General features: G+C 52.4%; 1 protein-coding gene and 2 long non-coding RNA genes across 6 annotated transcripts; 2 read left to right on the top strand and 1 right to left on the bottom strand.

Annotated features, from left to right (window-relative positions):
- Positions 1-2,976: 2,976 nt before the first annotated feature.
- KIZ (kizuna centrosomal protein) lies at positions 2,977-32,271 on the bottom strand. 3 transcript variants are annotated; one of them, XM_064650917.1, is made up of 13 exons: positions 31,923-32,271; positions 31,371-31,449; positions 28,819-28,881; positions 28,090-28,246; positions 26,081-26,173; positions 24,008-24,091; positions 22,507-22,840; positions 21,804-22,020; positions 17,328-17,457; positions 16,484-16,640; positions 11,432-11,531; positions 4,809-4,852; positions 2,977-3,224 (listed from the first exon to the last, which is right to left on the bottom strand). In XM_064650917.1, the coding sequence occupies exons 1-13, from the start codon at positions 32,230-32,232 to the stop codon at positions 3,121-3,123; spliced, it is 1,872 nt and encodes a 623-aa protein (XP_064506987.1). In that variant the 5' UTR covers positions 32,233-32,271; the 3' UTR covers positions 2,977-3,120. The 3 variants fall into 3 exon arrangements, with proteins under 3 accessions (XP_064506987.1, XP_064506988.1, XP_064506989.1); XM_064650918.1 differs by lacking the exon at positions 31,371-31,449 and adding an exon at positions 29,443-29,464 and having other exon boundaries at positions 31,923-32,269; XM_064650919.1 differs by lacking the exon at positions 31,371-31,449 and having other exon boundaries at positions 31,923-32,054.
- Positions 3,224-4,968, top strand: LOC135412292 (uncharacterized). The gene is made up of 2 exons (XR_010429554.1): positions 3,224-3,782; positions 3,888-4,968. It is a non-coding gene; the product is annotated as an uncharacterized LOC135412292 (long non-coding RNA).
- Positions 32,272-38,091: 5,820 nt separating the features above from the next.
- LOC135412291 (uncharacterized) lies at positions 38,092-44,495 on the top strand. 2 transcript variants are annotated; one of them, XR_010429552.1, is made up of 2 exons: positions 38,092-38,988; positions 41,494-44,495. It is a non-coding gene; the product is annotated as an uncharacterized LOC135412291 (long non-coding RNA). The 2 variants fall into 2 exon arrangements; XR_010429553.1 differs by having other exon boundaries at positions 39,066-44,495.
- The last annotated feature ends 18,701 nt before the right edge of the window (positions 44,496-63,196 follow it).

Raw genomic sequence — 63,196 nt, 5'->3', positions numbered from 1 at the left:
CGGCACACGGCAGGGCTGCCCAACGAGTCAGTAACGACACATGGCAGAGATACCGATGATTTATTTCAGCGCTGCCCAACCCTGAGTGCTCGGTGCATTCCACAAATGTGCCGTTATTTATACACGGAAAGCCAGAGTCAGTAACTTCCCAATCACAGCCCCTCTACTAGGATTGATCAGTAATTTTCATGCAAGTTACGCAAGTTACATCAACTTCCCTGCGTCATTTTCACCTGTGCAGGGTCTTTTTCGACCTGCAGGCATCATTTTTAGTATTACAGTGAACACAGTTCAGCTGTAGGATACGCAGACCTTGAGTATTTCACCAAGTCAATAATGCATACATAGACATTAACATCTTGATTTACTGTGTCCCTAAAACTTGTCAGTTCCTGGATGCTCTTGGCTGAGGGACGCAGCTGCTGCCTGTCCCACTGACCAGGTCTCCTTTCTTGCTGATCAGGCTTGAAAGTATATACAAAGATCAAACAACAAAGAACATCCTAAAATAATCTTGACATATTCCACATTTTGCAAGACCAAAAGCGATTCAGGGCACGGCCGCTCTGTCCCCTCTGAAGGGGACGTTTCCAGACGCAGCCGGTGTGAAATGGCTCCATGTGATCCACGACGGCGGCACGAGGCAAAGAGCCCCCGTCCCCTCGCTCTGCCCGTGGCATAAGCAAATACTATTAATTTGTGGCTGTTTGACGGCGCCGGAATGGAATTAAACATTCGGGTATTAAACGGGATTAACACTAGGCAGATTCTGCGCTCCGCCGTGTCCCGCTGCCGCACGGCAGCTCCGTCAGGAGGGCAGGGACAGGGGCGAGGACAGGGAAAAGCAGCCCGGGAATCATTAACAAAAATAACAAAATCTCAGCAGTGCTTGTTGAGTCAATGCCGCCAATTTGGGGAGCGGAGGGGAACCTTGGTACTGGGCTAATTCTCTGTAGAACAAATTAACCCAATATTGTGTCTCTCATTATTCTTATCCTCACTTGGCTGTTGTTAAGCCGTTTTCTGTTGTCGTTCCTCTCAATAAAATCTGTGACTTGAATAAATTTCCCCCGGCAACTTTGTAGTGGCACCACACCTGTGGTATCAGCTAAAGATTGTCCTTTATCTGTTCCTTACAAAACAGTTCCCTGATTGAAGCTTCCTATTGTAGTGTTTCTCCTCCTGGAATTTCGTGCGGAGTACGGCAGCTTAGCATTAACACTTGGTTTGTATTGATGGGCAATCAGTTGTTTTTCTGATAATGCCAAAGAAAAACGCAAATGAAACGCGATCGTCTTATCTTATAATTACTTGGGTAAACAAGTGCTGGAATAATTAATGCTGCAACAAACAATTCCTTGAAAAGTTGGTGTAAGCACCAGCAGCCACGCCGGGGCACGAGCCCGGGTCCCCCCTCCGAACTGCGTGTCCGTGAGAAGCACACGGAGCGCCGTGTCACCGCGAACAGGAGCAGGGAAGGCTTCCCATTAGGGTATTTTCCAGGGATGAGTGGCGTGCCGATGGAAATCTGCCCGGGCTGTATTGATTCCAGTCCCCCTGTCCGTCACCGTCACCTGCCATCATCCCCGGCTGCGGCGTGACAGCCGTGAAGGAGCGGAGCAGAGTTGACTGGCAGGATGTTTTGCATGTAATGAGCCTGTGCACAATAAGAGCATCACAAACGCTGCTGCTGCGGAACTCGGCTATCGCTCCGACACCGAGAGGCAGAGATTGCCCGCGCTCGGCTCCCGCAGCCATCCGTCACCTGTCACGGGCCACACGGCGGGGGCTGAGCCGGCCTGAGGGATGGGAACCCCACAGGCTGGTGTCATGCCAGCAGATATACAGTGGGCTGACATCAGCAGCCGGGAATCGCTCAGGAAGAGCTTAAAGCTGCACAGACACCACGGATCCGAGGCAACGTCACACGGCAGCACGGGCTGCTGGAGAGACTTTTCCAGCTGAACCTTGGGCTGACAGTGCCTGAGCCATCCCGTACCACAGCCTGCCTGTACTGGGGAGCTTACATCTGCAGATGGGTAGGACCATCCAGAGTGAGTTACCAGGAATTAGGGATGATAAGGAAAAGGCAGTGAGGGGTGATGACACCCCAGAGTCAGACATGATTCAGCTTTCCCAGGCAACACTGCAGTGCACAAGGAAAAACCTCATCCGGACTCACCTGGCTCCATCCTTAGTGCAGCTGATTTCCCAAATCCCAGAACATTCCAGGCTGCACCCTCACCAATGCTGGACTGTAACCCACAGCAGCCAGCTGCACCAAGGGTTTCTGCTCATTTCCAAGCCTTCTGTGAGCCATTATTTCAAACTGTTGAGCTCTCAGCCCAAGTGCTTTTATCCAATTCAATGTTGTTACCATTTTTAAGTTGTTTTTGAGGGACAGGGTGTGGAGATTGGTGGCTGTGGCAGACATGAGGCTGTGGCACAGCACAGTTTAATTGGGGTGCTGGTTTCTGCTTTTGAACTTGTCATCATGATGAACAGCTTTTTTTTTTAATATGTCTCCCTTCGAAAGAAAATCTCATGTTTAATGAACTTAATTTTAGATAAAAGGAATGAAAAGAAGGAAATTAAAAATGCATGAAGCTCCTAGAGTCATCCAATTACTGTGATGTCCACACAGCAGCACCAGCACAGATTTCACAAAGCAGGGAAAAGCAGGAAAGCACTGGGGCTCTACACATGTAAATGCTGCTCTCTTCCAAAATGTGCTGAATTACAAATGGACATTTTATGCATTTCTTCTTCTTGATCTGCTGCAGAAGAAGATAAAGATCAAACAAGCCAGCCCGCCCCAGCAGTGCCTGTCTGCGTACCCACAATGCTCTCTGCTGCTTTCCAAACCACGTCTAGCTCTGGAGTCCAAACAGTGGAATGCAGACAAGCCTCAGGAGGGGGTTCTCAGGGGGCAGGGTTACTGTCAGACCGGGTCAGAGAGAGCACACGTACAGCGTGTAGGGCCCGTGGTGTTTATTTGGTATTTACATTTCCTTTGCCCCTAAAGTGCCGAGCAGCACTTCAGCCCACAGCACACTCACTGTGAGGGTGAGGGGCTCTGAAACAACGCTTCTGCTTCTCCCCAGAAGTCAGCAGGGAACCTCAAGCATAGAAGTCATCGAAGTCGTCTGACTGGGCGCTGTGGGTCTGCGGGCGCAGGGCGGCCTCCAGCTCGGAGCTGCTGTCGTCGGATTCGCCCCAGAACGCTGTGGGGGGACACAGAAACCACAGCAGTAAAACCCTTTCCACAGGGGTGCCCTCTGGCACAGGCACGACCGCTGGGCAGCTCTCCCCAGGCCCCGTGGCTGCTGGAGGAGGAGCAGTCTGAAGCCCCCAGCCCAGGTTGTGTGTCCGGCCCCGCACGGTGCCCAGGGCAGAGCGGCTGTGCCCGGACAGCGGCTTCATTCAGCACTCCCACTCCATTGTGCCTCAAGGTAGCTGGGCAGAACATTTCCACTCCAACCAATTTACTTGACCAGCTGCTGCCTGAATTGCAGCTTTGTCTATTCTCTTCCCCTTTCTCCCGCTGCTACTTGACCCCGCGGTGAAGTCACCAGCGGGCCATGGCATCACAGAGTTGGCACAAACATGGCAGTGACGTCACAAGGAAAAAATAACCACTTGGAGATCAGATCAGACCCGGGCAGGCCTGGTCTCCACAGAAGACATGGCTTTAACTGACAGCTCTGGGAACTGGCAAACCCTTTCCCTGACATCAACAGAACCCCCCTGCAATTCAGAGCGCCCGAGAGATTTCTCAATATGTAAATTCATTTGACCCGGGGGTAAAACACAGTGGGAAGTGTGGCACCTGAAGTCAAGGCTGCAGTGGCTGACAGAGCTGTGCTCTCTGTTCCCAACCATTCCAGAGGCTGCTGGCTCTCCAAAGGCAGTGTGGGAGCTGCAATGCCTGGAATGAGGCCCGGGGATGGAGGCGGCGGAGGGCGGAAGGCTGTCACGCTCACACACACACTGCAGCTCGTGTCTGAGGCCCTGCTAAGGCCTCTGACAGCACCAGCTCCACAAACACCTTATCTACAAATGCAGCAGCTGCATCTTTCATCCTCCATCCCAGCCCCCTGGGCCGCAGGGCTGTGCTTCGCCAGGAACATCAGAGCGAGCCCCGCACTCACTCCCGTGTGGAATGGCTCCAGGAACGGGGCTGGGGATGTGAGAGCCTTTCAAGTGGCACCAAAGCAGCCACTGCTGATGGCATCCGTACCTCGGTGCAGTGCCACGCCTCTGGGACTGTGCCATTCCAGACTGCCAAGCATCTGGAGCGGGGCTCCAGGCAAAGGGCTCCCAGCACTGCCTCGCTGGCAGGAGGCTCAGCTAGAGGTGTCTGCAGGCCCCTGAGGGCCTTGGGGTGGGTAAAAGGGAAAATTGGAATGCTGGGGAGCGAAAACATGCAGGGTGCACACACCAGTTCAGAACAAAACCAGCTGGGCAATGGACAAAACCATCCAGCTGCACCCATGTCCTGCTGTGGGAAAACCAAGGAAACCTCAGGTTCTCCTTCTCTGGATTTCCTCCACTTGCAGTTCACAGTCATTTGACTGAACTCTGCAAAGATCTTGACTCCTTCCACACCACCTGCACCACAAACACCTCCTCTCTGTCCTAGAATTTGTTCTCCTCAGCCTCCTGTTGGCTCCTATGTTGAGACAGGGCAATTCCACTCTTTCCTGTCCCCATACTTTATACAGGTCATAACATAGTTGTAGGAGGGCTTTTACAGTATAAATTACACAGGACACTGATTTTTCAGTAGTGTAACACTTGTCTCTTACCTTTGGATTTTATGGCAGTTACTTTCTCCTTCCGTGTCTCAGTCCTGTAAAAGATTTCAAATAATCAGCACAATGTCACAGATTAAAAGTGACTTTTTAAAAAATACTGTGAGATGGTTTAAAAAAAATATCAGTAAGTTTTGTAACTACTTTTTTTTTTTTTAAATAACTATTTTATCAAGGGTTTCTTCACCTAAAAGGTGGAGAAATCCACGTGCAGCAGGAACACTGGTGCAGTTGTTCCTGGAGTCATTCCCAGGTAACGGCACTGATCTACACTGGCACTGAACCCAGGTACAAAGGAGCAGGGCCCTGTCGAGCTTTTGCAGCCCTCCAGAGCACACAAAGTACGTAAAGACAAAATCCAAACAAAAATGAAAGCACCCCAGTGCTGCTCCTGCTCTTCCTTCCTTCCCTTCTCCTCCCCGATTCCCGGCTGTCCCCCGGCCCCATGGAAATGTGCAATCTCCGCTGCCTTTGATCTACCTTGATGTGTGTGCAGCCCGAGCCTGCTCTGGTAAATGGCTGCTCTTGTGTCTGGAGCATCACAGGCCCTTTTGAATCTCTCAAACAAGCTGGAATCATTTTGATCTTTTGTGTGCAGCGCGTGCATTGTGTTGGGGCTGTGGAATAATCACACGGGGGGCAACGATGGGGGAGAATTAACTGTTACAGCAACGGCCCTGCAAGAAGCCCTAAAAATAAACCTTCAGCTGATTTTAATAAGGAAGATCAAATAGGAGATATTTGGGCCATCGCTGGGCCAAGCAGTGAAATGTAAGCCAATGCCAAGGTGCAGCTGGAAGCTGTGGCCACGGCCACAACAGGACTCAGTCAGCTCTCTGAAATGTCCTGCCAGTTGCTGTGTTTCATGGAAAAACCTGGCAGCCGATACAGAAGTCCTTAAAGAGGGGAGTTAAAAACATTTCAACATTGTGGAGGCATCTGTGAAGGAGACAAAAAAAAAGCAGGGATGATTCCTTGCTCGTGTTACTCCCTGGTAGTCAGAATTTGGGACTGCAGCTGGAAAGCCACACATAAAGCAGGGAGTTTCATACATTGCAGCTACCAGGGTGCAGCCACTCTTCCTTTTAACCCAGAGAAAGCTCACACTGTTCCAATCCCATTCCTTCTCCTCAGGCTGTGAATGCCATTGGCACACAGGCTCCCTCTTTGTGGACAGGAATTCCCAGAACATTAAACCCAGCCCAGGTTCCACCAAGATGGCAACCAAGTGACAGCACCAGTGAAGTACTCACAGTGATACCACTAATTATTAATGTATTCAGTAAGAAACTATAAAATGTTGGGCTCCAAATTCCTTGAGTGCACCATCCCAGTGCCTTTCCCTTTCATTCCAAGCCAAACCCCACACTGCCTCACAGCCCAACTTCTCCTTCAAAGACATTCCCTCAACAGAATTCCCAGCGAGCATTTGAAGCCAGAGCCTCTGGAATACACTGAACACCCCAAACTCTTGCTGCCTTGGGTGAGATCTCCCGACCCTCAGCATTCCCCAGGAGGTGCTCCATGTGCTGAAGGGGCTGTGCTGTTCTCCCCTGGGTGTGGAGCAAAAAGCCACTTGTTGCAGAGCTCCAGCTGGCAAGGTGCCTCCTGGGGCAGCAGCACGGGAACCATTTCAGCTCCCAGTGGCTGAGCAGGAGCTCAGGCAGCAGCAGCAGCCACTGCTTCCCCTCTGGCCACACTGCTGGGAAGGGAACAGGGGGTTCTGTTATTCAGCCATGCCAGGAGGTCCCCAGGAGGGACTTTTTGTCCCACTTCTCTGCATGCTTCAATCCTAGAACAAACACCGGTGGGTCAGTGATTTGGGCCCAACACTGACACCCTGCCAAGGACCACCAAGGGACCACCAGTGCAGGACCACCCAGGGCTGCAGGATTTGGTCCTCCAGGCACGGCCAAAGGCTGGTGGTCTCATGGAGAAGGACCACCATGGCTGTAGGAAGGTCTGGAGACCTTCCCGCTGCCAAGCCAGCTTCCCACAAAGAGAAAGCCAGGGGAGGGGGGAGACAGGTGTCCCCAGACAGCCCAGAGCCGGGTGCTGGCACGACACAGCCATCCCCAGAGAGGGAGACAGGGAGCAGGGAGCCAGCAAGGAGCACAGGGAAATGCCGCAGGGATACGGCAAACGGAGCGAGGACGTCGGAGACGGGAAATGGCAGCTCCCCCAAACCAAGGCTGGAAAACGCTGCCAGGGGCTGGGGAACAGGGAGTAAATCCTGGAATTAGGGCTGGAGTGGCGGGTGAAGCTGGGAGATGCAGCTGCAGCGAGCAGGGAGCACACAATGACCACAGACCCCGCCGGGAACGTCCGGGGTGCAAAGGCAGCACGGCCCCTTCCACCGCCCCGACTAATCCCCGGCCTGACCCTCCCAGAGCCATCTACACACTTGCTTCTCCCCTAAAATAATTCCAGACTCAACCCAGGCCCTAACAAAGAAAAAACCCAAACAGTTTCACTTCAAAGGGCCTTTTAATCTCTCCATTTCTCTGATGAAACGGGCTTTTTTTTTTGTATTGAAGATGCTGCAACAGTAAGAAATTAAAAAGCTCCAAGAAAATATTTTTTTCCTCCATACGGAAAATTAATATTAAGAGGAAAATACCAGGACAACAAGAGCCACGTTAATTGAGGGGGCTTGCTGGAAAACAGCAGAAAATTTTTATTTTGACCTGATTACCTTTTTGCTAGAGCACCTGTTGAACCTCTATTTTTTAGTGTCAAGTGAAAAAGACAACAAAACAACTTGGGAAATCCCAAATGCCAAGAGATTTCCCCGCCCTGGAAAGCCAAATATATACAGTCCATACACTACACACATTTACAGAGTCAGTGTAGACTCAGAAGTCCATTCATCACACTGGAATTGGAGTAATAACATTGAATTTCAGTAATTACACTGTAAGTAGCATGACCTTTATTTTAGGACACAGAGATTTCTATCGAGCTGCGTCTGAGACCGTTCTCTGTTTAGATCCACCAGGCTGAAACAGAAAACCCCACTGACACAAAGACACATCACAGCGCTGCGAGGGAGCTGTGCAGGAGAGCAGGGGCACTGCCAAAAAATTCACTATTCCTTCTGTCCTCGGCGGGCAGATGTTGGTGCCTCTCCCCACAAACCTGGCAGGGCATCGCCACCACAACATCGCTGCCTCTGCAACAGCTGGGTGCTCAGGGGGAGGAAACAAAGCTCACAGAAACAGCTGTGACAGTGGAAAATCGGGCTGGAATTCTCAGTCAGCTTCTTACGGGAGCCATTTGACAACAGAGTACCTCGGGGGGATGAAACAATCAGATCCCGGCTGGGTTTTGGGTGCACCTCTCAGGAATCCAGACCCACACAGTGCCACTTTCTCTGTATTTCCAGGAGAAATGCATTTGTGCATCTCCTGAGCACTCCCAGCCCCAAAGCTCTGGGAACTCTCCTCGGAGACGAGCAGAGATTTCCGAGCCAGGATTGGTTTGGGCAGGGGGGAGGCGGGGGATGCACAGAGCCCGAGTGCCCCCCGATGGCCAAAGCCAACGGGGCCACGTTAAACATCGCCCAGAGAGTAATTAAGAGATGAATTAGACTCTGCCAGCTTCTATTTGCATGTCACTACATCTGTGTTGGGTAAAACGGCTCCTTTCGGCTAAAAACCAGCCTTCAGAGACCCCCCCGGAGTCCTTGAGCAGATTAATCAAAGTTTACAACACTTTACACCGCGTTGGTGTCCCGACAAATCCACACCCCGCTTTGGTTCTCGGCCGATAACGCATCTTTAATCTCCAGATTATTTTGAAACGAGACAGCCCAAACGAGCCGAAGGAAAATAAAACACCGCTCGCGTCCGGAACGGGGAATTCCCAGAAAACGAGTGACCTCCACTGGCCGCATCCATCGCTACAGCATCCCCCCGGAATGCCACACACATCGCCGGCCGCCCGCCCGCGCTCGGCCCTGACTCCTGGTACCTTCTCCCCCCGGAGCGCGGGGTCTGACGGCTCTGCCCCGCGAAACGCGCCCGCTCTGCCAACCAGAGGTGCGGCTGTGCGGGAAGCATCCCCCGGGAAGGCGGAGGGGGCCAGGGACAAGCGGCTCCCTCGGCGGAGGTAGAGCCGGCGGCGTTCGCGGGAGGAGAGGAAGCTCTGGCATGCACCGCCGAACAAAAGGGAACAAGTGGTCTTTACTCGGAGAGCAGTTTCCTATTAAGACTCACTCCGTCGTACATTATGCCTTTCATCCCCACTCAACCACAAAATGATTTTGCTGTAGGAAATACAATGGCAGAAAAAGATTTACATTGAAAGAATCTTTAATAATAAACTGTTGCAGATCTGCCTACTTCCCCATGATTTATAATACAATAAACATCGGATTCTATTAAGTCTCATGCACTGAAGACACGCACTGAAAACCCGAGTATGAAAGCCCTCAATTCTTCCCTTCTCCAGGCCCATAATAGTGAAACGAGCATGGATAAATGTGCTAAGAGTATCTCTTTGCATCTTTTATAGCTTGTGTGTATCAATCTGTAAAGCTTATTAAGAAAGTCATTGCTATGCAAAGCAGCACCCAATGTCTTTCTCTTGCTTTTCAACAGCGCGCAGTGTTTAGCCAATAGGGCCGGGCCCCGGCCCCTCATTCCGCATTCATAACATGCAACATTTGCACAATGTGTATCTCAAAGGCTGCTGAATAGAAAGCCTTAATACTCATGTAAACAACTGCAAACCAATTACTTAATGAATCAGGCCCACACATAATGAGGTGCCAGACAAAGAGCTATAAATGCATTTTTGCGCCCGAGCCTCCGCTTTAAAGTAAAATCCCTCAGCTGTAGTTTGGGCTTAACTGGCACATGATAATTATTGTCTGGGGGACATCAGAGGAGCCACGGTTTTTATTCCGGTCCGGCGGGGTCTGCGCCGGGGTCACTCATCAGCTCAGTGACAAAACGCGGCAAAGGAGAATTTATAAAGTGCCACGGCCGAGCTCGCAGGGATGTTTATTCTCAAGTAGTGGGTTTGAGACCACTTGTGAAAGCAATAAAGCCCGAGGAGTGGCTGCAGGGGAGCCCAGGAACCGCGGCACGGCCTGGCTGCAAACATCCCTCCCTCTTCCTCCCTCTGGCTCCACTTGGAGCCGGGGCTGGGCTCAAGGCAAGGGGCTGTTCCCAAACCCCGCGCTGGGAAGGCTGTGCTGGCTTGGAGTCATTTAGAAAAGCCAACTCTAAGTCACTGTAAGAGATTTATTATGGGTTTTTTCAAGGCAGCATCATCACCTATCGGTGCACGACGTGTGCTGCCGCCCAGCACCGAAAGGCCTGAAATTATAGGGCAGAGGGAACGATTTGAAATCTACCACAAATAGGAATTTAGAGGGAAAAAAATGCAAAAAAACCAAACAGCATCTGATCGAGTCAGACGTGGCTGGAGGCACCATTAGCCAGCAGTGCAGCAGCAGCTGAAATAAAGCTTGCAGAGGATTTTTTTTTTTAAAATAAGAAATATTTCATTTTAAATTATGCATTTTATTCAGATTCAGTGATCCTTTAAGCAAGTTCTCAGGGCCTGATCCTGCTCTCCTGCTGTTCTAGGCTTCAGGGAAGGGCTAACATTTAACACTTCCAAAACTCAGCTATAGGAGCACCCTTGCATTTCATAGCATGAGGAACACCATTCTCATAGTCCCCAAAAAATCTAAAAGAGGAGAAAAAACTTGAATCTGAGACAGTGAGAACTAATCCCACACAAAAGCAGGAACGCCGTTCATCAATACTTGGTTACAGCCTGTATTTACTGGGCTTGAATTCTAGAAACACTGTCATCCTAACAGCAAGTGCAGAACTGGAACTGGCCTCACCCACAGCAACCTAAAAAACCCTCCAGGAAGCTCCGTGTCATGGACATGGAGGAGGGAGGAGTTCATAACCTGCCTGAAGACCCTGCAGTCCCTCCCCCAGTGTCCCCACCGGTGGTTTTCCAGCTGGAGCCACAGCACCCATGTGCTGGGCTGCTCCAAAGGGGCAGGGAAGGACCAAAAGCCTGGCCAGCATTCCAGGAGCTGGCTGCATTATCCTCATTTTCTGCTGCTTCCCAAGCACCAATTTGATCCCTGTCCCACGCCAGTGACAGCACAGGGAGCATCCAACAGCACTGCCCACGGAGCCAAAGGTTAAAACACACCAACCACCTCTTCTCTCCTTTTTTAGTAAAACCAGCACACCCTGCACCCCTCAGGTGAATTAACACCCTCTGTTGGAAACCAGAAAGGCACGTTCTCAACGGCCAGTATCCTCCCATCCTGCCCCAAGCTGACACCAAAAGCAGCTGGACATGCTCGGCCAGGGTTCACCGAGGTGTCAACTGAGCCTTAAACGAGGAACAGCAGCTGCCAGACCACACCTGGCTTTGGCACAGACGGTTCCTGAGGTGTTCAGACTCCCCGTGTTCTGTTACGTGAACAGAAACACAAACTTCAACCCAGGTTCAAGTGAAAATAAACCACCAACAATTAAAAAAAAAATAAAAAAAAATCCCGTGAGCTTTGGTGGTTTCCTGTCAGTGTTTCTCGTGCTGTGGAAGCATTTCCAGTGTCACAGATCCAGTGCCCTCACCTGGAGAAGGGAAGGACTATTCCATCCGACGAAGAGCTGGTTTCCAGAGGTGCCTCCCGGCCGTCACTGGCTTTGGAACTGTCATCATCCATATCCCCACCTGGGCAGGAAAAACAGGAGCTGTGAACACCCCAATGCCAACAGCTGGATCCCACCACAGCACTGCAGCTCTGGTTTCCCAAGGTGTGAGCAGAGCAGCAGCAATGGCAGCTGCCTCCAGAGGGTCTGCTCCTGGGGGAGTGGAAATCAGCTCAAAGCAGGGGAACAGCACTCCCCCCCCAGCAATCAGGCTGTGATGGGGATTTCTGCCAAACTGGGAAAGTTTTACACACCTTTTGCCTCGTTTCAGAAAAAGGAGCAAGCACGGAGCTTCTCTTCAGAACTGTTTTGGATCATGGCAGCTCTAAGCAAAGCTTAAAAGATTTCTGGAGTATTTTTACTTTTTTTTTTTTTTTTTTAATCCCCAAGTTCCCATTTACTTTAATCAGAAGCAAGGTTATTTCTTTTCTCCTTCCCCTTAAATGTAGATTATTTTGAAATGTTACAGTTCTTTCAATATTATTTGATGTCTCAGTGTTTTCAATCATTCTCTTGAATTAGACAAATTATTAGACAATAATAAATAAATAAATTCAATAAAAATTGGATTAGACGTGTCTTGGGATTTTTATGACTTAAAGGGCAAACCAAACAACTATTTCAAAGCCTTTGATCCACACTTTCCTTTCTTCCCTTTTCCCCCCTGCTCTGTGGATCTCATTTCCATTCTGTAAAGATCTATTTAAAATAAAAAGGCAGAAGCAAATGGGTTCATTCACTGGAGTCAGACAATTGCTCATCTTTATATTTGTTTCCAAAGCACACGATGCTCAAGCACAAATCCCACTTTAAAAAGGCTACTTTGCATATCTGCCCCTGTCTGCCTGGAAATGGGAAAGGTAGATCTCCAGGTTGCTGGTTTTCCTGGGAATCCAGCTGTGCTCATGCACAGAGGAACAGCTCCTCCACCCTCCTCACACTGACCACTGCACTTGCAGTCAAACACCATCAGATACGTCCTCATCCTTTAAATTAAATACAGGGATAAATGTTCTTATAAACAGTCCTCCACAGCACAGTGTTTCCCTCCCACCAGAGACTCTGGGCTGTCCCAGGCAATCCACTGAGGATGCCTTTAGAAGCTGCTGCCTCTGCTTAAAGATGGAAGAGTTCCCACCCAGAATTCACAACCCTAAAAAGCCTCTGGGGTCTTTTAGGAACCTCAGTGTCAAACACCCCCTCCTGGAGGGCGTCCCCCAGCCTGATTTGAGCCCAGCATCCAGCCTGGTGCTGCCCCAGGGCAGCTCTGGCAGCCCCAGCAGCCACTGCCCGTGGCACAGGGAGGAACTTCCTCCCTCACAGCGAATGGAAGATATCAAACAAAGGGAAAAGTTGGGTGAGACTTATTAATTCCTTTATTAGTGCACTCCAAGAGGAGCCTGGGAACCTTTGAGCCTCCAGCTCAAAGGAGGAGCCCATGGGGAAGGAGGCGTGGGCGTGGGCAGAGCGCTGGCAGGATTATTGGCTCATTAAAGGTGGCCTGGAAAGGGAAGCAGGATCGGGTTGGTGCTCTTTCATGTTCCCCTAGGGTATATAAAGAAGGGCTAATTTATTTCTTCTTCAGAGGGCTTTTCCTCCTTGTTCCTGTATTGGATATTTTACACCTGGAGGGGAGCTGGAAGGTGACACACAGGCCGTTGGGAAAGCAAAGCCCAATGAGTGGAGCAGTTACACCATTTTTATTCAAATCCTGCATAGCCTTAATGTCTGTTCAAATCAGAGACACAAATGAAGGGGGGGGAGAGAGAGAGAGAGAATCTGGTTTTGTTAAAGATTTAACAAGCCTGCCCCTTCAATAAAATCAGCAATTTCCTACTCATAAATGAGACTCTTAAGCAGCCATCCAGCAAAACAAGAAATAATGGATTTTTATCCTTTTTAATCTCACGTTATTCACCCACCTCAGGAACAGCCAAAGAGCTGAACAATTTCTTTTGCGCGTCTTCCCTGATAAAAAACAAAGCGTGCTCGGAGGAGATGAGAAGGAGCCCAGATATCCCCCTGTATCCTCACATAACCTGGTATCAAAGGAGATGGCTGTTATCAGCCCAGCTCCTCTCTGGGCAGACTGTGCACCAGCTATGATCCTTTTAAAGCCAGTTATCCCTGCACAGCCTCCCACGGGCTCCGGGCAGGGCTCTGGGAACAAACCCACACTCGTGCTCCGGGTTACGGTGCCCCCAGGCCCCCAGCTGAGCACAGACAGGGGTGTTCAGAGCTCCCGGGTCCTGCTCCGGGTGGGAAGTGCTCAGCAGATCCCTGCCCAAGCCTCTGTGCAGAGGAGCTCCAGGCACCAGCCCAGGCTGTCTCTGAGGGACATCCCACACCCCAAAGCCCTTTCCCTACAGCCACCTCCTTCCTCCCCGACAGGCATTAAAGAGCCAACACAAACACTTCAGGAATATTCGCAGAATATTAAATAAATATTTTGGTTCTCTTTTTAAAAAACCAAAAGCCCAGAAGCATTCCTAAAGTGCCATCCCAAAGACTGCTCGGAAGCGCGTCCACACGGCTCCCACAGCAAAGTCCATCCAACCCCAAAGCCTCAAAAGGCTTCTGGTGTTTCAAACCAAAGCTTCAAGAACTCAGCAAATACTGAAAAAAAACCCCAAAAAAACCAAAACCACACCACCCCAAAATTTGTATCCCTTAAGCACAGAAAAAGTCGCACAGCAAAATAACCTTATGTGGATGGACATCAAGTGTCAGTTCAACTAAAACCCTGGAACGAGTTGTTCCAGCCCAAAAGCCACTGCTTCTATTTTAGGCACAGAAAACTTCAGAGCTCTGGGGCCACAGCAAATAATGATGATAAAAAGGAAAGAGCAGCTGGCTGGCAGGGAGGAGCGGGAGCACAACAAGGAGCCTGGAGAAGATCATGGGCTGAAGATGAATCGTGTCTGAAAGGAGCAACTCGGCTTTCAAGTGAGGGGTGAGCAGCCTCATTCCTGGGGACAGCGTGGCTGCAGAACAGCCAACACAGCACCCTTGGAAGGGATGGATGTGAACTGCAGTTACTGGGGTTGGTTAAGGAGTTTATTGCCATTTTTACACATAGGAAGCATTTGTGTTTGCATGCCTGTTCTGTGAGAGAGTTGGGAGAGATCGGGAAGGGGGATGGTCACCAGGACGTGGCTCTTGCCTGACTGACATGGAACAGCCCCCGGGGTCCCTGACAGGAAAATCTGCAACAGAGAATTCCCTGACACACTCATAGGCAAAACAGTGGCTAAAACCAGGACTGGCAAGTCATAAAACTCAGGGTGGGGAGAAGCAAACCAAACCCCTTGGCAGCTACAGAGATCCAAACCTGGGAGCCGGAATTCTCCTTGGGAATATCAGTGATGGTGCTGGCTGGAGGGAGCCCTAGCAAGGGCTGCAGGAGCAGCTGAGGACATGCCTGCACCAGCACCTTTGTGGCCAAACACCACAGCGTGAGGGAGCTGGGCAGGGGGACAGAGCAGGGTAAGGCCTTATTGCCCAAAATTCATGCTCTCAGGCAGTTTTGGTACAGGAGGCACAGCCACGGCTCCTGGCTGGCACAGGCACAGCTCCCACCAGCAGGGCTCTGCCCCACACTTGTTCTAACAACTCCAGTCAACTCCTCGAGGAGAGAATCAAACCAGGAACACGTGTGGTTTGCCCAATAATTACTGGATCTTCCCCACAGAGACTGACCCCATAACACCCATCCCAGCCCCGAAAGGCTCGACGGCCGGATATCCACACGGGCTGAGTGTGCAACCAAGGAACCAAACAGGCCCCGTTGCTCTCCACCTTGGTTTGTGCCAGGGTGAGCTGGACTGTCTGATCTGACCTTTCCTCTCTGTGCTCCGTGTGCAGCGGCTGAATGTACCCCCTGTGAGCGGCCCCGCAACACCCAACCACCACGGTCTGACTGCATAATCAGGCTCAAGGTTAATATGCAGCCACCCCTCCCACCTGTAATGGGAATCTTTTCCACTGAGCTTTCTTCCCTGCTCTCATCTTCACACGAGGTTGTGACTCCTGGATGTGCACGCGCCGTAATGAAACCCTTTCAAAGCGCAGCGATCAGACCCGGGTTGTTTGCTTTTGAGCCCCACTCCCTTTAATTTCTCACTTTTGTTATCTCTTCTTTATTGATCTAAACTATCCATTACTGGGAACTCACCTCGTGCCACAGCTGCCCTGCCTCTCTGTAGCTTCCCCAGACAAGGCCCAGCCAACCAAACATCTCAAAGAACTGGAGACCCGACGGGATTTGGGAACAACAAACCCGCGGCAAAGCTGCGCTCCTGTCCAGCAGCAGCAGAGGGGATCACACCCACCGTGGAAATCAGCTTAAATCAAAGTCTGTGCCACCTCTGCAAATAACAGTTGCATGAATTTAGGAGACCTGAAGCAGCGTGTTTGCATTTGCTGTGCAAAGAGCACGGCAGCCTAACTGTGCCCAGCCTGGGATGGAAGGGATGCTCCGAGGGCAGAGCGAGTGAGCTGCCCTCACTGCACTGATATATTCCTTCCTTAGCCACAGAAATTAACTGGATTCACAGACACCTTCACCTCCTGAGCTGGGAAGTAGCCCCACATGCTTCCCCCTCCATGAACCCTTCTGTTTTTGGTAAGTCCTTCTGCAGTCTGGCTTAGTAACAAAAGGCAGCGAATACATCCTCCAGTTTCTAAACAGGAGATGCTTTGTAAACATGTGCACACCCACAGATCTTGTGCACACACCACAGGGCTTGGCTTTTTAACTCCTGAAGAAAGTCCCACCACCACAGGTATCACTAATTTTGGGAAGTAACCAGAATGACAAGTGATGCTGAGATATTTAGGAAAATCTGCCAAATCTATTACAAATCCACGCTAATTTGCCAGTGGCTATGGCACAGCCCCATATGGATTTGGGCAGAACACACCCATATCCAGAGCAGGACCCTGGGCACGGGGCCAGCCCTGTGACACTGTTACCTGGTTCTCCCGTGCCGGTGAGCCGGGCAGCGCGTTCCGCCTGCTCCCCTTCCCCGTCTGTCGGGATCGATGGCAGACTGCAGGACGACTCTTCACCCTGGACAGGTGACCCATCCCCACGCTCTCCTGGAAGGGCCTCTCTCAGCATCGGCAGAGCCTGCAGCATTGAAAACAAGAACAGCCACAGCCCGTTATTCTCCACCTGGAGTGCTCCCCGACGTACCTTCAGGGTGATCTGTACTTCCCAGGGAAATCCAGTGTTTCTGTTAGGTGTTAAATTACCCTACTTGCAGGGTGTTCCTCTGGCCTTTGTTTTGGGACACAAAACACGGACTTGAGTCTGTGAAATCTACTCGATGTTTTGCTCCAACTCAGCGTTCAGTAAACAGCTGTTTAACAACACCATGAGCCCCCGGTGCTGAGGAGGAACCTCAGAGAACTCCAGGTTTCCTAACTGATCTGTAACTGATTTCTAGCCAAAACGTTTTGGATTCAGGAGAAAATTTTATTGTCCTGCATCTGCTCACTGTCACTGATGTGACAGTGAGTTAGAACAGAAGACAGACGTGGTTCAGTGATCAGAGACAAGGAAGCTGGACCTGCTGCTGGTCATCACCAACCTGCCTCGGACCAGAGGTGCTGACAGGGATGGAGCTGACGGACTCAACAGCTCCATTTGTACATCAGGAGCTCAAAGGCCCCTTTCTGCACCTTCCCCTGCAGCCCAGCTGTGCACACCACCACCCCGTGGGGCTCCCAGAACACCCTAAAGCCCTCAGAGAAAGAAGTCACCGCCATGGGCCAAAAAAGCCAAAATTACATATTCTAAGGTGCGGGTGCCCACCTGGCTGTCCTGTGCCTCCAAAGCCAGCAGGTCATCAGAAATCTCTGCTGCTCCCTCCGGGGCCTGAGCCCGGTGCTGCTCCAGGACCAGGGAATGGTGGCTCAGGTGACTCTGCAGCACCTCCGTGTCCCTGAGGAACAAAGCCAGCACCGTCAGCGGGACACCCCACGCGTGAGACTCCTTGGTCTGGACAAGGGGGTGGGAAAAGCCATCACATGTTTGTCATTGATTACCACTTTTTACTTCGAAAATGCTCAGAGTGGAAACTGTAAGAAGCCACTTGTGACTTCTGCAGACGTGAGGAAGCTGGGCCGGGGTCACCCTTGTCACGGTGTCTGTCCCTGTCCTGAGGCTCAGGATCCAGACACGCCTCACCTTTCCTGCATCCCTATCTCATCCCTGAGGCCTCACTCCACAGGGCACAGCCGAGCACCCACTGCCCCTGGCTCGTCTTTTAACCTAGAAAATCTCAGCGCTCCAACCTTGTTTGCCAAAGATGTTTGTTTTTCCAGTTGCTCCAGTGAAGTTTCACAGAGGAGTGAATTCCAATTAACTCCACAAGTGTTTGTCCCTAAGAAACCATTCAGGAGACACAACAAGGTATTAGTGCCGGCAGGCGTATCAGCCTCGGCAGGAGAGCCAGGTATCGGCAGAGAGCCCCTCCTTCAGGCTCACGAGTGCCCCGATCCTGCCAGCACTTGAGCACTGCGGAGCCTGCGACGGGAGGAAGGTCTAGACGGGAGCTAAGCAAGGCAGAATGGAAATTGTTTTCGTTCCTGCGTTAAAGAGACTGAAAAAAACCCAACTAATTCTTGCTTGTCCTTGTGCCATATGCACTGGGAAAAACAAACAAACCAACCAAACGCACTTTTGCTGTTTTTAAAGGCCACGTGCATCTCCCGCCTCGTAGAAAAATAGTATTGCTTCTCGAAATCATGTTCCCTGTCCAGAGACTCGCGCTGCAGATCGCAGGAGTGACTGGCTGAGAAGTCTCTGGAGTTACTGTGTTTCCCTGCCTCCGGAGGGCCGGGATGCCCTGCCAGCATCCCAGGATAGACCAACAGGGCTTGGAGCCACCCCAAGTGCACAGGTATTGTAAATACATTCCCGTTGCAGCCCTTGGAAAAAAAACCACCCTCGTCTGAGCTTTTCAAAGCAAACAGCAAAACCACACTGCCCGAGCTGTGTAGGAAGGGAAAAAAACCCCCAAACACACGAGCAAACAAACCAGCAAAAAATCAGCCCATGGGCTGAGATGCCACATGGAAATTACCCCTGTGCCGAGCAGTTTAATTCCTTCACCTCCACAATCGAAACAAATCTGGTGACCACCTACAGGTATGGGGACAGCCCGGGGACCTCAGAGGGGTTTTGATGAGGCTGCACCTCTATAATGATGCAAATGAGGACTTAACCACTGAAACAATGCGGCGGCTAATCCCGGACCGGGGGTGTAAATGGCTATTCAGGGCCCCGGCTGCCGCTTTGTGGGGCTCCCAGCCCAGGTCTCCACCGGCGATGAACACCCCAGCTGGGGCAGGAGGGAGTTTAATTTCTCTGCTCCGTGTGCAGGAGCTGCCACGTTTCCACAGTTAACCCCGGCTGGCAGTGCCCCGGCTGAGCAGCTCCGAGCACAAAACCCTGCAGCGTTTTCGCCCTGGGGCTGAGCTGGACCCAAAGCTGTGCTTTCCCTCGCAGTGTTGGGCAACAGTGAACAATTAAGTGGGAGCTGCCGTGCCTTTGGTCGAGTTTCCTAGACATTTAATAAGCAAAACAATACCCGGGAGATCACATAGGCAGTTAAACAGTGCTTTCTCTTTTCCCCCAGCCTTACAAACCCTGTATTCCAGCGGCAGGCTCGTTTCCCATTGTTTTCCTCCCGCTGGGTGGTCCTTCCAGGGTGCCACTCGAGAGGGATACAATAATAAAAAGGGAAGGGGAAGGAAGGGACACCAACATAAAGAAAAACAAAATGTATGACAATCTGCAGCAGGCTACGGATCAGAGGTCAGCAAACAAGAGGTCCTTCTCTTTTACAGGTTGCTTCCTGGAAACAGTCTGATTAAGCTGACAGCTTGAATTATGTGTTACATTTTGTAATGCACAATCCATCTGTGCTAAGTCCCCCTCAATGCAGCTGAAGCAGCACTGGCATAAGCTCTGCCTTTTTCCACCCCCTCAGCACAGGCCTTAAAATAGTCATCATCTTTCTCTGCACTAATTCTCAGAGACCCTCTCCCCCAGCCTCTCTCCCCCCCGGGTTTAAGGCTCAAAGAAAGGGCTGGGTGCTGTAAGGAATGGTAAGAGGACACGGAGCCTTTCCCCTCGGATCAGCAGCTCCCACCGAGGGCTGGGGCTGTCGGGAGGGCAGTCCTGGTGCCTTCACAAGCCCAACGAGCCCCCACATGGTGGAGGCTGATCACCAGAAAACAAAGCCCAGGCTCACGTGGGTCTGCTTGTGAAAACATCCAGATGTCAGGGTAACCACTCCTTTAGCTGGGGAAGGCACCTGGAAATGAGGCTGAACTCATCCAGAGCTAACACATGACCTGCCAACTCTTAACCATGGGGGAAAAAACCCCAAAACTCTTTAAAAAACAGAGACTGGCATCTCTGCAGTAAGACAGGAGAGGCATTTGCTCCAAAGATGAAAACTTGTGACTTCCTGGCACACAACAAGGATTTTGTTTTGCCTCTGCAGTCAGCCATGGTCTCTGCTCCTTCAAGGCCATCCCTTGCACTCATTTCAGATAATTCCCCAAAAGTGCACGAACAGCCCCAGTGCCCCAGGAGAGGGAAGAGTGCTTCCTCTGGATGCCACAGTGACAACACTGCTGCAGTGGGAGAGCCCAGGTTACAGAGGTTTTGACTTCAGACAGCAAATACACAGAGCTTGGTATAATGTCAGCACATTTCTGCAGCCGGAGCAGGAATTTGGCAAGAGAAAGCCACAGGGGCTGGAATTATTGCTGTTGTGAGTCCATGGCATGATACACTCTGACCAAAGAAAGCTGCATTCTCACAGTCTGTGCAACTTATACAACTGACATTCATGCACTGATCACTTGGAAGCCTTTCCACAAGTTCTTTAGCTCAGTGGTTACTTTGCAAGGCTCGAGGGTACACGCCGAATTTTGGGTGCCTTGGAAAGCCCACCCGGCCAGAAGGACAACAAGGGAACTACTGCTCCTCCCTCCACAAGATCCTCCTCTCCTGCCAGCTTATGTGCCTTTCAATTTTCAGGTAAAGCAAATCAAACCCCGTATCTCTGCTGCAGAAACAGCCAGCAGTGGTGACCCCACTCCCCCGGCCTTGAGGGAGGGCAGCTTTCAGCTCGGCATCACGGGGAGGGACCCTCCCTGCCGTGGTTTCCCTGCACGTCTCCCCAGCCTCGGCACAGCCAGGCCTGGCCAGGGACAGAACACCAGGCTGAACTGCCGTGCTCAGCTCCCCCTGCCCCGGCAGGGACCGGCACTCCCCTGGCCCGCCGTGATTAACAGGTGTGATACAAAGGAAACACCGGGGAAAAGCTATTTACATGTAAATTAGGCGATGTTTCCATAGCGAGCAACGGCCCGATGCAAATGTGAGATGATAAAGTTACAGGAGTGCCTGTTTCTGCTCAGCTGTCACCTATTAACGCTCCCACTAATCCTGACGTCAGCACCGAGACCAGGACCAGGAATGCTGGGGGAACAGGAGCACTGAACAGGTTTGAAAGCTGCGAACAACCAGGATGGAAAAACTCAGCCAAGTGGCAGAAGAGGAGAACTGGTTCCCCAGGAGCACTTTACCCCTGTTCTCCAGGGGTAAAAGCACTGGTTTCCTCTGTGTGTGGTCGCTGCCTGATGTCCCACTGAAACCCCAGTGGGGACCTGGGAAGGGGTGCCAGTGGTTGGCAAAGGACACGAGGAGGGACCTGGGCCAGCCCCAGGGACCATCTCTGGGTGGGCACTGCCCTGCTGGGATGGGGATGCACTTCCCTGTCTCATGAGGGCGTTGCAAGGCCGACAATCCGGCTGTGCTGGATGTCACAGGCTGCTGTGGCACTGCAGTCCTTGGCCACACAGCCCCACACTGTCACACAGCACCAGGACATGGGGCTGCACTGCACTGCCCTTGTTCTCCCTCCTTTTCTATTTCCAGACAAATGGCCAAAAGGTTGAACCAGCTGGCAGTTCTGGTCCACACAAAACAGGCTGTTCAGTGAGTGACAGGTACCTGCCATACAGAGCCACTGGGGTAAGATCTGTGTACATTTGAGGAACAGCTATTGCATTTTAACAACAAACACCCTTCACTCGGCCAGCTCGGACCCGAGGGAGGTACCTGAAGCCACTGAACCCCCAGCACAGGTCCCAGGTCCCACAGGACAGGTGAGGGCTTTGGGCTGTAGTGCCCTGAGCAGCCTGGCTGATCCGCAGCCTCCGGAGCACGGACAGCGAGTGAGAAGAGAGAAAGCAGGGAAGGCCATACCTGTGTGGTGCTGAGCTGTCCCAGGGCTCCTGCTGTGCCAGGGTAGGGCTCAGTGGGGGCAGTGGGGAGCCCTCCCCAGCCTGGGCATCCCCGTCCCGCCCCTGCTGCGCGCTGGCAGTGCTGGGGGTCACCCCCTCCTCGGCACTGCTGGACACCAGGAGCTCTGCACTGCTCTCCTCCGGGCCAGCCCACCAGTCACTCAGCACAGACTTTGATCCTGCCATAATAAATAAAAAAAAAAAAAAAGAGGAATTCATTATTCTTCCCAAAACGTCAGCAGGACCAAGGACTGTATCCTGGCGTAGGAAATGAAACCCAGGTTACCCACACTTTTTGTTCAGCCCTGTCCCTTCACACGTGTGTGTGAGCATCCAGCCATCCTTCTGCTTCCCTTGGCTGTGGGTTTCCCTGCCCACAGCCCTGTGTCCTTCCACACTCCTCTCACAAGGGGGAGTCTGGGGAGGCTCCAGCCTTTGGGGTTTGGGAACAAACGTGGCACTCCTCAAAAACCACCCTGGCACAGAGACCAGCTACCAGACCCAATCAGCCCTGGAGGAACAATCAAACAGAGAAGCTGGAGAAAGCTTTTCTCAGGGGAAAGGAGTGCACCCCAAGACTGTTCCCAGTGTTCAAACCTTGCAGCAGAACACAGGCCCTGAGGCTGCCACACCCTGCAGTTCACTGCCTGCTCCTGCTGCCGTACCTGGAACCCCTCCCTGCAGCTGTCCCTCCTCGGGGGTGGCTGGTGTGGGGTCAGGAGCTGAGGAGAGGAGCTGCTCAGAGCCTTCCTGGCTGGCAGCCAGGTCCCCGTGTGCTCCCTCCAGGGACCCCTCGGTCTCTCCAGCAGCGCTGCTCCGGCTCTGGGCACCACATCCCTCAGGGAATGGGGGCTGGCAGGGCTCCTGCTGCGTTCCCAAACCTCCTGTGGCTGAGACAGCTGGGGTGGGGCAGCCCAGGAAGGCTGTGTCTGGATGGAACCATTCTCTTGGCACGGCTGCCTCAGTGCCCATTCCCGCCCGTCCTCCAGCCTGTGGCACCTGAAACACACAGTGGGACGGGGCTGAAGGACACACGTGGGGAGCCTGCTGCAAGGGGAGCTTCTGGAGGATGGCATACTGCTTTCTGGAGAGAGAACTACCACAGCAATCAAGTGTTTGCCACGGCATTAATATTACACAATCCCTTGGCAGGCATTCCATGCATCCCAGTGTGAAAATGAGGGCCTTCTGCTCTTGCCTGGCTGCTAGACCAGAGCACAGAGGAAGGGCAGCTCCTCAGCTCACACCATTCCCTTTCCCTCCTGGGGCACCGACCAGACACATTTCCAATGGCACTTTCCTCCAAGAACTGTTGAACTTGCACAAAAACCCCAGGTCCAGGAGTACAACCACTCTGCTGCTAAATCCCAGTGTTTTAGTACTTGCCTTTTTTCCTTTGCAAACCTACTCAATCAGGACAATTCAGGAGGAGTGGCTACTGCCACCACCACTACTGCAGGGTCACCACCAGTTTATGCAAAGCCAAAATTAGCCACTGTAATGCCATTGTTCACACTGAGCAGGGCTTCCTTTCCAGCCCCAAATCCCAGCAGGACAATTTACAGTCACCTCCACACCTCTCCCCTCTCTTTCACTGCCTGACCTCTCCCTCCCACACAAAGTCAGCTGCCGAGCCCAGCTGAAAGGAGACAAAGGCATCTTGTCTGGTCTGTGACCAAGGTTCCTTAAAAAAAGCTCAAATTCCACGTAACAAGAAGCAGAACAAAAAGCCATGAAGTTATTTTAAGAAGAAGCAAAGGTTTGCTACTCAGATTAAGTTCACAGCTTATTCCATCACCACTGCTCTCAGGTTCCTCCTAATTAATTAGTTGGTGCTTTCAAATGCCTCCTGCCAGTCCTGCATGGCTTTGGCAGCTCCTGGATGCAGTGTTCCAAAACAAATGGAATTCAAACAGGCACAAGCTCTTGGCAGAGTCACAGCAGACACATCCCTAACGAGCTTCTCTTGGATTGCAGAGAAATAGTCATCCCTTCAGCACCTTGGCATTCTCAAAGCAGAAATGTGACAGATTATGTTGGTCCAAGCACTGCTTTTACCACCAGAACAGGGCAAACCTGGAGGTGTCTTGCCCAGAACAGGCACCAAATGGCTGAACTTCAGGTCACCCCAGGTGGGAGCTGAACAAAGTCTCTGCACAAACACACCTTCAGTCCTCGCCTGGTTTGGAGGGCAGGCTCCCACCATCCTCCAGGGACAAACCCCATGGCTCTGGTTGTCATGAGAGGGTTCTGAGGAGAACAGAGACAAGAAAAGCCATTCCACTAGGGCTGACAGAAGGGCCCAGTGTCCCCTGGCAGCAGACAACCAGGTGAGAGCTCTGGAGGGCAGGTCCAGTGAGAGGCCTGTCCCTGCCAGGCACTCCTTCACCTGGGAACACCCCTTTCCCAGGGAAAGGGGGCTCAAGGTTTTCCTGGGAGGTGCCCACAACCAACAGACACAGCAGTGCCAGCCTGCAGGAGTCCAACATCTTCAGGAGGCTTCAAGGAAGTGCCTGCAAGTTGAAGACGCCAGACTTCATAGCACAAAGGTTTCAGGAGCTCTGCCAGCCAGGATGGACCTCCTCAGTGTGGGACTTCTGAGCTTAAGGACTCCCACAAAAACTGGGACCCCAAAAGGGTGCATATCCCCCATCTCAAAGGTGTCCAGGTATTCCTGGGGGCATTCAGGCCATTGGGATACTGACCATCACTGGAAGACCGTTTCTAGGATTGTCCTTAGTCCCCAGGATGTGCCACTGATGGGCTCATCACACAGTCCCTGGATCCCAACCTGCCTGAAGGAATTCCAGTGCTGGTAAGTGAAACCAGTTCCGTGATCCATATCCTGGATATCCCAAGTCACAGCATGAGCCTTTGATGTTCTAGTACCAATGTCAACTTTTCCATAGGTTAGAAATCTCATCTCCCACACCACCTGCTCTAACTGAGCAACCCAGCATTCCAAAATAAACTCGTCTTTCCCCACAGCTCCCAGTTCCAACCGCGATTCCCACCCTGCTGGAGGCCTGGCCTATATAGGTCAAGGCTGCTCGGGTTCATTGCTTTGTATATTACAGTTTAAAGAATGCTCTAAATTCAAGGTTTTTAACTTTTTAATCTATGGGGAAAACTTCCTATAAACTCAGATTAACGACTGCTAATGCACTGAAGAAAGGAAAGCAAAAACCTTCCTCCTACTATAAAAACAAAATAGTGTGGCCTCTGTTTCTTTTCTGATAAGAGTCTTAAATACCAAACATTTAACTGCATAATAACATTCCCTGGCAGCCAGCAGCCTGCTTAGCAGATACATAAAGCAGGTAAAAGGGGAAAAAGTTAATTTCTTGGCTGAATGATTCCATCGGTAGCTATAGGGCAAACTAGAAAGTCTTTTAGCAAAGTAGCAGTTGATTCTTCTATCAATCTGCAGCACACACACACTCTTCCAAGGAATGCATTAAATATGAAAATCATATCCCGTTATCATCTGTTCCCAGCTTTCAGCCCAGTAAGCTCCCCTTAATGAATGCTGCAGCCTGAGGGACGCGGCGCCGCCGGCTCCTCGCGGGATGGAGAGACATGGAGAGACACGGAGAGACGCTCCCGTCCTGCCCGTGCCGGCGCCGCCCGGCTGAGGGGCTCCCACACAGTCACAAGTGACTACTCTTGCCAGCACGCTCCCAGTTATTACCAGATGGTTTTTTAGACATTTCATCTAAAAGGGCTTTGCCGCTTTCAGTGGAGGAAGCGGCTCTGGTCTTGAACTGTATCATTTATATGGAGATAGGAGGAGGGATTAGGAGCCTGCATTACTGCAGATATATGGCAGCAGATATTTTAAGTATTCCTTGTCAGTCTTTTTTGTCCGTTCCTTAGATATGCAATCTCCTTCTGCTTCTTCTGAGGAAAGGTCAAAACACACGAAATTATAAGCACACCGCACGGACCCGCCGCTGCATTTCCGCAAGTACCCCTCGTTAGGAACACTCCCCCTTGGCCACCACCATCTTCACACTATCCAGCACAGGAATTAGAAAACCCAACAAGACGTGCATAAACAGTCAGGGTTGGTTTTTTTTTTTTTAATTCCAGCTCTTTGGTTGAAATAATTGCCCTTTTTACCCAGGTGATTCTCCTTCACTCAGGCGCTGAACACCATTTCACACTGCACACGCCAGGACTGAAATCCCCACGGAAAGGCTGCACAGCCCTGGAAAAAAGCCCATTCCCCCCCATTACCTGCTCGCTGGATCCTTCCTCCTTGTCACCTCCTGCTGACAAGCTGCCCTCTTGAAGGGATAACAGGCTTTTAATTTCCCTTCCATACCACGCCTAAATGGGAACAAATCCGTCACACAAAACTGGAGGCCAAAATCCACCCCCCCCACATACAACCCAACAGATATTACTTTGCAACCTGTGCACCTTTAAATGTAAAGCCCTCGCAGCCTTTTTCACTCAGACTACATTTAAAAAGCCAGAGATCCCATTTTCTCCTCGTTTCTCTGCTCCCCCGGCCAAGCAGCGTGGGCTGTGCACAGTCTGCTGCAGGGCTTTCACACACATTTATTCATTTGCAATTTAGGATCCCACGGAACAGCAGTAACTTGTTGACTCCAATTTATGGCATCCCAGCCATCACCTGTGACACTGAGTCACTGCTGCTGTCCCCAGACAGCCACTCGGCTGCTGTGGGGTGAAACCAGCTCTGGGACGTCTTTGTCACACACCACCCCACAACTGGCTGAGCCCCTAGAGGGAGAATGCAGGGCAGGTGTCCCAGGGAGCAGCCCAGCAGGACAGGCCCCGTGTTTGCTGCCCCAGGCCTGGCTCTGCCCACTGCAGGGTTTAATGGAGCAGCGGTAACGAGCAGGGCTGGGCACAGCACGGGCAGCACCCGCAATTAATCCTGTCTGCTCCTAACTGCAAACCCAACAAACGTGTCAGGGCGGCCTTGAAAGCACTTCAGCACCGATTCTGCAGCAGGTGACAGGCATGAAAACAAATCCTTAACACAATTAACTTCCCCGGCTCTGCCCTTTGCTCCAGTGGTGTTCAGTTCCCAGGTAAGAGGCTGCTCGGGAAACTGGAAACATGGAATTTTAACAAACAAAACCTCACCACGTGACAATTAGGGATGCTCAGAAGAAGCTCAAATGTAACTCCTGAATTTTCCTGAAAGCTTAAGTGAATTTATTTGTACTCCTAAAAATTACTGACCAAACTGCAGACAAACACGGGGAACAAAAGTGCATCTTTCAGAAACAAAAGAAGTTTTGTGAGCTACAGCCACATAATAAATGTGCCCAGAGTTGTGATAAAGCACTCCTAAAGGGCATTCTCTACGGAAAAAAAAAGAAGAGAAAACAGTAATAATTTCTGTCTGTGTACTCCCACGATAGATTAAATGATTACATGCTCCATAACTCTTCTGCTTTTCATAACTAGCATGGAGGAGATGTCATTTGTTCAGCAGCTCAGACAAATAACTGTAACTTGGCAAAGATAAAATGGATGGCACGGAAACATCAAAATGGAAGGACTGAACAAAAACCCCACGTGCAGATCGACCCCTGGCACGACTGGGACTCACACCAGGGTGTCAGAACCACCACAACCTGCCTCTGGTCAAACTGGTGTGCACTGGGGCTGCTGAGAAAAAAAACAAATCCTGGAAAACAGCAGGGGAAAGCTGGGACCATGGCACACTCCTCCTGCTCTGCTTCAAACAACTAAAAATCAGAGTGAGGGGAACCACACCCTCTCCACAGACAGTCTGAGCTCTGGGTTCACTGCAGCCAGGAAAACATCCAAACAGGCACTACCCAGGTGACAGCTGTGTGAGGAATAAACACAGCCAAATGTTTCTGAAGGATGCCACTGCTCACTCCCCTCCCAGACTGTGCTTCCCCAAAACCCCAGCTCTGTACGTTAGTGGCAGGAGCACAAATCACAGCTTGGTTTTCAAAAATCTGAAGTCACCACCATACGATATCACTTTGCAACATCCCAGATTGTTTGCTGGGGAATAGCAAGACAACATAATAAATATTTTTAAAAAGTCCCCAGGGCTTGACTTTATTTTTAGCAGTCTGTTCAACCCGAGGTGCTTCAGATGCCCCCCGCTCTATAACCCGAACCAGGGATCCGGAGCCAGCTCGCCCCGAGCACCAGGACGTGCAGAAATCTCCCTGCTAGTACAACAACAGCAAACACCAGTGAATGCAGCAGGTCTGACAGAAAGTTACTTCCATCTTGCGGATCATCTCCAAACCTGTGGTGTCCATGTGCTCCTGCAGCCGGCGGAATTCCCGCCGGTAGGACTGGTTCCGCCGCAGCGCCGACTGCTGCCGCTCGGACACTGCTGCCAGGTGCTTCTGCAGCTCCAGGGGCTTCTCCTGCATCCTACAGGGAAAGAGGGGCTGCACTCAGAAAGCGTGACAATAAAACAAAGGCACCTGTTGCAGCCGCTTTTCGTCACACGGACAGCACGGACAGCACTGACAGGGGAGTTGCCCCCAGGGCTCCAAAAACACACATTCTCCTGCATATATATATATACATATACATATGTGCCACTTCCCTGCAGATTCACACAGGGGCTTTGGTGTTCAAAAGGGTAAATGCATTAAAAAAACCTCTTGTATGTGTGTTTTACACGGGTTATGTTCTCATATCGCACTGAATCCAAATGAAAGCTGCCCACAGAGGAACGTGTTCCAGGAGTCACATGAGCAGCCACACTGAGCCTGAGGTCTCACAGCTGCCTAAATCCACAGTGCCACCAAAACAGGCACTGAAAAATCCATCAGAACCAGTTCTCACCCACCTACAAACCACAGTCCCTTTCACCCAGGCCCATTCCCTTATCTGGTTCCAGGGCAGCCACACAGCCTTCCTGCCAACACGGGGAAATGGGAGCCAGGGACACCTTCTTAAAATAAAATAACATCCAAGGAGCTTTTAAACAGGCTTACAGGTACGGATCAGCCATTGTGTGTTCCATCAGCTGCCTTTCTAATTCCAGCCTTTTGGCTTCACTGCAAGGAAACAAACAAACACAGAGTAAGATAAAAATATTTCACTGTTTAAAGTGTCCCGAATGCCAGAAGTGAAGCGTTTTGCAGAGCACAGCCCCTGGTGAGCAGAGAGCTCAGCTCTGCCGGGAGTCACACACTGATCTGCCAGCCCAGCTCAGCACAAAGCAGGCACCTCAAAGCTTTCACTTCCCTCTTTGTTCCTCACTGGAACGGGGTTGCTGTAAAGGGAAAAGAGGCCTGAACGTGCACACAGGACCCACCAAACAGCCAGAGACCCTGCCCAGCCACAGGGAAGGCAGTTCTTGAGCTCACCCCTCCTTTTCTCCCCCACACAATCCCACAGCAGACCCCTTTCCATGCAGGAAATACTTGGCTGGACTTGTTCCCAGGACAACACCCCAGAACCTCTCACAGGGACAGGTCAACACCTTAAAACACTTCCAAATCTGGCCAGCTCTTCACTGGATCACAGACCCCACGAGCCAGCCAAGTATTTTATTGGACTTCAAATCAGGGCACAGGCTGTGGGGACAGTCACATGCTGAAACACAAACACCTCACCTAAAGCCATTCCAAAGGGAAGCTGGTTTTGGGACCAGAGCAAAGCTGCTGTTGTTTAATAGTTGCAAATTGCACCTGAGGAGGAGCAACCATCCCACAAACAAAAAAACATAAAATAACCTTCTTCACATAAGAGCTAAGGCAGAGACTTCCAGCAGATCCCATTACAAACCCTGCCACGAGCAAAGCCAAAACCCAAGTTCTTAAAAAATAGCAACCAGTTGTGAACAGGCAGAAAGGGTGTGGGAACGATGGGGCACACGCAGGAGATCACATCTCCATACATCTGGGCACAGATTTGGGCTCTCCCTACACACAAACACACCTCCTCCCAGCCTCCCTGTGCAGAGGAAAGGCAGGAAAACCCCTTCCTGCTGCTCCACATGAGACATCAAGGCATCCATTTTACCCACCTGATCCTGGAAGGTGATTAGGGTTTCATGTCATGTACACAGTTTAAGAGCCATACTCCACCTGGGATCTCATCCCTGCAATTTCCTCTTTCACCACGGACAGCCAGGCAAACACAGACCTCAACAGCTTGTTTTTACACTTCCTGAAATCATTTTGCTGCCTCAGTGGAGAACACAGATACTCTGATGAATGGGGAGGCCGAGGGGTGAGAACAGCCACTGGCTCCCATCCTGCTTCCCACCCTCCCATCCCACAGCTGGCACAGCACGTTCCTCAGCTCCCTAATGCCTGTTCCCTCCTGCCAGCCAGCTTTTTCAGCATCCCACTCCTGTCTGCAGCAGCCATTTAGGCAGCACAGGAATCCTCCAGGAAGGGCTCCTGGAGGGCAGATGCAGCCGTACAAGCCCCCTCCAGGCATCAGAGGGTCCCTCCAAGTGCCCAGCGTGGCACTGGCACAGCTCTGTAAGGATTCAGGCAGCTCATTTTCAAACAACCCTGAATCTTCAGTCTACAGAGAGAGTGTCAGTTTGGGATTTGGGAGCAGAATTCAATTCCCTGGCCAGCCACAAGCCCTCTCTAACCTAACAATGCCATTCAGGCATTGTTCTGCAGCAACTTTGACCCCTCACCTCCCACTTAAACCAGCAGGACTGAGGTGCCCCAGTGGTTTTTGAGGTCCCAGCTGTGCTCCAGCTGCATATCCACAGTGTGGGAGCAGCAGCACTCCAGCCACTGGTGAGATAAGTCCATGGAAAGCTGCCCAACCCATAGGCACCATGACCTGCCCGTGCAGGTGGGAAATGTCACTGTCACAGCTGGTTTTCCTGCACCAGTCTGACACCAAATGAGCACGGTGGGCACAGAGCTCACCCACCTTGCCAGCCGGGAGCCTCAGCCAGCCCCAGCAGGGTGGGAGGGGGCCTGTCTGGCAGCTTCTTCCTCACACAGCTGACACCAGCAGGTATTCCTGAATGGAACAGCCCCACACGGTTCCCACTCTGTGCTTACCCGCCGGGCTGCCACAGCTGAGCTAATTGCCCAGTTACTCTAATTACCAAGTTACTCAGGGAGTTAAGTGCTGCACTTCACTGCATAATTCATTTACTCCATGCCCACACCACTCAAACCCTGCCCTCCTCACTGCAGCTGCCCAGGAGTAAGTGCTGAGTAATCAGCAGAGTAAGTGCTGAGCAACCCCAACAGGGTCGGGGGTGCCATGAACGCGGGAGAGAAACTCCTGCCCCAATTCCCTCGTCACCTCAGGCTCTTCAGAACTAATCCTTCATGATTCTGCACAGCACAGGGATCCCACCCCCCTGCACAGTGCCCTGAGCATGCAGCACTTGTGTTCAGAGCAGACAAAGTGCCAGCACTAGGAACTGTAACACAGCAAACAGTGTCTGCAGTGTAATCTAAGGTCCAGTTACGGGTTTTGCCCGAGTCTCAGGACAGTCCAACCACAACAGGATTATTAGGGAAGCGATGCACAGCAGCCCTGTAGAAACACGAGCCACCTGCAAGTTCGGATCCTCAGGGCCCGGGCGGTGTCAGAAATAACAGCAATGCCGATGTCTGAGCCCCAGCACCAGCCTCCTGCGAGACAGAACACTACCTGTAAGCCAGGAGCGATGCCGAGGGGTTCCCCCGGGCAGAGCACGCTGCGACCGGAGCAGCCACCGGGCACTGCCGGAGCACCGCGGAGCTGCGAGGGGCTCTGAGCCCCCATCCCCACGGACAGGCGCCTTTCCCTGAGCCCGCAGCCCCTGCGGCGCCCCGAAACACCGCCCAGGTGCTCCGAGACGAGAGAGGCACGGCAGGAGAACCTCTGCCCGGGCCCGCTCGGCACCGGGAGGGCGTTTATCGGCGTTGTTTGCCGAAGTGAACCAGAGCGCCTGCGAACGCCAGCGGAGCCTCGGCCGCGCCCTGCGGGCGCCCCGGGTCCCCCCGGCACCCCCTCCCCCGGGACGGGACGGGACGGGACGCGGCGCAGCCGGGGCGCTGGATTCTCCTTCGCGGATTCACCTGCGCTGGAAACGCAACGTTCGAACCCGCGCGGGGCCGCTCACCTGTCGCGGAGGCTGCGGAGCCGGGGGTCCCGGGGGTCCCGCGGGTCCCGCGGGTCCCGGTGCCCGGCGGTGCCGGTGGGTCGGTCCCGGGGATGGCCGGTGGTGCCAGCGCGGGCGGTGCCCGGTGGTGCCGGGAGCCGGGGCTGGCGGTCCCGCCGGCGGCCCCAGCGCTCCAGGGTGCCGGTGCTGGCCGGTATTCCCGCTGTCCCCGGTGTTCCCGCTGCTCCCGGCCCGTTTCCGCCGGTGCCCACGTGCCGCTCCCGCCGTGCCCCGCGCGGGACGCCGGAAGTGCCGCCCCCGCGGTTGCCATGGAGACGGGCGCTTTAAAGCCCCTTGGGGCGTGTTTAAGCCTTTATGGCGTTTTTAAAGCTTTCATGGCGTTTTTAAAGCTTTCATGGCATTTTTGGAAGGCCTGGGTGGTTTCGAACAGGTCAGAGAGTGTGGCTGGAGCAGGGGAGCCGGCGCAGGTTCGGGGACTGTCGGGATGTACAGTGCCCGTTCCAGCTCTGTCTGATCCCGGTGTCACATCCCGGTGTCACATCCCGGTGTCACATCCCGGTGTCAGGATCACCTGCCACCTCACGTGTTCGCGGGGCTGTGGGGCCCAAACAAGCCTCCGGCCTGGTACTGGAGGAGACCTGGGGCGAGGCAGGGATCTGTGTCCCTGGAAAATGGGGAAATAGGGACTTTGCAAAGCGCCAATTCCAAAAATAACCGGGAGCTGGTCAACAGTTAGAGTAACACGGCCCTCCTCTAGCAGCTGATTTCCATGAGTTTATTGTGTGCTGAAAAAACCCTGATTCCTCATCCTCTGGAGTGCCATCGTGTCCCTCTGGTGATGTCACCCCACCAAAATCCATGTGGGAGAAGCCACAGACACACCTCCAGCCCCGACAAACCCCCCCGTGTTCTCATCTCCAGCTGGGAATGAAAACAAAAACCTCATCTTTCATTTCCAGATAAAAACTTCAATCCCTTTGAAAGGAAGTTGCCAAATTAGCGCTTGAATTCCAGTGCCCCAATAAAGTCTGAATACCGCGGGAGTAATTGAAATTAGGGAGAAATGCTACATCAATAGACGAAATTGCGGAGAGCAATGAAATACTTAAGCGTAATTAGAACAGCAATCAGTGTACAATTAGTGCGAGATCATCATCATAATTATCCTTCGTTAGAACTTCTGGCCAACAACAGCCCCACGAAAGCATCAGCTGGAGCTGCAGGCACTGCCTGAGGGCATGGGCTGGACCTGGGGGTTCCTCGGCCGGGTTTTGCTTATCCAGCAGCACTCCTTGAGTTTTCCAACACCCTCAGCTACCAACTCAGCTCCACCAGACTTAAATTCAGAGTAAAGAGCTGTGTGGAATGCAGGGAGCAGGACTCAGCAGCCCTCAGATTAGCCTGGCTCAGCCTCTGTGTATCTGCATAAATAACAGGCTCAGCAAGATGTGGAAGGCTTGGACTCAGGTCAGAGCTTTCCTACTCCAGGGATCACCAGGCAATGGATTTGCAGATCTGGGAGCCTTTTAGTATTGAATTCCCATCATAAAGGACGCACTGTTCACTCAGTCCTTTGTTTACTGAAAGCCAAGATGTGTTTTGGGGAGATCTCACACCTTCACAAGAGCCCACAGGTGAAATCTGGCCCTGAGCTTGCCTGAATTTCCAACGCTGGGCATTTTCCCCCCAGATCCCGACCTTACAACCACAGCCCTCCACAGCTTGTCCTTTCCTTTACAAATACATGGAGCTCTGGCATCTCAGCCGTGGACACGACATCTCTGCCCTCTGAGAGAGCCACTTGTAGGGCTACGAATTCCCTGGAGCCTTGGTCCAGCACGAGGTTCTTCCTTAGTCCCAGGGGCAGATAAAATATGAATAAAAAGGTTTTCATGGTTGCCTCATAGTTAAAATTGCTTTTTCCCCCTCCAGAAGGCTTCTCATTGCTGATTATCTACATCAAAACAAACACTCTCCCCTTTGACACAAAGGGGAGACACAAAAAACTTACTGTTTATTTTTTTATTATTATTATTATTATTTCATTTTTATTTATTATTTCAGAGTATCAGCCATGAAATGTGCTCTGTGGGACTGACACGGGTTTTAATGTGTCGCTGTGTGTTGGGGCTGAAACTGTCAGAGGCTGCACAAGAAAACACTGCCCCACGCCACAGTTCTGTTATTTTTCAAAGCCAGGAAGGACTCTGACTTCCTTCAGCCTGTCCCAGCCACACACCAGGTTTGGTTCTGGGAGACTCAACTGCTTTTGAAAATATTTGTGCTTGCTAAAATAATACCTAAAGTAGTACAAAACCTCCAGGCGCTTCCAGAGCCGTCTAAAATGCTGAACACAGGTTGTATCAACACACTGAAAACCTTATCCCCGAACGGTGATTCCAGGTTTTGGTGGAAAAGGGCTGATCCCTGACCCATTGGGGTTGTTTGTCTCCTGGGCTGTCCCAAACCTGGGAGGTTTTTTCGCTGTGAGAGGCTGGAGGGTGTTGTCAGGAAAGAACAACTCAACCCCTGCTGTTTATTTAACAAAAATTAAGGAAATAAGGAGCCTTAGCCTGGTTCCCTGGCTGTATCTCCCACTCTGTTCATGTCTCAGTGCTCACTGTGGCCGCTGATCCCACAGACAGGCTCATAATTGACTCAAGAATAATCTTATTCCTCCCTTCCCCGATAAGGAACGTGGTCCCTGTCCCTGAAAGCCTACAAAGAGGAGTGTTTTGTTTGTGTTCTCCCTGCAGTACTTCACACTTCTTTTAGATTGTTTTAATTTAATTTTGATGTAATCTGATAAGAGCTGTAAAACTGTCAAAGGAATCTGCCTCCTTCTGTCGCATTAAATACACTTTGAATGAAATGGTGGTTTTTGTCCCCAGTAGCTGCCAAACCAAAGCATCTCTTGATTCAAGCGCAGGGATTGATGTGCACTAATCTTAACAGCTTCACACTCTGTTTAATTTAGGGAGGCAGCCACGTGTCCTTCAGCATCCTGCTCTCCTCGGGGTGTAGCCGTATCCCGAAAGGTGCGGGATTCACCTCACGGAGCTGAGCACCACAGGGTGCTCACCTGCAGGGGGAAAAAAGGGATGGGAGAGAGAGAAGGAAAGGTCCCTGCCAGAGCTTTTCCTGCCCTGCTTATCTCCTCCAGGCTTTTCCTCCCCAGGTGCCACATCATCCCCCTGTCTCTCCCTCGGCCTCTCATCTACCAGGGGTCCCCGGCGTGGGATTTGCTGAGTTTCCTGAGCAGTGCATCTGCACAGTCTGCCCCAGCCTCTGCTCGAGAGCCAGGGAAGGGAGGGGAAGCCCCTTGGACCCAGAAAGTCACGGCACAGCTGAATACATCTGCTTTTCTTTTTCTCAATTAGACCCATAGCACAGGCCCTGGTAGCTTTGTCAAAACATACACAAAATTTACATAATGCCCTTAGAAATCCTTTTTGTTAATGCCTCAAGGCCCAAATGCAGAGCACTAATAACACACCAGTAATCAGAGAGCAGTGACAGCAGAGACCAATCTCAGCAGAGCAGTTGAGAGGATCCAGCTCTCAGTGGCCATGCCTGGAAACAGTAATTAACGTGTTGAATGCAATGTTTACATTTTAATACGTTTAAATGTAATAAGATGCTTTTATTAAATGTTACAGTCCCTTGAAAGCTGTTATCCCTCCTTTCTGATGCACCGACAGCACACGCAGTGTCCGCTGCAGCGGGTGGGATCTGCTGTGACGGGGCGGGCGACACGAGTTCCTCCAGCAGGAACCTGGAATGCAGAACCCAACGGCTGATTAAACAAAAACCTGGAGACTGCAGCACTTAAAGCTATATAATGTTTATTAAAAATGTCAGGGCCCTAGCCAAAGCCTAGTGACATAATTGAAAAGCCTTCAGGCACGTCATTGTGCATGGATTTTGAATTAATCCTGGAGGATTGAGATACGAGCACATATCATTGTTTACGGCTCCGTGTTGTTCGTGAGCCCCAGGAAAGCCACAGCACAGGAAAGGATCTGGTTTAGAGACCATTTGCCAGGAAGCATCCCTCCTCTTCAGCCATTTCCAAGTGCTTTTCCAGTCTCCTGCGTGGCACAGGAGGCTCCACGAGCAGAAGGGAGCAGGTATTGCCCGAGTGAGGCCGTTCCAAGGCCAAGCATCCAGAGAGGATGTCAAGGAGATTTCAGGTCTCTCTGCTTCCTCAGTAATTCAGTCACTCCTGTGTCCAAGCAGATGTGAGGAGTTACCCTGTCCTAGTTTAAGCGTCTGCTGTGTCTGAAGAGGAAAGAGGAGATTGACTATGTTGCACTTCCCCATTCCTGGAGAAACGAGAACTAAGCTGAGAACTAAACTGAACTGAGGTGTGAGCCCAGAGGCTGAATTTGAACCAAACCCGTCACAGACAAAGGTCTCAATTCCCATCTTATCTGAAAGCATCTGTGCCTCACACCCCAGAGCACTGTGTGCCACCACTCCTCCAACTTCTGTTGCTCAAGCTGAATCAGTTTGGCTGTATTTCTGTGCAAGAAAGACTATTTTGGCTCGTTACAGAATGCCTCTTTCAGGCCTGCAGTAACCAAGCAGAGAGCAGGAGAAATGGCTCACTAATCCAGGGCCAAGCTCAACGCCACGAGTGCCCGTTGGGGTCCCATGGCAGGAGGAACAGGGTCCCTCTCAGCTGCAGCTTGAGGTGCCACAGCCTGGCACAAGGCAGAGCCTGCCACAGGCACCACGAGTTAACCCCTTCCTTAGAGATCTGGGATGGAGAATATCCCTCTGGAGGCTCAAACCGTGCCCGAGTGTGCCGCTGCCAGCTCCGTGCCCGAGGGACGCGGCTGCGCCTTCGTGGGGCTGCAGTGAGGGGAAGGGGACACTCTGCACCCACACCCGTTCCTGGCACACAACACCCTACCTCGCCTTGGCCACGCACTGCCCTGCATTAAGCCACGTTTTTGCCAGGATCCTCTTTTTGAAGGATGGCACCTTCACAGCCATGCTATTCCCGCCACTGGCCACTCCCCAGCTCCTGCCAGCGAGGCCACGGCCTGGCCAGGCCACTCCATCTTGCTGGGTCTGAACACTGCTGCTGCTGCTGCTGCTGCTGCTGCTGCTGCTGCTGCTGCTGCTGCTGCTGCTTTAAAGGACACAGATCTATCAGGCTCTTTCATTAGCATTTTAACAAACCAGCGGATTCATCTCCTGCACTGACTGAAAGACTGAAAAAGTTTTGCTTCTACAAGTCATGAAAAATTAAAGGGAAAACATAAAATAACTGGGGAATTCTTTTAGCTGAACTAGGTAACGTTTCCCTTTCAGCCCTGCAGTTCTGAGCGAGTGGTTCTGAAGAGCTGCTGCCTGCGTTGGCAGGGACGAGGCATTCGGACAAGGTGAAAAGCCTGGAGGATCCCAGCACTGGGCTCAAAGGGATGTGTCTGGCCTATTGTCTGGCTTGATTAATGAAGCCTTTGCACAGGGAGATAATGTGGTGTTTGCCGTGCCGGGAACGCTGCTGAGCAGCACAAACATCACAACTATGGCTAATATTCAATATGATAACGACAGCAATGAGCCCGTCTATGTAACACTGGATTCTGCTCCAAAATGCCTCAAATGATATTTGTTTATTTCCTAATTGTCAGCCACTTCGATGCACTTGTCAGGTTCAACAAGTGCTCCAGGCTCCAAGGGTTTGAAACAAAGGGAAGCACTTGGGCGAGCCGTGCGGTTGGTGCTGCGTGGGGCCAGGAAACGGGATCCGGCGGCTCGGGACACACTGGCAAACACAGAGCCCCTGGAGAACCCCTAGCTACCTCAAACCAAAATCCTCAAAGCCTCTTCAAGATATCTGTATTTCAGCACAGACCCCTGCAGGTCCACAGCGACTCTGGCAAACGGAAGGGAGCGGCTCAGCCGAAGGGCCGCACGGGGAGGATGAACGCGGTGCCCTGAGCTCGGCCGTGGGGACCCCGAGCTCCCCCCTGGCACTGAAGGGCTGGGGGAGCTGGCTGCTCTCTGAGCAAGCACTGCCTGCAGAGCCAGCCCAGGGCTCACCCGGGGCAATGCCCACACGCTGCCTCCCCAAATCCTCGAGTTCTGGGATATCCAGTTGCCAGTGGACGTGGTGTTTTTTGCTTCCCATCTCAAACCACCGCACTGGTTTGCTGTGACTTATTTAAGCATTTTCCCCCTGTCCTGTGCAGAGGATTGTTCTGGTGGTGAATGAAAGGATCCACACATAAAAACCATTCATTTGTTCAAAAAAAAAGCAGGAGAAAGGCACAAGACTATTACATTAATTAAGCAGTGTCTGCTCAGAGCTCGGCACCCTTGGGGCCCTTTGCTCTGTTCAGTACAAGCCTGGCAAAAAGGCTTGAGTAGAGATAGAAAAACCCTCCAACAGTGCATTTTGACAGTGCTCAAAAATGCATTTCTGATGTACCTGTGAGGCAAGACTCGTATGGGGTGGACACACAGGCGGGCAGAGGTTGGGGCTCACTGATGGGGTTCAGGTCCCAAATGTTTTGCCCGTTTTCAGACACACACACCCCATACCAGCCTCTCCCAGTGGCCTGCAGGGTGCTCTGTGCCCTGTTCCTATCAGGATCTGACCCTGCGGGGGGGCATCTGACCTCGAGCATTCTCCTTCTGCCGTCCCCCGGAGTCCCCCCTTCGTTCAGCACAGTAACTCCCGCTGTTACCTGGCCAGGGCAAGCTCCAGCCCCCGGAGAGCACAGAGGCTGCACCAGCCGGGACTCTCCCGACACACCAGCCCCGAGTCCCGCTCCGTCAATACTCGCATTATTTCTTTTGCAGGAGCACATTTATCCTCTGTGCCCGAAGAGCAGGGGACACGCTGCCCGCCCGGGCGAGGGGCTGGCAAAGAGAGGCAAAAAGCCCCAGCTCCGGGCGGCCGGAGGGGGATGCCCGGGGGAGCCCGTCCCGCCACGGGAGACGCGGGGGATGCACCGATGGAATTTGGGGAGCGCCCGGAGCGCTCGGTCCCCGCTGCCGCAGCGGCCACGCACCGAGCCCGGACCCCCCGCCCCGGGGGCGACCCCAGGTACGTGCCGCTGGCCTCGCCCCCTCCCGCTCACCGCCTTCCGTCCCCCTGGATTCTCCCCCGTCTCCTCCCTCCAGACGCTGAATTCCGGCGATGTTATCGCCGGGCAGCGCCGCGGCCGGCGGGGCCGCCGCTCCATCCCCAGCCCAGGGTTTCCAGTGAAGCCGCAGCAGCGTGGGGGGGGTGCCGAACCCCCGCTTCGGGCGGATCCGGCTGCTCTGCCAGCGGCTCTTCCCGGGGACGGGGCGGCCCCCCCGGCAGTGCCCGCGGCAGCGCCCGAGCGCGGCGGGGCTGGAGCTGGGAGTGCGGGGGTCCCACCGGGGGACACGGACCCCCCGGGCCGGGGGCAGCGATCAGCACGGTCCGCCCGTGAGCGGTGCCCGGGGGGCAGCGAGGGGGCCGCGTTCGTGTCCCCGCTCCCTCAGGGTCCCCTTACCTGGCTCCGGGCTCGGCTCCCCCGCCGGCGTTGGCCGCTCCCGCCGAGGCACGGACAGACGGCAGCCACGGGGAATTAGGAGCTCCCCAAAGCCCTGCCGCCCTTCCCGAGGGGAGTCAGTGCCGGGGATGCCTCCCCCCGGCCCCGGGACCCCCCCGGTCCTCCCCCCGTATCGATTCCAGCCCGGCGCTGGCAGCGTTTAGGTCGGGATTGGGGGATAATGGGAATATCATCTGGAGACAATTACCTTTGGAGCGGGCTCGCTTCTCCTCCCAGACACTGTTATTTGAGCAATAGGATCATTTGATTTCATATCGCACTAAATAACCCCCGGCCGCCGCAAATTGCCGCCTTCTCAACAGCCACCCTTCGGAATAAATTGCACAGCGACTCCGTGGGCTCTGGCTTCTTCTTTCTTTCCTTTTTTTTCCCCCCTTTATTTCCCCCCCTCCTTTTTCTCCTTTGAAGAACAGTATTTCGGGATAAGCCAGGACGGAGGCCCGATGCTGTCGGATAAGCTGCGCCCAGCAAAGCTCCAGCTCCCTTAATAAGCCAAGCCTGACCCGCGGGGGTTTTCTTCATGTTTTTCTCCCCCTCCCTCGGCCTTTCCTTTTTTTTTTTTTTTCCCATCCTCATTTTTTCCCCCCTCTAAAGTAGCTCTTCCCCCGCCCGGGTCCCGCCGATGCCAGGGCGCGATGTGCCTTTAAGGCTCTGTCAGCGCTCACCCGCAAATCTGGTCATCGCCGGCCTCATTAGATCCGTATTAATGTCAGCCACGGATTGCTAATTAGATTTGTGGGATAAATGAAATTACCCGAGTGGGCTGCGTGGGAGGGGGAGTGCAGTCTCCCAGCGCTTCCCGGGATTTACAGGTCGGGGAAAGAAAAAAAAAAAAGAAAAAGAAAAAGGAAAAAAAATTGTTTTCTTTTCCCTCCTTTCTTTTCCTTCCCTTCTTTCCCCTCCTGCCCTCCCCCCGGGCCCCATCCCCATTCTCTGACAGTCACTAACCAAGGAATTCCCCATCCCATCCCCGCCAGACTGCTCTGTGGTGGTGGAACTTGGGGTTTTGCTCCCCTTTTCCCATGCTAAGGGAGCCCACGGGGCTGTGCCAGGTGTGCTTGCCGAGGGATCCCACTTGTGTTGGATCCATGGATATCGGGGAGCGGCTCGGGGGGAACAGCGCTGTGCTGCAGGGGTCGAGGGAGAGCCCCATGGCATTATTCATCCTATTTATTTACCCTTATTAGAAACCCCGATGAAAGAGCAGGGCCCGGAGTGCTCCTTTAAGCGCCGGCTGAGCAGCGCGCACACAACCCCAATTAAACGCTGCCCGCACGAGGCCTTTCTCCCTATGAGAAAACCAGCTCTGTTTAATGAGGACCAATTAAATCCTGCTTCATTTTACCTGGCACCTCACAATAGATGTGACAACAAATTCCCTTTCTTCTTCCCTGGTAATTACTGGCAGAACCAGCCCAGCTCCCAGCAGCAGGAAGCCCTTCCCAATAACCCACCCGAACCCCCAGCTGGACCCTTCCTGCCCCCAATCCCACCAAAACCCACTCGGGATCAACCTGGGCCTCCAGTCCTGTCCCACTGCAGCCCAACACGGTGCTGGCAGAGCTGGGCCCCTCCAGCCCCTCCTAGGGAAGTGTGTGGAGCTATTCCAGCCCAGCTCTGGCCTCCATTCCCAGGCCTTCCCTGAGCCGCCCCAGTCTTAAAGACTGCACCCTGACTCCCCGGGGAACATCGCTGCAACCAGGAGATTCAATTAAATAACCCCAGCCCTTTGCTTCTCCCACAAATAAATGGCTTTTTTTCCTGCCCCAAATATTTCCTTTCCCAAGTTCCCTTTCAAAAGGGAGAAAGAAAAAAAGAAACAAAACCCCAAACTGGAGAACAACGGGAAAAAAAGGAGAGGGGGGAAAAGAAAAGAAAGAAACTGTTCTCCTTTCTTTTCCCTGTGTGCAGGGTAATTGATAGGCTCTATCAGAGGTCAGGATTTGCATAAGAATTAAGAGCAGTAAATTAATTTAATATTCCATGCACATCTCCAATTATTCCTGCAGACCTTTGTCTCCACGGCTGGCAGAGAGAAGGTTCAGCTGCTCTTCAACCAAACAACATCTGTGCAGTTAATAATTTGATAAACAGCTCATACAAATAGTTTCTGAATTATCTGCCAACCCAATGACTATTCAGTTTGGAAACACTCGGCGAGGGCTGTGCCGGCGGCCAGGGCTTTGGAGCCTGTCCTGGATTCAGCTGCACGGCACACACTCACCCTCCTTATCCCTGAAATATCAGCAGCTCCCTGCAACAAACCCCCAGCAGTGGCAATATGGAAAATAACTAATTACCAGTAATTAATAAAGCCCCCCCCGGGTAGGAGGGGCCGCAGCCCCCCTTGGGAGAGGCCGGTGTGTGCTGTGGGGCCGGGCTGTGCCCCCGCTCCAGGGATCCCGGGGATCCCGGGGGGGTTTGTGGCCAGTGCCAGTGCCCTGCGAGCGGGGAGGAATCACCCCTGCTGGGGGCAGGATTTACAGTCCCCCAGCTGCCTCATTCCCTCCACGACCACCTGGAAAGGGGACGGGTTCTCCTGGAAGCCCTGGCTCTCCCCCTGCCCCAGGACTAATGGGAGCCAGCGCACTGCAAACGCGGAATCATGGAATTGTCAAGGTTGGAAAATCCCTCTAAGATCACCGAGTCCAACAGTTCCCCCCAGCACTGCCAAGGTTACCACTAACCCATGTCCCCAGGTACCACATCCACAGAGCTGTTAAATCCCTCCAGGGATGGGGATCCACCACTGCCCTGGGCAGCCTGTGCCAGGGCTGGACAGCCCTTTCTGTGAAGAAATTTTCCCAAATATCCAAACTAAACTTCCCCTGGCACAATTTGAGTCCATTTTCTCTTGTCCTGTCATGTGTTACCTGGGAGAAGGGACCGGCCCCACCTGGCTACACCCTCCTCTCAGGTAGCTGCACAGAGCCATAAGGTCTCTCCTCAGCCCTCTGAGTCAGAAATTTCTCTTTCACACACTCCAGGAACCTCATGGACTGTCTCCTCTCTGCTGTTCCCTATTTCCATCTGACACCTGGTAAGTTGAAGTCCCCCATAACAAGAGCTGGTGACTGAGACTTCTCTCAGCTGCTTACAGAGTATTTGGCTGTCTCTCCACCCTGGCTGAGGGTCCAGAGCAGCCTCCCACCAGGCCACCTGCCCCAGTTCTCATCCAGAAACACTCAACCCCGTCGGCACTATCACTAAGCTCCAAACAACCCAAACCCTCACGAACACAGGGGGCTGCCCAGCACCTCTCCTGCCTTACCCATCTCTTCTGGCTTTTACATTGGTGGGACACAGCCAGGGAATGTGGTTTCCAAACCTCTCCTCGGAGCGACGTGTAATTCCATTTGCCAGACAAGTGACTGACCTTGTCCTTTGTTCCTGCCCTGCCCTGCCCAATTACTCTGTTGGAGTGCAACGAGAAGGAAAATTAAATTTGCACACTGGGTGCCGTGAATAAATGCAGTGACCACCTAATTTTTCTGCTAAGGAGCCTCCTGGTGAGGCCACCAAGGTGGGGGGGCTGTGGCCCCTCCTGGTGCCACTTGCCCTGGGCAGTGGGGCAGGACAGCAGGGCAGGATCGTGGCTCCCACAGCACCCCAGGCCTGACCTTAAATTACAGTTGCCAAGAGTTCCCCTGGAGATGCCATGGCTCCTCACTCCCTTCAGGCATTAAGCATCACTCTAAAATTAATAGAAAGTTGATTTTAAAAAGATTATGAAGTTCTCCAGGCTAAAGGAAAGGTTAATGCTCCTCTCCATAATCACGCAACTTTCATGTTTGCTGTCATAAAGAGCTGATTTTTCTCTCCCATTTAAAGAGAGAATTTACACCATGAGCAGGAATCCAGAAATAGGGCCGTAAACAGAAGTGAAGGGATCAGGTGCCAAATTTGGACAGATGTCTGGGGCTTGATAAACCACTGCAGCCTTATCACAGCATAAATAATGCCAGGCTCAGCACGGCGCTGTGGGACAGGCCAAGACCTGGTACCTCTGCTGGGGGAGGGAGATCCCAGCCCCCAGGGGGAGATCCCAGTCAGAATTGGGAGCTCACAGACTCAGCTGCTGCTGTGCCAGCCTGTGCTGGGGCACACTGTTACCTGGCTGCATCACTGGTGCCAGGGTAAGGCCCACAGTCACCATGGTGAATCAGCCCCCTGAATATTCAACATCAGCAGCTCCAGGGCTGCCCAGACCCATGGATTTGCCAGGAAATGGAGGCTTTTTTTCCTCCTTTCCAAAACTGAGATCAATGCACTGTGCTGTCTCTGGAGCCTGTGGCTGTTCAGACTGAGACCGTGGTTTGCCCCAGCTCTAATTACACACAAACCCGGGTTTTATTTTGGAAGGTAAATGTGCTGCTTTAAGGAATGCAAATCCCCCTTTTCCAGCCCTGGTGCCTGGATGCTCCATGTTGTAAGGAGGGAATCAGAAAGCACCCAGCACAGGGCATCCCCTGCTCTTCACACGTTCCTGTGGCTCGGGGCTGACGGAGCCTGGCCTGGCACGGCGAGTTTGGAGATCAGGGAGATGCAACGCTGGCTTTGCAGTGCAGGACACTGGAGATCTTCAGTGCTGATGGCTCACCCTGGAAACCCTTAAGCCCCTTTGGTCCCTGGATTGAACCCCAGCACGAGGATTTCAGCACTGACACTTGCCAGGCGACGTTGGGTAGTTTAATTAATGTTTGCAGAGCTCTGGGCACAGCTCTACGTGCGCCTGCATTCGCTGGGCCTCGAACCCCACGGAAACCCTGGCACTGCCACCTCAGCCACACCCGGGGTTCCCTTTGTCATCTCAGGGCGATGTACCCTGAGGCAGGAAGAGGCAAATCCCACCTGTGCCAACGGGTGCCTGGAAGGTGCGTTCCCAGCACCACTTTTTGGCACCGAGATGCCTCTTTACAGACTCGCCCGTCGAGTTGCCGTGCCACTCTCTGGTTTATGGAGCCCCAGAGTGTCTGTAATGAGAGATTAAAATAGCAGTCGTGCCGTGTGATTTATTTGTGAAATTCTCGTGTCCCCACACGTGTAAATGCCCCGAGCTGCCCGGCCGCGGGCCGGGGAAGTGCTAGGTGGTAAGTTATTTGGCCTTTAGAGGCAGGGGAAGGCAGGCTGGGGCTGGGGGGGGGTTCACTCCTGCCTTCCCCCTGCTGATAAATCAGCAGCCTGGCGGTGCGGGCGCCTGGATAAAATATGCGGGGGGTGTGTGCCGGGCCGGCCCGCGGCTCGGGAGCGCTGGCCGCGCACGCCGACTGCAAATGGGGTGGGTTATCAGCCGGCGCCATAAAACACCCCTTCCCCCGGCTGATTATGAACCTCATGCATAGCAAATGACGGAGCGGGAGCGCCGGCGGCGCCGAGGCACAAAAATAAAATATTTACAGACTGACAGGCTAATGGACACTTTCCCAAAGAGCCGTTAGAAAGAAGTAGTAAATGGGCCCGTGCCGATGCAGGGCAGCGGGCCCGGTCAGGGATCAAGACACACGGCACCGTATCGGATAACATCTAATTGGCAGGTCACATCCAAATGAGTGTAGTCATGCATCATCCGGAAGGCTTTCTGCTGGTTATAAAGACACTTGTAAACAATTCAGCCGCTGAACATGGCAATAATATGTTGATCCGGCATGTAATGAGGTGTTCCTGGAATCAATAAACTAGTCATGAAGAGCAGGGAGCAAGGTCAGCGCCTGCCTTTTTGATGACCTTTGCTGGCTGGTGAGGACATCATATACTCTGAAGAGGACTTTTCTCATATTGCAGAAGGCGCCGAGTGTCAGAACTTCCATTCGCAGCAAGCAAATGAACAGCCGGGCTCTGCATGCTAATGAAGTCCAGGCTATTTTCCACCTTTTCATCTGCACATTATGCTCTTGACTTTGGAGAAGGTGGGAATTAGGTTGGACCCTCGTGTCAGACTGCCTGATGGCTCGGCTCCGGAAAACTGGTAATTGAAGCTGATGACTGATGCGGAGGAGGCCTGAATTTGGAAATAAACAGTTTCAAGCACTGCATGTCATTTCTAGAGAGACTGCTGAGTGAATGGAAATGAGCTCCGTTTGCCGATCTAATGCAGTTTCTCAGCAGGAAAAACACCGTCTTTGAGACAACAATGCCAATCAGGGAGATTTAAATGTCCTGGCGATAATGTAAGGAATAGCACCTGCCTCCACAAACAGCACTTAGGGAAATGCTGCCCCACGCCAGGGCCTGCGGCTCATGTGCAGCCCCCCAGCCTCCTGGAGGAGGCTCTGATGGCCAGTGGCAGGGAGGGCACAGCACACACTGTGCTGGGTTGGGTCAGAACACCAGGAAACACCACCACTGACACTGAAAACTGGGGTTTGAGGAATCCATAGCTAAACATGACGCTCTGCATGCTGCAGCTGCCCCATTGAACTGCTCTTCCCTGGCACATGGGGCAGGAATCCTGCTGCCCTCAGCCCCAGCACTGCTTCCAGGGCGGCCCTAACTCACATCAGCCCGGCTACCGGCCCCACTGAGGTAAAAATACGGAGTTCTACACAGGGCACTCAAAGGCCAATATTTTCAGGCCTGACTGGGAACGCTCTGCCATCCCAGCTGGTGGGAAACAACATTACAAATGTTATAAACCCTTTCAAAGTCCTTCCTGCCTAGTGGTGTGGAACTGAGCAGAGCCACACGTGTGCTGGGGCAGAGGCAGCCCAGCAGCCTCACAGGGGTTCCCAGGGCTTCGAGGTGTTGCTGTTGGGACACAGAATCCCAGAATCCCAGCAGGGTTTGCGTTGGAAGGGAGTTTCAAGATCACCTTGGTCCAACCCCCTGCCATGGAGAGGAACGCCCACTATTCCAGGTTGCTCCAAGCCCTGTCCAACCTGGCCTTGGACAGTTCCAGGGATGGGGCAGCCACAGCTCCTCTGGGCACCCTGTGCCCCGCTGTGGGTCCCCCCACGTGCAGGCAGGACGGGGATCGCCCGCTCTCGGCTTCCCCAATAGCCACATGCTGTCAGGTACATGCTGCTGGTACAGGGTGGGGGGTGCTGCTGGTACAGGGTGGGGGGTGCTGCTGGTACAGGGTGGGGGGTGCTGCAGATAGGGGTCCCCAGAACCCCCTGGGCCCCCCGCCCAGAGGCCACTGGGCTCAGCGTCCCCCCGGGGCAGCCGCTCCCCGCAGCCGCCGCTGTCCCCTGGAGGTGGCTGCATCAGGAGCGGGTCTGTTTGTGTAATAGTTTGCAACCCTTCAACATGAAAGGATGGAGACGGATGCGAGTTATTATTATGAAAATGAACCGAGCAACAGACAAAAATATTCAGGAGATGTAATCTGCGTCCCCACAATGCGCTCGCGGAGAAGAGCACTTGGCAGACAGGAGAGTCGCCGTCAGATACATTGCCTTTTGTTAAATTGCTTTTGCTCTGACAATGCCTTTTAAAACCACATGCAATCTTAATTTAAAATACCCAATACCTCAAGGTATAGGGGCCCAGTGCTGGTCTCCAGCCTGGGATTTGTCCAAAACAATTCCCTCCGCTTAATACCACTATTCCTCATTTTAATCACACAACAAATGTGGGAGCATGAATTCTGCTTATAAGGAACCGTGGTCCTGATCCAAACATCACTAAAAATCAGTGGAGCAAGGACTGATTCTCCTGCCTGCCACCTCACTGTTGCCCAAACCTCTGTAGGGTTTGCCCAAGGAAGGCCCTCTCCACAAGGGGCAGCTTTGGCACACACGATGGGGGAAAACAAAATTCAGTCTTTTTTACTTTTTCATCCTTTTAGAAAATGGTTAAAGGCGAGGAAATGCTGAATGTGGCTGTGTGCTGAATGTATTTTCAAATAACAGTGGAAAAAACCCCCAGACAAACCAGCCAGCACTTCCAGGTCTGTCAGTCCCTATTCCTGCCCCGGCAGGCTGTGTGTTGTTCCCGGCTGCTCCCCCAAGCACAGAGCCCGAGGTCTCCAAGGAGATTAGGGTCCCACACCCCTTGGCTCAGCAGTCAATAAACACCCCAGACTCCCTCAGAGGCCCCTCGGTGCCAGGTTTACCCTCCACCCACCCGGTGAGAGCCGAGAGAGCCCCAAAGCACGAGGCGGCACTGCCAGGTCGTTGGTGAGGAAGGGCAGGGGTGTGTCCAGACATCTGCCCTGTCCTTGGGCTCACCCCATCCATCAGCCCTCCTCCTGGCCTCCCAGCTCCATGGAATACCCCCTTCCCTATGCTAATTCCCTCGGAACATTATGCAGACTGTTTATATTTCTGTACAGCCAGAACAGGCTGCTGACACAAATCAGCCATTAGCCATTCACACTGAGGAGTCTCCGCTAATTGTGCAGAATGTAATTAGTGATTATGTAATATCTAAGCTCTTGCAACTGTCATTAATGTCCACTATTCACCAGAGATAGTTCTTACTGAATTAGGGAATGATTACTGCATGCTAAATCTACTTAATCCTAAATATGCTAATTAACACCGCCTGCACTTTAGACAGTGGTTAAAAGCACTAGTAACCTCAAAAAAGGCTGTGATACACCAGGACCCAAATTGCTTGCGATGGATTTTCCCTCAAAAGGTAAATTTGTTTAATTAAACGCTGTAGTAAACTGTTGGGCACAGCTATTGATTAGTGCAGCCCGAGCAGGGGCCTTCTGGAATGATCTAGTGAGGTGCCACTGCAGGGCAGCGATGCTCTGCAGCATCCAGGCCCTGCCACAGCATCCCAGCTCTCATCCCCCTGCAGCATCCTGCTCCAGGCACAGCCTTGCCCACACACATGCCAATATTACCCAAAACAGGCCTGAGATCGCCAGCAGAGCCCGATGTAAAACAGCTTTCCAAAGGCTCTCCCTCCAGGATTAACCACCCTATTCCTTAGGTCATAAACCACAATATCCCTCCAGGCAGATACAGGAGCTTCCCTCAATAAATTCTGGCTTAAATCTTACTTCTAAGATTGATTTGTATAGAACAGACTTCAGATATTAAATGCTGCCTGCTCTAGGAATGGGATAAATAGAGCAATTGTACAGGTTTGAAAGGTCCCTTTCCAAGGCTCAGGGTGTTTAATGTATTCTGGGTTTCTGGGGAAAAAAAAAGATATGGCTGTCACGAACCCCAGGATAATAGCAGTCTGTGATTTATGAAGATTCCTCCTGCTTATATATTTTATATAAATAATACCCCTGCGTGTGTCTCTGCGCTCATTCATAACCAAAAGCTGCCCAGGCTGTACAAAGACTGCGCAGGAACATTTAAAATCAGCTCAGAGAAATGGGATAACTCATGGATCAGACACCAAATAAGTCATGGCAGCAAACACACCAAAAGGAAAATTACCAGCACAGTGCAAACCCCAACACGCCTTTATCAGCAGGCTGGCACAATGAGGGGACTCAAACCACACATTCCCACAGGAGAAAGTTCCTCAGCTCCTCCAGGCTGAGACAGTTGAGGCTGTTCAGCCTTCAGAGGAGACTTCAGCAGCCTTCCAGGATCTGAAGGAAGCTGGAGAGGGACCCTTCAGCAGGAACTGTAGTGACAGGACGAGGGGGAATGGCTTCCAACTGACAGAGGGGAAATTCAGGTTAGGTATATGGAAGAAATCCTTGCCTGTGAGGGGGGTGAGGCCCTGGCACAGGTTGCCCAAAGAAGCAGGTACAGGCACACACAGGGCCAAGGGGCAGCTCCCCTGTCACCACAATCACCGCCATGGAAATGAAAGATTTAGCCACACAATAAACCCCTAATTGCCTGGCAGCAGCATTTAGGCCCCATTAGGTAGATTTGTAACTGCTTCCAGAGAAATAAACTCCTGTGTCATTAGATAACAAGGAAAGAAATAGGTTATTTCCTTTTTGAAAGGTATGAAAGCTTCCAATTGCCTGATGTACGCGCTTAGTAGATTATTTTCTGTCATCTCAGTTAATTGAATTTTATCCACTGCTCTTAGAATTCCTCCCTTTCGTGTAAGGTTAAAAAGTTCAGAGGAGCTGTATTTTTGAACCTTGTCCATTTATCACACGAGCCACCTCCAGCTGCGCAGAGCGTGCTGGGAAAAGGGAGCAGCAGAGAACTCGCTTCAGGACTGCTTCAGCATCCGGGTGGGTTGGAGCTGGATCATGGCCAAACGCCACTTTTCCAACAGCCTCCAGCCAGGACACTGCCAGGAATCACCAGCAGGACCTGCTGCAGGCTCCGTGGCCCGGCCGGTTGTGCGATGGCTTCATCTGCTCCTCTGGAAAACCAAACTGGAGACGCAGAGTTAAACTAATTGCCTGGACTGCCCAGAGCCCTTCCCAGGGGTGTCAGCCTCCAGAGGTGCTGGCCAGGCTGGAGTGACAGCGTGGCAGCCCCGTGTCCCTGCGGTGCTGAGCGGCAGGTCACCGGCACACCCTGCCCGGCGGGAATGCCGCTCTCGAGCAGCCCCTCAGGTCTCCCTTTCCAAAGCAAATCTAGGCAGATGTTCTTGATTTCTGCCATTCCTCTCATCATCGCTTGGGCTGCTGCTCTTAAACTTCTCCACTTCCCCCTGGGCCGCTCTGCGAGGCACCGGCACCTCCCCAGCCCCAGCGGTGCCGCCGTGGGGAGCTGACAACCAAAGTTAGACTTCGGGGGGGGGACAGAGCTCTGGTTTGGTCCTGTGGGATATCTGCTTTGCATCGCCCAGAACGGAAGGGAATGGTTTGGCTGCAGAAAGGTTACTGAGATAATCAGGTGGTGACTCCAGAGCCGCTTGATTTTAAACCCTCCTGAAGAGCCGGCTCCATTTTCTGCTTTGGTGGAGACCAATTCCCCGCGCTGGCACAGGAGAATAAATCAGCTCCGGCGGTGGGGCGGCGTTATCCAGTTCCCAACTATTATGACATAGCTTCTATCCGAGCAGTTTTCTTCTCAGCCAGTCGAGTGGAATGATCCCTGAAAGCAGCGCTTTGCGGCAGCAGCGCTCGGCGTGTCCATAAATCCGGGGCTGCCCACACGCAGCCAGTGCCCGCCCAGCGCCTTGGAGAGCCCGCCGAGAACAGGGACGTGGTGGAGTGCCCGGAAAGACAGCGGGGCTTTGAAGCACTGGGCAGGGAGGAAGCACCGAAAACCCAAGGCTGGGAGGAAGACAAACAAGTGTGGAGGGATGAGAAGGGTGGAGCAGCCAAGCCCAAGGAAATGCTCCTTCCCGAAGGCCCTGGCACTGCGGGTGCCGGGAGCTGTGTGTGCCTGCCCTCACCTGCCAGCACTGCCCTACTCCTTTTCCCTGTGCCCAGGCACCGGGAAACCTCCTGGACCTTGGGATCAGAGGGGTCAGAGCCTTGCTCTGCCTCTGCTGAGGGCTGGGTGAGGGCAGACATCCCTCCCAGTCTCCAGGACCGGGATGTTCAGGCTTGGAAGACCTGCTTGGAGAGCTGGATTCCAATCTGGGGTAGTGGTGGAGTGGTGGGCTCTCCTTCAGCTGGTTTATTAAACTACTGGTGGGGACAGGAGCGACCCCGTGGCACCTCCAGGCTCATGTGCAGGGCTGTGACCCCAAACACGATCCCAAATGTGACCTCCACCTTTGGGGAGAACGGGAGAGGGGCAGCAGGTCTGGGCTCCTGCTGGGCTGGGGCTGGTGGTCCCCAGAAACCACCCCTGGGGGGCTGGAAAGGCAGAGAGGGGGAGAAAGCAGAAGGAAAGAGCAGGGCTGCGCTTTTCCATGCTGCTCTTTTGTTTTATTTGGTTCTAACTGCACCCCAGAGCACCATGTATTAATTATCCTTAATGAAGGAGGGCCAGGGAGCAGGAGGGTGAGCGGTGGTGGCCGGACCCGGCTCTCCCCTCAGAGCAGGATGGGAGGCCGGTGTGGAGCCCATGTTCCTCCACCAGCAGAGCAGGGCATGGGGATAACCTTGTAATCTACAGAAATCTGGGAATTATGATGGATATTACATAAATCAACTCTCCTGTGTCAATAAGGAAAAAAACATTTTTAAAAGAAAAGCAGCTGATAATTAACCCTGAGAGCACGGGTTTAACCCAGATCACCTTGGGGAAGCGCCCTGACAAAGGCAGGCATTCATCCCCGGCCTTTCTCATTTAAATAACCCGGCCTTCATTGGCTCCTGAGGGATTGCTTGGGAATTGCTAAACCGGAGGTTTGCTCGGTTTTGATGTGTAGTTGCATTGATTCCCCCCCCTCATTTTAATAAAAGGCATTTTCTAGAGCTCCCGCGTGGGGCAGGGTGAGGGATCCGCAGCTCCGGCTGCTCCAGCAGCGGGTGTTTGCCAGCCCTCGGAGGGGCAGGAGCTCTGCTGACATCTCCAAGCGGATGGAGCTGAAGGAGTGGCATCACCAGCTCATTGCTCATCAGGAATAGCCTAATTACTACTTAGCAAATCAGGTTGCCCAGAGAAGCTGTGGCTGCCCCATCCCTGGAAGTGTCCAAGGCCAGGTTGGACAGGGTTTGGAGCAACCTCATCTAGCAGAAGGTGTCCCTGTCCGTGGCAGGGGGTGGGACAAGGTGGACTTTTAGGTCCTTCCAACCCAAACCCTTTTGGCATTCTGTGTGGTGACTTTGAGGCTGCCTTTTGGCTTTTCTTTTTTAATGGAATCATTTAGGTTGGAAAAGCCCTCTAAGACCATCGAGTCCATCCGTTCCCCCAGCACTGCCAAAGCAACCACTAACACAAGTCCCCAAGTGCCACATTTACACATCTGTGAAATCCCTCCAGGAATGATGACTCCACCACTACCCCAGGCACCCTGTTCCAATGGCTGGCAGCCCTTCTGGGGAAGAAATTTTTCCTAATATCCAAACCAAATGCAAGTTTTGAGGCCATTAATCAACGTCCTCCATTTCAAAGTCCTGCTGTACCTCCTCAGTTCCTGGCACACAAACACCTGGGCAGTTTTGTCAGAGAGAGTGGAGTAGGGGAGGAAATCACATCACTCCTGCAAAGCAGCAAGGCCAGGGCAGGAGCTGGCCAGGCAGGGGGTTGGCACAGGGGCCGGGTGCCCAGTGGGAAGCGGATTCCAGCAGGAAGCAGAGCCTGGAGCTCGCGAGCGGGGTCGGACACCGTTGGCAGCCGCACGCCAGGTCGGAGAAGTCACACCCAGCCCTGGAAGGGAGGACACAGCCTGCCTGCATCACCCAGCACTGCTCAGAGAGGGCTGCTGCCAGTGATCGACAGATCCTTATTTGTAAGTATTTAATGTTTCTTAGGAAGCACTTCTAAAAGAAATTGGTATGTAATGACAGCACTCACTGGAAAACAGGCCGATTATAAAATGCACTAACTTATCTGGTATTCATTTGAAAAGTAAATGGATGCAAGTAAAGGTGAGAGTTCACTACCAATTCAAATATTTTGCTCTAACAGGCTCTAGCACTCCTACTTTAATTCAAGCAGAAGCACAAGTATGAATAATCAAACTGGATGATGCTCATCAAAACCTTTGTGCCTTGCACCATTTCAAATGGTCATTGAAGCTTAATGGCAAAAAATTTACATTATTCCTTTAATTTGTATTCTGTTCCTTCCTTCTGAGTGATGTGATTGTGATTTTCTGTTGCCGGCTGTATTATTTTGATGCAAATGTTATGTGCTGCTACAGTCCAATTTCCTGCTTTGCCCTCCCCTTTTCTTCCCCCAGGAAAGAAACGACAGCTAAAATAGTTCAAAATTGGGGAGGGATTTTGAAATAGTTCCTTAACTACCGCTCCTAATTAAAGCAAACAATGCAGGGTCTTGAAGCACCCTGAAAAGCTGAAAATTAATTATTAGCTGAAGGGGGAGGGAAGTGGCTTTGCTCCCCGGACCTTCAAAAAAAAAAAAAAATGAAAAAGAGAGAAAAAAGTGAGGGATCCCAATTCTGCCTACAAAAGAATTAGAAAAGAAAATTTGTAATTCAGTTAAAAACTCCTTTTGCTGGCACATAATCACCTAGGGATGAATGCTTTATTGAGAGGCATGGGGCTGCAAACCAAAGCCTTGCAAACAGGAGGCCCCCGGGGCGCTCCCGGCACGTAATATATGCACCGACTAATTTATTGCGCTGTGACTAATTTCCATTCCTTGTGCTTAGAGTTGCCTCGCTAATTACAGGGATGTTTTCTTAACTTGGGTAATTGCGCTGCCCGCGCTCGCGCCCCACGCCGGCTTTGATGCGCCCCCACGGGGCGGCTGCACCCCACGCCGCCCTAATTAGATTGGCTGCCTTAATTAGGGGAGACGTGGGGGTGCGTGGGGGGTGGCACCCAGCCCCCTGCCACGCAGGCACGAGGCTGCCCGGAGGAGAGGGGCGATGCCAGCCCCCAGCCAGGCCCGGCGAGGCTGTGCCCGAAACCCAACACAGACATCCAGGCGTGTGTCCCGCCACCCAACCCATCCCACCGGAGTGACCACGCAGAGCCCAGCTCCTGCCAGGAGCATCCCTCAGAGCAGGTGCCAGGGGACAGCCCTGCGTGTCAGCGTCGCCTGCTCAGCCCATCTCCAAATCTGCTGCCCTAATTTCATCCGTGGCACTCACTCATGTGGGTACAATTATTAGATAGATAATCACTTCCTTGAAATAATTCCAGCACTCATCTCTAATAAAAAAGATTTCTTCCAGAGGGCCCTCGGTGAAATGGGCTCAGTGGTACTTCCTGCACCGCTGGGTCAATTGGCTTCTGCTCCATCCTCTCTCTCCAGCCCCCCAATTGCTTCCCACCCGCTGGAGAGCCGGAGCAACGCAGCCCGGAACACCCATCCAGGGGTGGCCTCCAACACTCGCACTAATAAAAGCTTGACATCTGAAATTCCGCTGCTTTGTCCCTCCCTCAGCAAAGGGTTGGTCAAGACTTCAGAAAATTAGTGTCAAGTCAATAAATACTCATGCCCTGGCAGGGAGGGCAAGAGGGAGGATGAGGAATTCCCCTCTCCTGCCCCGAGGGTACCACACCTCAGTGCCAGAGGCTCCCCCCGGGCAGTGGCGATGGGAACCGCCCGGGGAGCATCCCTTCCAGCAGGGACTCTGCCTGTCTGCAGGACTGGGCCATGGCCACGTCACACACATCCCACAGCACCTGGGCAGAGAGCTGCCAGGGAGAGGCCAGCCAGCCAGCAGCCTGGGCAGCACGGAGAGCCCCCAAAATGTACACAGCCTATGGAATTCCAGCTGTGGGCACTGACAGACCCTGCACTTCTCCAAGACGACTTAAGCCCTCATTCATCCTGGAGGTGCCTTCCTCTGTGAATCTGGGGCCTCTGGCAGTGTGAGGAAATGTAGTTATTTCCCTTTTATATACAAATAAACAAACCAAGCGTTTCAGCTGCAGTTTAAAGGCTGGAGTGTCACCTGGTTTCAACAAATGAATCAGTTTGTTTACAGCAAAGTGAACTGAAACCGACACTCCTGCAGGAATCAGGTGCATGAGATCCTCTCCCTCAGTGCCCAGCCAGGCTCCAGCGTGCAGCTCCCCACCAGCCCATTCCCAACACTCGAGCAGGCTGGAAGGACTGGCCCTGCCTTGGAACAGGTTTGGGCTCTTGGTTTGCTCAGTGAGCTCCCTGCAGCCTGTTGTGCAGACCCAGGGATTCCCGAGTGGATCTGGGGCAGGTGGCTGCGGTGGCCGGCACGCAGAGCCCTCACACCCTGGCGGGCACCGTGGGCGTGGGCGAGATGCTCACATGTATGAAGCATCTTCTCAGGCTCGTGCTTTGCTGTGGAAAAGGAAATAAAAAGAATGTCGCCCCCCCCCCCCGCCTTCAGTGTCTCCTTTCTAATAACTTGGCATATTCACTTAATACAGCCCGGCTCCTTCCAAGTCGTTAGCGGCGGCAGGAGACACAGCCGGAACGCTGACCCGGTTTGCTTGCCAAGACAGAGCAAAGAGAAACCTTCACATAATCATTTCCAAACATTAAAATGGCTCCATTGTCATTATAGCTGAGAGATTGAATTCGCCTCATCAAAGCGGCGTATGACAGGTGACTCAATAGGCTGGTGCCAAGCGCGGAGGCAGGAGATTAGCAGGGCACTGATATCATTATTTCCGCCTATCACAGATTCGGCAGGGAGGCAATTGTAATTTCTGGGCTTATTAGTCTGCATTCGCAGGAAAAAACCTGGTGATAAACCTCAGTGTGACAGCCAGGCATTTGTGCAGCAAGTGCTGTCACAGTGACACTTGGAAAATGCCAATGTGGATACGTTCTCCTAATCCCCCCTAATGGAGGTTAAAGCCTGGCACAAAGGCACTCTTATCACTGATCGGGACACTAATAACATTTGCATTTTTAAGTTAAATATAGTAAGTAAAGAGTAAGTCTCCTCCTCGGGCTCTGGCAATTAACTGGGCCTTGGAAGGATAGAAGCGAGGCGGAGGTTCCAGCCCCGCTCTCCGCTCTCCTGCACGGCAGGAGAGGCCCTGGCTGGGTCAGCACTCCCAGAGCAGCACCTGCACTCCCACCTCAGCTCTCCATGCCTGGGACTGGATGGAGAAGCTGGGATGGGACCTGGCAAAGGGGGGGAACAGCCGGCTCGTGGGGGCTGAACGGAGGTGCTCACCCGGGACTGCCCTTCCCACCGAGGAGGAGAGATTGTTCTGGGGCTTTCACACACTTTTACAAGTGGTTTTGCTTCAGAAGAACAAAACTTCTGGGTTTTTTTCCACCCCACGGTGCAAGATGGGCTTGGGGTTTCTGTGATAATTCCCCCCGGACACGAGCCCAACACGGACACGCACATGCACACTCTCTGCAGGAATTTCTTAAGTAAAAAAATAATTACAGGTGGTAAACTGTTACTTTTCCACATTTAAATAAGAGACCAATTAAGAAGACTATGTAATTCAATTCTAGAGTGAGTGCCACTGAATTCAATTTGTTTCAGGTCAATGAATATAATGTGAAGTTATTAACAAAAAGGTCAGGGACTGCATATAAAATATACACACATGACACAGGCAGAGTAATTAGTACACATTTCACATGTTCTGCTGCTCAGACATATGGTGTAGAAAATCTGAGCAGGATTAGATGGTAATAAATGTTCCCCTCTCCCTCCCTCCCACTCCCTATTTAAATGGGGTTTAGAGCTATTCCCCCGGTGTTCCCGGGATCTGTGGAGGTTGAGGACCCACAGCTTACACAGCAGTGCCAGGCTGGGACCCTCGGCCAGGGCAAAGCATCCAGGAAAGCTGGGAGGGTGGTGTGGGACTGCCATGGAGCTGGCACAGTCACTCGGGGCTGCACCTGAGGAGCAGCACGTGCTGGGGCAGGGACAGTGCTCAGGGGCCTCGTGCCCCACAGCTGCTCACCCTCTGACAGAGTTACCCCCTGTGTGGCATCTCACTCGTGCACCCTCACCAAGAATTACTGTGTTCTCCCATGCCAATCTGCTGCAAGTGCACACTTGATGTGAAGTTATTACATTAATAATAATAAAACATTCAAACTGCTATAGAGATGCTGTGGTTAAGCGGGGCTTGAATTTGAAAAAAATCCACAACATGTGAATAAAAACAACCGGAGGACTACAAAGCCCTAAATGCCTTTGTCACCCTAAGCCTGAGTCTGGCACACCTGGATCCTCTCGCAGGTAAAGGTGCACTTTCATAGGGGAGGAAAGTGAGGACTTGGGAAAAACTCCCTGGAAGTTACGGGAAGGAATCCCAAGATACACGAATGCTGCTCAGCTTCTGTGTCATATAAGGGCTTGAAAAAAAGGCAAAAGCACAGAAAACACTGGGAAAATCCTGCTTTGTGGCAGCCCTGTCCCTGTCTCTGTAGCAAGGGAGAAATGAGCCCCACCTACGTGCCAGTAAAGAGCCAGAATCTCTGATTCTTGTGAAAAAAGCCTCCTGCCCCCCACCTGCAGCGCCTCCTCTGAGTTCCTGCTTTGGAGGGAAAGCCCCAGCGCCCGGGGGTAAGAGCATCCCGCGGGAAAGCCGCTGCACGGAGGACCCTGCGGGATGGGGAGGTGCTCCCCGAGCCGGTGGCTCTTCACTGCCTTTTCCGTGTCGAGGGACCACACACACGTCCCTACAAAAGCCTTTCCCAGAGCCTGCTGAGCTGCAGCTCCGTGTGTACACACTGACAACAAACCCCGGCCCCGGGGGCCCCCCGGCCCCACGCACGGCCCTCCCCCGGCAGCCGGAGCAGCTCCCGACCCAGCAGCAGCTCCCGGGTCACTCCAGGACCCACGTCACGTCACATCACGTGTGTGACACGGCGCCCACGGGCCCCCCATGCCCCCACTGCACGGATTCCTCCAGCTAAGCCAACATTCACCCTAAACATATCTGTGTTTCTACTCACAGAGATTTAAGTTCCTATTTTTTTCCACTGGATGCTAGGAGATTAATCCATGCCTAATTCCAGCATCAGCTTTGGGGAGCAGGACATATTTGCGAGTATGGAAACCTCTTTACCTTTGAATTGCTCCAATCTTTCTGGAATTAGCAGCAAGGGAAACCTCAGAAAGGACAGGTTAAGTGGCACCTGGCAGCTTCCCCAGCCCTTGCTGTGGGGAGCTCAGTCTGATTTATGGGGTGCTCTGGTGTCCGGTCAAACCTGCTCGGGATCTTTACTGGGAAAAGATAACCCTGCCAAGGAGCCAGATGTGTTTCTGTGCTCCAGCGTTTTCCTTGGCATCTTCTGTTCAGAATGATAAATGCAACAATCCATTTCCCAAGTTATCCTTTATCTCCAGTGTGGTCTGATGTGTTAAAATAATTCAGCTGTTTGTATATATTGACTAATAATTGCTATTTATTACTGAACTTGTGAGCATAATCCTCAACTGGAGATATTTGTTTTGCCCATTTTTCCTGTTTTGGTTTTGTATAACTGACTGCAGAAAGCAACAGGAGAAGCAAGAAGTGGAGAGCTTCAGGAATGGCTGGGAAGCACGCTTCCACACCAAACAGCCCCAGATCCATACAGGCTTAGAATTTCTCCGTAAGGAGGGAACTGTAAAGTGAGAGTGACTCATACAGGTTCAAGGGTGAATTAAATCCAAGATGAGTGTGTTAATTAACATTGCTGTGGCTAGGTATTGCAGTCAGGATCCTACCTCCAGAGCATTCAGCAGAATTCCTTGGAGACCCAAGTTAGTGCTCACGAGGAATTCTGTCCTTAGCAGAACAAGGAAAGGTGCTCCATGAGTTCTGGACTGGCTGCAGTTCACTTGGCCTGTCCCACACACCAACCCTCCCTGCAACAGCCCCTGGCTTTTCCCAGCAGTATCCCACTGGGATGTGGGGCTGCACAGCAATCCCAGGCACAGCAGCCTCCTGGTTTAGTCCAGGACTCTCCTCATGTGTCAGACTCCAGGAATGGCACAATATCCCCGGCACTGGCAGGGCAGGGCAGGGGTTTAATCAGTGCTACCAAAAACAATTGATTTCTCCCCACTTCCCAAAATTCAACATATTGATCTGTAATAAGAGAAGGGAAAAGAGGAAGGGCAGCTCGGCAGATTACTGAATATATCAGGTGGAGAGGCAAAAAAAAAGTAAACAAACAAAAGAAATCTATTTTCTTTTTAATTAAGAAGTGATTCCCCCCTTTGCTCTCCCCGATTCCCTGTTTTTTAAAATGACTGGAGCAATTTACCTTCCATTTTACTGTTGGGCTTGTGCATTGGAACAGAAGAAATGAAAAGCAGGGAAATACCTACGTGAAGCCTTTGTTTTCATTATTTGTCCCCTCTTCCTCCGAGTTTTCTGTTTCTTTTCCCAGCAAACCACGACCAGCTTTCCCCCAACCCACGGCACGACTCCCCAGCCCTCCCCACGACCATCCCGGAGCGACGCTGCCGCCCCCCTCCTCCCCCTCGGTGCCTCGGGCTGGACTTTTCCTTAACCCCACCGGGACTGACTCGGCGCTTCCACAAACTGCCCTTGACCCCCCAGCCCCCCCGGGCCGGGGTGGGAGCAGAGCAGACCTCCCACGCTCGGGCCACCGCGGGAGCCGCTCCGGAGCCCCCCGGGCAGCGCCGGACACGCGCGGCGTGCCCAGGGAATGCCGGCGGGAATGGGGGGAGCATCCCCGCGGGGTCGGTGCCCCCCAGCTCGGCAGTGCCGGGCGGGAATGCCGGCGGGGATGGGGGGAGCATCCCCGCGGGGTCGGTGCCCCCCAGCTCGGCAGGCTCTCAGCGCTCCCGCTCCCGGCGTTTTCATTAACTGAAGATTGCGGGTGGGTCAGCAGATCTATACACTTTTGTGTTCCTCGGCTCGCTTTATTTATTTCTTTCTTTTGCAGGATGCTGAATAACTAACCTTTCCTTCAATAGGCAGATTTAAAAAAAAATAGGATCCATCACACAGCGGCAGGATAGCCTTGCTCTGTTTTGACCTTTCTGAAATTAATTTCCCAATCTTAGCTTTCAAAATCAGAGATTGAAAAGACCTATTAGATCAGCCAATCCATCTTATCACTAGTACGGCAGCAAGCAGAGACCCCAGCCAAGTGCTCCTCTACACAGGGAAAATATTCTGGAATAAGACGGGGCATGAATTTAAAGTGAAATACCTGTTCCGGAATATTCTGCACGTGGACACGCACTCTGGAAGAGCTGCAGCTGATCCTGAGTTTGCTCAGTTGACACCTGGAGCCACTCACTGTAACAGAGGGGAGAAAAAAAAAATCTCATTTTAGGAAAACAGTACCTCTCCTGGGGTAGCTCCAGGGAATAATGCCCCCTGACGCTTTTCCCCGTGCAGGCTGTTGCTCAGGGAAGCACAAGGACAGGTGCTCACACACCTGCCCAGGGAGAGCTGCTCCCAGGCTCTGCAGGGAAATTCATCCCTGACCTGCAGAACCAACGACTGCCTGGCAGGATGTGGGTCAGAAGGATGGGATTCTGGTGTGCAGCTCCTCGAGGAGCCTGGGATGGTAAAACACACCTCTCCCAAACTCCCAAAGGTGCAGAGGAGCACCTTTGCCAGGGGCACAGGTCTGCTCAGCAGGTCTGTGCTTTTCCAGACAGCAAAGCATTTGGCACCTGGGGGCAAAACCCCAAAGCTGATGGGTCTGCACCACATGAGCCCGAGGGCAGGGCCAGGTCCAGCTGCCCTGGCCAACACTGCCAGCCCGTGGTGGCAGTTGCCAGGGAGGCCCCTCGGGGCACAGGGTGCTGCTGGTGCCCTCTGTCTTTCTCCTCCTATTCCCCTTGGAATTCCTGGGGCTCTGGGCACAGGACAGGTCACCCTCTGTAAATCTTGGTCTCCACCTCCATCCTGCCCTTCGCTGCCTGGTGCCACTCCAGCAGCACCACACGGAGCCCAGGTCTGGCCTGTCCTCACCCAGGGGATGCCACAGTCACACAGGGAGGGAGAGGAGCTCAGTGATGCCGTGGCAGTCACGGATATGGGTGCCATGCTGGGCTGGGATACAGGAGAATGCATTCCAAGTACATGAAAACCCAGAGTTTCTTCCTATGAAATGTGATGGGAAGGAGGCTATCGTTACATTTGCTATCAGTGCTGCCGTTTGGGCGACAACCGCGAGTCTTTTCCCAGTGAAACCCCCCTGCTCTGCCTCGGCAGCCCCTGCCTTCCGTACCCACCATCCCGACGGGAAGAGCTGCCACCACCCCCTACGACTGGGAGCACCAAGAGCAGGCAGGGACGGGAGCTGCAAACTTTGGGCACTCAACAAGTCCTCTCCACACAGAGTCAAGGCCAAAAGATCAATATTGACACTTAAGACTATTTTTCTCGATTTGTTTTTTCGTTGATTGTCGGGGCAAAATTCCACTTTTCCGATATCTGGGATCCTTGGCTAATAAAAACAAATAAAGTGAAAGCTTCTGTCCACAATGGGCGAGGAGCATCCATTGTCGGCAGGCACTAATCGGATTAAATTGGCTCCTGGCTCTATTGCTCGGGGATAACTCACTCCTAAATTTTTCCCATCTCAAGGGGATGGGTCATTGTTGCTTCTTTTTTTTTTTTTCCCCTATTTAAATTTGACAGATAGAAAGAAAGCAGGAATGGCTGGAGCTGACGGCGGTGAACAAAGAGTGGAGCCCAGCCGCGGGCCGTGGTCCTCGCTGGCCCCCCGAGCCCCTTCTCCCGGCCGGAGCTGCTCCGGCACGGCCGCCGCTCCCGCCTGGAAAGGGGCAGGGAAGAACCTCGGCTGTCCCCGGCGGGCGCGCTCAGGTCGCTCCCCATTAGCATTTTAATCCGTACCCCTGGCACCAGCCCCTCGGAAGCAGCAGCCGCGTTCCTGCGAGCACCCGAAGAGACAGCCTTAAATAATGCCGCCTTCCGAGGGAGGCCCCGCGCGCCGCCAGCTACATTTTGCCCAGAGTCTGATAATTTTCAAAGCTATTGGCAACCTGGGAATTTTCCTGCCTTATCACCAGGGCTCAGCTAACTTCACTAACACTAATCAGAGCTGGAATCATTCATTCAAGGATTGCATGATCATGTTTTTCTTTAGCAGTGACAGCTGCCTGAGCCGCATTAGCAATGCAGATGAGTCAGCCTAATAGGTTAATGCAGAACACGCGAAAATTAGGTTTAATCCCCAGTGAAATAATCTAACATTTTCACATTTCTTGATGTTGGGATAGAGACATTGGTGGTGACTCAATTAGGTGTAATGTAGATCAAAGCAAATTTACCTTCTGGCTGAACCTTCCCTATAGTTTAGATAGAAGAATATAAGGGTTCTTTACTAATTGGCCAGTGGCTGTGGGGAAAATTCTATGGAAAGCGTGCGTAGCGCAGGAATTGCCTTTCGGATTTGGAGCCGGGCACGGCCGGGCTCTGCCAACCCCCGGCACAGCGCGGGGTGCACAGCCCCTGCCAGCCCCCAGCTCCTCGCCGTGCAGAGCTCACCAGCCAACACGGCTGGGGTTGGGGGTTTTTTTTAGTTTTATTCCCCCCCTCCCCATTCCTTTTTTAATGTCCCGTACTGGAATATCCCCACGGAGGTTTGAAAGACCTTGTATGATAAAAGGAGCATAAAGGAGAGGGAAAAAACCCCACCCACCAGCGCGCGCCCGTCTAATGTTTTCATTCCCGGGGAATAACATATCAAACAGCCATCGCTTTCAGTCATAAAGGGAGGGGAACAAAAAATTACATGCCCTCAGTTGCCAAATTATTTTTTGCCTTGACATCTTAATTCTTAATCCTTGTGTGTGGTCAAATCAGCCTACTATAGACAACCAATCAAGCAATTATTCCTAAATTATATTTGCCCAGCTCACATTGATTGGTTATTCTTTTCTTATTGGGTAAGCTCATTAATTCCGAGCAGCTTGCTTATTATGCTTTCCACATCATTTTCCTTCGGAGCCTATCTACTCACACCAGCCTGCTGATGTTTCAAGATGCCACGCAGAAAAAAAAGGCCGAGTGATCTATTGCATTGTCTCTTCCAGCAATTACAATTCACATTGCTGATTAACTTTGATGTGAAAACTAATGAGATAAGGCAAGTTATCAAGGCGGACCTGATCGTCATCTCATTTATAGAGCATTTGCCATCAGTGAATGACAAAAACTAATGAAGATGTATCTGACAGCAGGCTGAGCCGCGGCCGAATTTCGTTTCTCATCAGCAAGTGCTCTGCTTCCAACTCATCAGTCTATCTGAAACATGTGGAAATTAGCTTAATAATGAAAACACTTCATCCAAATAGACAAATGTTTACATTAAAATAGCTACATGATAAATAGATGTTAAAGATTTTATGCCTTCTTGAGTCTAAACAATGGAGCACAAAATATGTTCT

Source organism: Pseudopipra pipra, chromosome 3 (assembly GCF_036250125.1).
Source record: "Pseudopipra pipra isolate bDixPip1 chromosome 3, bDixPip1.hap1, whole genome shotgun sequence".
Classification (NCBI taxonomy): Eukaryota; Metazoa; Chordata; class Aves; order Passeriformes; family Pipridae; genus Pseudopipra; species Pseudopipra pipra.
The sequence above is the reverse complement of the archived record's forward strand: the minus strand, read 5'-3'. Positions and strand labels throughout refer to the sequence as shown.

Coding starts and splice junctions, on each gene's coding strand:
- KIZ (XM_064650917.1), bottom strand. CDS start 32,232: ATGGCAACCGCGGGGGCGGCACTTCCGGCGTCCCGCGCGGGGCACGGC. Junction 28,882..31,370: donor CTGAGGATCCGAACTTGCAG/GTGGCTCGTGTT, acceptor GTTTCCTTGCAG/TGAAGCCAAAAGGCTGGAAT. Junction 17,458..21,803: donor GACAGCTCAGCACCACACAG/GTATGGCCTTCC, acceptor TTTGTTCCTCAG/GGACACGGAGGTGCTGCAGA.